This window comes from Carassius carassius, chromosome 35 (assembly GCF_963082965.1).
Source record: "Carassius carassius chromosome 35, fCarCar2.1, whole genome shotgun sequence".
Classification (NCBI taxonomy): Eukaryota; Metazoa; Chordata; class Actinopteri; order Cypriniformes; family Cyprinidae; genus Carassius; species Carassius carassius.
Window position 1 is genome coordinate 23,144,569 of NC_081789.1, and position 70,642 is coordinate 23,215,210.

The following is a 70,642-nucleotide window of genomic DNA, read 5'->3' on the forward strand; positions in this document are numbered from 1 at the left end:
AGTTTTTGTTTATTTCAATGTATTAATTTCGGTGCTTCTACTTAAACTTAATACACTTCCCATTTTTGCTTATTTTTTCCATCTAACAAAGTCATATATATATATATATATATATATATATATATATATATATATATATATATATATATATATATATAATGTAATTTCAGCTTTACTTCAGTTAATAATTCTTTTAACAGATTTAATTATAAAAACAATAGAGACAAATGACACATTGGGGCAGGTTGTCGCAATTATAAATTTAAATTATAAATGTATTTATTTATTTATTTTAACATGCTTTTAAACTATTTGTTAATGACATTTTGCTCATTAATTATTTTATTTCATAGGCTACTTGTTTCAGTGTTCATCTTAGGCTGGTTTATAAATGTTAAGAATTCATAAATTCATTTTCCATTTCTCAAAGGTAACATAGTACTTTTTGGTCCAGTTAACCTGCTAAAAAAAAAAAAAAACAAAGAGCTGCTTTTATAGGGTTTTGGAAAGTCTTTAGCAGGTGAGAATGTCAGACCAATTTCCTCACCTCAGCTAAATCCACTGAACACTAGACTGCAGAATGACTTAAACTAAGACCGGCAAATCATCTTAGGCTGGTTTAAGTTAACCTTTTCTTCAGGGTACTATTTTTATTTATTTATTTATTTGCATTGATGAATTTTCCCTTCTTCATTATGTCCAAACTGCACAGAGAAACTGTTGCAATGCAATTAGTTCTCGGCCTGTTGGTCAGATATGACCGATATAGGCTACTCAAAAAAGCTGGAGGTAAGGGTCAGTGTCTTGAATTATTTATCAATAATATCAACCCGCAATGCATTCACAGCATCTGAAGCTGAATCACTTAGAGACGTTAGTGGAGAGGGGTGAATGCTCGGGAATGCAATACCACACAAAAACAATAACAGCTGGCTGGCCTCTGGCTAAACACAAACAAAAATAATGGAATCTGCTGACTGCCAGACGGAGGTTTAACAGTTTTGTCCAATATCAAGCTCTCATGTGGAATTAATACATAGGCTATGCATGCGTAGCCATTCCTTTCCTTTTCATATTTAAACGCACAATAAGCGCATAAAACTCAGTGAGCTGTAAAATGGCTTTAAAGTGATAGCGATCAGTTGTTCAGATATGAATGGACTGATTGTTAAAATGGGTGGGGGAAAAGAAAACAATAACGCATTAAGAGCAGGAAGCGAGTGCTGATGAATCGGAGACATCCATCATTAACTCTGTGTGTTTGTCTGGTGAAGGTAATGGAGTGGAGCGGAGAGGACGGTGGACAGCCCCAGGCATCCACACGTGCTCCGTCTGTTTCAGTCTCATTCAGACACCAGCCACTAAACTCAGCACTTCTGTGCTACACATCTTAATAGACAAACTGTCTTTGTTTTTTACAAGCTGGACTCGGGGAAAAAATATCAGATTTCCCTGCGTAGCGAGCGAATCGTTATTTGAGTCGAATGAATCAATCGAATCGGTTCACAAAAGCAGATCAGCTCATGAATCGGTCCAAGCGATTCTCGCTTCAACAATTTACTGGCGGTGCTTTTGTGGTGTATATCAATCTGTTTTTGAATGCTCTTTGTGTCTTTCATTCGCAAAATGTCTCAAAGGCCTTTCCTTTTTTCTCTCGTTACTTACTGCAATGAAAATCTCGTTTGTTAACGAACTAGAAGGAACTATGATAGCAAACTACATGAAAGATTCAAGTAGGCTATCTTTGTGAGTAAACTCGATTAACATTCACAAGTTTTATGACTATCCGGGGTCTTATGACTATGTAAAAGTGAAATGACCATATATGTATAATTTGTGTTTGATTGGGCTATTGCTGTTTTATAGCTTGATAATAGGCACTTACAAAGAGATATGGGGTTTAGAAATATGTAAAAATGATGATGTAGAACTGATGATGATCATTTACAAAATTGTGCGGTTACAATATTGACCCTGCTGGAAAACAACAACAAATCTAACAATAGAACCATTCCGAACTTCTAATGGTTTCAACTACAAATAGCCTACTATTACAAACCATCAACTTTTAACCATTAAATTTGTTTTCTGTAGTGTTTTGGGACATATTCCAATATAATTTATTGTTTTAACAAGCCACCAATAGAAGGTGACCAATTACCAGTAGACTCACAAGGTTGTGATGGTGTTTTTAATTTTATTTTTTGCAGTAGAAACAATTTTAAATAACTTTAAGTTTTATATTTTATTTAGGCTTATTCTTTTTTAAAGCTTGGCAAAAGTCACTCCTTGCAGTTACTACGGAGGGAAAATGTTTGATGAATGATTCCGCTGACTCACAACTCACTGGTCAGTGAACAAATCTTTTTGGTGGAAACATTCAAAATAGGAGCCGTTGGGTTAAAACAAAATGCCCAACACTACTTTTCACACTGGTTGCATTTTTTGAGTTATTAAAAAAAAAAAAAAAAAAAAAAAAGGACCTTGTCCCAAAATGCAAACAGTTAAATGGTTTATTCATTGCAAATAATTATTTTCCAGACATTCAACTTCAGACTGTCATGCTGTGGTAAGTGTTCGAAATGCCCACACAGCCTTCATCCCTCAGTCATGAATGCCCTTTAAAGAGGATTACACTCATGTGTTGAGACTGGCAAGACAACCAGGACACTGCAGACTTAGGCCACAGCTGAAAGGATTTCCAGGTTTGACAATGAGCCAAACTACAAGTGAACTAAAGCACTTTACAAACCAGAAGCATTGTCTAGATTATAAACTTCCTGTACATTCATTCAATAGAATTTCTTTTGTAAACCTCTTAACCATGTTTAAAAAAAAAAAAAAAAAACCAACACACACTTGAAATGCAACACTGAAAAAATCATACTTTGACTTCTTACCAATTACATCAAACAAATATACGTGCACCCATTTTATTCATGCAATCTAGATTTAAATAAGCAACAAGGCTCCTTCCAACGGTCCTGAAAGTTAAGCCTTAAAATACTTTTGCTACAATTAACGTACAAAATCTTATTAGGGAAGAAAAAACAAATAGTCACAAATGTGCAAAGTTACATAACTTTATTGTCCTTGATAAAAAGATATCGTGCAACGGAGTGCATCAATCATAAAACTTTCACGAGCATTAGCAACAAAGATTCAGCATGTAATTCAGACCAGCCTGGAATTAGTGGTCCACTTGAGATCATTAAGAAGATTCGAGCTTGAAATGACTGCAAAAAACAGACAGTTTTACCCTGCTGTCAGCATTATGGTCACAAAAACCCTGCCATGAGTATACTAGGATTGCTACATGCTGGTGCAGTCCTTTAGAAAGCACTGGAGGGGCCAGCATTTTAAAACCCGTGAACCTTCAACTGCTCTTCCTTTACGATGTTGATCTGTAAAACGGAGTGAAAATGAGTAACTGCTAAAATCAAATTTGATTTGTAGTCATCAAGGGCAGTTAAATTAACTAAATTCAAACATACTTTGAGAAACAGCTTGCAACTAATAATATGATTTTCCAAACACAAGCATACATTACCTCCAGCAGAAACTGACAGATATTCTTCCTTTGGTCCCCTTGTAACTGAATCACCTCTCCATACTCTGGGTGTTCGATCACTGTACCATTGCAGGCAAATTTCTAAAATAAAACCGTGCAATATTACTCAACATCAAATAGGATGTTGGAAGAAATGTTTTCAGGTTAAAAAAATACCTTTTTAAAGGCTTTTACAAGTTTCTTTTTATCATATTCATCGGAGATGCCTTGCACTGTGGTCAGCGTTTTGCGGCCGTTCCGTTGCTGAATCCTTATGTGGATTTTATCCTCAGTCCCAGCCGGGAGCAAGTCGTCACCCTTAGTGGCATCAGCAAAGGGATCTACAGAGAAACAAATCAAACACTTCAGTCTTGGTTACAAGAAGCCAATCACACACATGCAATAAGAGCTTAAGACTGAAGAGGAGTTGAATGTCACAATGGGAAAGAAAATCAAGTAACGAGCAACATCTTATAGTGGTTTATGTCATACACAAACGTTTTTCCCCCCCTCATCATTGGGGGACTTTTAAGTGACCTTAGACAAAAAAAACCTGGTCACAAACATACACTTTGGTTACTGGATAAGAAATTAAGAGTAATCTTTCACGTATAGCTAAGAGGCAAAAAAAAAATTTTATCGAGGGGAGTCGAAATAGGAAAATAAGTAGTCTAATAAAGAGAAAAAAAATCCCTGCAGTTTTAAAAATCCTGTATTTCTGTTCCCACTCATATCTTCCCTTTTTGTAAAAGAAAAAAAAAATGTTAGTTGCTCATTTAATTCACTGCATTTAAGCAATATTTTCGCACTAATGGACACAGAACAAAATACACAGACAATGCTCGAGATGATTTCCGTTTGCTCACTCGTGCACGATGCATGCAACTTACCGAAGGACTGGAGGTTCTGTATATTGGACATGCGATATTACTGCGATTACTTTAACAGAGGAAAGAGCTCGGCGATCAGAGCCGCTTGCAGATGCTTCGATTTGTTGTTATTTTAAAAAACAGCGTCGAAACCACAGCGCGGCTGTTTTTAATCTGCCTGATGCAACCTCTCACGAACCTATAACGTGGAACACAAGCGGAAGTGCTTTAATGCACGACGACAAAAGACTTTAAGTGCATTTTCAGCTGCATTTAATTTAGAATCATAAATATGTAGATAAGAAAACAAGATTATCGTAAGAATATATATATATATATATATATATATATATATATATATATATTCACTATTCACAATTTCCTTTTTCTCCCTAACGTTTTATTGATTTTATACGGTTATCAATGAGAATACCATTAAAAAACTAAATTGCTGTTCTGAAAATTGCTGTTTTAAATTAATAATCCAAATAATTGAATTAATAATCCAAGGCCATTTTTAATAGATTACAAATTCACACCATCCTACTAGTTGTTTAATAAATAATAATAATAAAAAACATAAAAGGTGTAAAATAATAATAATAAAAAATATATATAATTGTAAATTGTGAATATTTTTGTTCTTGTTATCTAATAATTTTATTATATTTATTTTGACTGATTTACTGACAGTTGGGGGCAAGGAGGACGGGAGTTTTAGGGCTCTGGAATAATCTTATTTAACCAGGTGGTTTATTTTCTTGTGGGGGTCTTTAAACAACCCGGAAGTGAAGCTAATTAATCACTTATAAATTCCTGTCTATGATAAATTCACGTTTTCAGAAGATTCCATCGAACACGCCATTTTGGAATCAGAGTATGTTATCACCACAAAATTAATGCCTCGCACAGCGGTGTATATTATAGAACGTTTAATAAAAATAAATAAAGGTATCCGTAATCCTATGTTTTTACAGGCAAAGACCTTCGCGGACACTAGAGGGCGCTAAAGACGGAACATTGGGCTTGCTTTACTGTAATAATAAAGACACGATATTCCTATATCCGTTTTCACTTCATGTTAAATGTTTGTTTTGATCTGAATAAGAAATGGAACTAAACTTAATGACTTTTCTTATAATCTTTTTAACAGAGTGACGTTTTCTTATCTTTCTAACGTTTGTAATTGTATTGGTTTGTTATGTGATTATTTGATGATTCTATGAAATAGTTCATTTAAAAATAGTTGATAAGGTAATGAACTAAACATCTAGCTAGCAAAATACTTTTTCGCGCCTTACCGTTATTGGGCAGCAGGTGGCACTAAAGACAACGATTGTTGATTTAGATCACCACCGAAGAAGTGAAGACATATGTAATCGCGATGGATTCGCTGAATTTAACAACGTTGTCTCTCGGTTACACAATGGGAAGGTTGGAGTCACCGGTGAGATTAACAACACCGATGCCCATAACCTACCTAAGAACAGAGGAGCAGCGGATCTGACAGGTCTCGGGAGCGCTAGAAAACCTTTAAACGAAAATCTAACCAAAATATGTTTTCTCTTCCTACAACCTTTCAATCGCAGGTATGAAGACATTTAATTGTTTTACATAGTAACAGTCAAAGGCCTTTTTGTGAATAAATGAGTGGCTTTAGCGAGTAATAATAAACGAGAAAGAGAAACAGAACAGTGTCAACGAGACTCTTAATGAAAAACATTTTTATAAATGTAATCTGCTTAAAATATATATTTAAAACAGTAATATCGTTTACTATTAAAAGTTTATTTTAAGAACATCTTGTTGATGGATCATTGTGACACCGTAGTCACTCTTCAAACAGATTACATCATCTGATTGACTGACGTTATTCATTTCCATCTGTTCAGACTCTTCTTAGTTATTCTTCACTGTTGACTGAACATATACTATACAGATGTTCGACATGCATATATCGTATTGAAGTATTTTTAGTTAATTTTCGAGTTTTCTGATGACATTGTTTTGTGAAAGTACCTTCACAGCAGCTGTTTAATAGAGAGACTGAGAGAGTGTGTACGTGTCTGGAGGGAAGTTTCAGTAGTGTGTCAGTGTGTCAGAGTGACATAACTGACCTTCAGAACAACATACTCTCGCAATCATATATAGAGATCTTATAAGTCACTTAGCCGGTATGATCATTCAAGGACTGCCAATTTTATTATTTTATTTGTTTACCACTTTTTTTCCACACTGTGACCAAAATGTACTCTTTTTTTAGGGAACAGTGCCTTTCACCCATCTGATCAATGTGGTCCAGTACCTGAAGAGTTCAGCCAACTCAGCCGTAACCACATCAGTGCAGAGTCTACAGAGAGACCTTTCACCTGAACATGACCCACTTCTCAGTGAGGTATGACAGTCACGACAACAGCACGCACTGCTGTATATCATGTGCATCATGAGTTCTTCTTTACAGCAGGGTTTTTATAATTTAACGAAAAGCAAACCAGTTTAATTACTTGGAGAAAAAAAAAAAAAAAAAATATATATATATATATATATATATATATATATAAATATACTTCAACTGAAAAAAATTAATTATTGGAGCTAGTTGCCAGTGCAACATTTCTTATTTTATTTAGTTTAAACTGATATCGTAAAATAACTAAATTAAATAAATAAAAACTATAGAGATATAAAAATATATACAAAAAAAAGCTGAAATGAAAATGGATAATGGAAAAATAAAAACATTAAAAATTGGTATTAAATAATACAAAATTAAAATTCAATCCTAAAAATGCTAATTGGCCTGTTTTTACAGCCCAAAGTGAACTTAAAGGACCTGGGTCTGTCAGAGCTGAGGTTCAGTCATGTACGTGATGTTCTGGAGTGCTTGCTGCCTTCTATAGATCCAGAGGAGAAATCCATCTCCAGTGCTGCTCAAAACTCAACAGCATGGACAACATCTCACATTTCTGCCCCCACCTTCTTCCAAAACAAATATGGTGAGGTTACCCACAACATGAGGTGATGATATCGAGTTTAGAAGTATAAATGTTGGTGGCTTAATAACTAGGTTTATTCCCTTAAGGAACTTATGCAATCGTAAGCAATCTTTCTTTATCAACACTGTGCTGTTGAGAAATTAAATATAAGCTGGTCCAGCTTCACATGAAATGACACTGTACCATTTCAAACCTCCTTGTATAAGCTAGATCACAAGTAGATAAATACGTAACATGTTTATAAGGACGTTGAAATATTCTGTTTTATGCACAAACAGCTTTTCAGTCTTAAATTTTTTTTTCTTGTCATTCGGACACTAATGGCACATTTTATTCTCATCAAAGTGATTGCTATGAATTAAGTTGTATGTCTTATTGTTAACATAGGGTTCTCTCACAAACACATGGGACTCTTTGGCTCTTCGGTGTTTCGCAGGCGAAGCTCCAGCCCCCTCCAGGCAGCCTGTGTAGATCTGCATCATCTGCAACGTAATCTTTACCTACAAGTGACCAAAAGTTAGAGACATTCACATAAAGGATGTTAACTTTAACAATAACTCTAACTATGAAGTTTTAATTACTGTTATAATTCTATGGGAATAGTGAAGTTCACACCACAGATATAATGAAAACAACATAGATAAAACATTGTTGTTGAAATCATTTTAGAATAAAATTTTTTGAACATTTAAAGAAACAGATGACAAAACTGCAGTGCTCTCTTATGTTAAACCAAACTTTATTCTCCATTGGTTTGGTTGCTAAAATAGTTATTGTTAAGGTTATTATTCTTGTTGTGAATGGGGCTTTTACTCAGTTACATGCTGTTACATTTATAGCTATAAATGAAGTTGTGGGTTTATTTTTAAAAAGTGTGCCAAAACAGAGGTTTCAAGACAATGAGGTCCAAGACTAGACACCTGCCGTCTGGTTTTGAAGGTCCAGTAGATGCTGAGAATTATACGCCAGCCTTTATGAAGGTTAGTAAGCTTGAATAAAACTGAGGAAATAATGTTCTAAACCTGGTCTCTTGTATTTTTTCTTTTCCTTTTATTTGTATTTTCTGTATCTTTTCCTCTGTCCTCTTCAGGGCCTCCTTATGAAGGAAAAGCAAGACATGGGGAATCTTGAACAGTTACTGAAACAGAATAACTTGCCAGAACCTCTCCAGGATGCTTTCAAGACCGGCTTCACTGAGGGCTTTATGAAAGCTCAGGCTTTGACACAGAAGACTCAAGGTAATGCTTTCAGGCCTTTTTAAAGCGTGTTATCTAACATTAGTTAAATAGTAAAATATGTGTTTGCTGCAGGAATTATATTAAATTATTAAAGGAATTATACTTATCTAACATCTTATGTAAGATAAGATGCTTTAATTATATTAAAGCATCTTATCTAACATTAGTTATATAGTAAAATGCGTGTTTGCTGCAGGAGTTTCGTTCTTACTACTGCTGTTTCTAACAGATTCTGTAAAGAGGACACGTCTGATTATTTTTGTCCTCCTGCTGGTGGGTCTGTATGGTGTGTCCAGAAGCCCTCTCTTCTCGGGTAAAGGGTCGTTTTCCGACACTGGTTTGTTTCCCATTTTATTCTTTCCTTATGTTTGCTTGAGTGATAGCATGCATTTGGCTATAGCTGTTTTTATTTGCAGCTTTTATAATAATGTAACAATGTATGAAAGGATTTGTTGCTGTAATGTAAAATTATTTGTTGTTTTTCTGACTCTTTGAGTTCTGAGCAGATGATTAGAATACAATATGGTTAAGTCTTCATTTGATCTATTTACCTACTGGATGTAGTTCGTTTCCGCACCACCTCTGGTCTGGATTCAGCCGTGGACCCTGTTCAGATGAAGAATGTCACCTTTGAACATGTGAAAGGTGTCGAGGAGGCCAAAAACGAACTTCAGGATGTTGTCGAATTTTTGCGAAACCCCCAGAGATTCACCGTGCTCGGTGGTAAACTTCCCAAAGGTGAAACTCTTTGCTTCCTTTAATTATGGAAATAGGTGTTTTGTTTTCCGTTTGTATGAAATATCTAAACTAGAAGTGTATTTTAGGTATCTTGCTTGTGGGGCCTCCGGGAACAGGAAAAACCCTGTTGGCCAGAGCTGTAGCAGGTGAAGCAGACGTGCCCTTTTACTACGCCTCCGGGTCAGAGTTTGACGAAATGTTTGTGGGAGTCGGTGCAAGTCGCATCAGAAACCTTTTCAGTAAGTCTTTAAAAAAAAAACAAAGTCTTGGATTGCCCATAATGGTTCTGCTGACAATAAAATCGCTTTTTTTTCTAACAGAGGAAGCCAAAGCTAGTGCACCATGTGTAATATTTATCGACGAACTGGATAGTGTCGGAGGGAAGAGAATTGAGTCTCCCATGCACCCATACTCACGACAAACCATTAACCAGCTGCTCGCTGAGATGGATGGGTAAGTCAGTTGCTTTTTATTACATATCATTTATTTTTGAAAGAAGTTGCAGAGGTCTGATTTTAGTATTTTGATGATTTCAGGTTTAAACCCAATGAAGGAGTCATTGTGATTGGAGCTACGAACTTTGCTGAGGCTTTGGACAAGTAGGTTTCTATATCCGTTAAGGGATAGTTCACTCAAAATTGAAAATTCTGTCATCATTTACTCACCTTCATGTCCAGACTCTTAAGACATCTTTGAAACTTTCTCTCCCTCAGATGGAAGTCAGGTAACCAAAACGTAGAAGATCCAAAAGTGTTATAAATGCATAGTTAAAATGAATCAATCCATATAAATCAGCAAGTTTAATCCTAGTCTTGTGAAGACAGAATTTTTATTTTTGGTTAACTATCCCTGTGATTCCATGTTTTTACATGCAGGCATATTTATAATTTAATACAAACAGTAGGTTTAGGCTTACAGACTCAAGTGGGTTCCTCCATAATTTGCATATAGCAGCTCATTTAAGAAATACTTAAGGCATTAAAGCAACAACCGCAAATCCCATTGTTATTCATCTTTAACTAAGAAGCGGGTAGTTTCTACTGCTTTTGAACTGTTTCCATCTAGACATGTATTTTTCTGATATATGACACTATGTATCTAGTTAACACTTTACTATCAAGATTATACAATATTTGTGATAAACTAAATCTATAAACTTATGATAATGTGTATTTCAGTGCTCTGGTAAGACCAGGCCGGTTTGACATGCAGGTCACGGTCCCAAGACCAGATGTGAAGGGACGCACAGAAATCCTGGAATGGTATTTGAAAAAAATTAAAGTGGATTCTGGTAAGAATGATTAAGAAAAAACAAATACGTTTTAAAAGATTCTTGTTTGGACAGTCCAATAACAGAGTGTCTTTTAGCTGTTGATGCAGAGATCATTGCTAGGGGAACAGTGGGTTTCTCTGGAGCCGAACTGGAGAACCTGGTGAACCAGGCGGCGCTGAAAGCAGCAGCCGATGGGAAGGACCTGGTGACCATGAAGGAGCTGGAGTTTGCGAAGGATAAGATCTTGATGGGTGAGGCCAGTAGGGACGTACAGCTTAGTCTTTGCAACATGTGATGGGATTAATGCTTTGATCAAGAGATTCTTTCCTTTAATTCTATTCTCTGTCTGTCCAGGCCCAGAGCGCCGGAGCGTGGAGATCGACAAGAAAAATAAGATGATCACAGCCTATCATGAGTCTGGACACGCTATAGTGGCTTATTACACCAAAGAAGCAATGCCCATCAACAAAGCTACCATCATGCCACGTGGCCCTTCACTTGGTCACGTGAGTAGCTGGTCTTAATGTTCCATTATGTTCCATTAAGCACTTTTCCAGATTGACTAATAAAAATTTAGTGTGACATGGGAAATATTGTTAGGACAGGACAATATTAGGTCGAGACACAACTATTTAAAAATCTGAAATCTGAGGGTGCAAAAAAAAAATTAAATACTGAGAAAATCACCTTTAAAGTTGTCCAAATTAAGTTTTTAGCAATGCATAATTCTAATAAAAAATTAGGTCTTGGTATATTTACGGTAGGAAATTTACAAAATATCTTCGTGGAACATGATCTTTCCTTAACATCCTAATGATTATTGGTATACAAGAAAAATCTCTTATTTTCCCCTACAGCGACTTGAGATTGGTTTTGTGGTCATTTAAAGTAAATCATTAAATCATTTATTAACACTGTTAAATCTCTAATAATTATCCATTATTCATACAATTCAATATCATGTTGTGTTGCTTTGAGTTATATTATTAATATATTACTTATAAGTTATTTTATTAGATTATTAAAAGTAGAAAAATAATTTTCTAGTATTTTAGTTTTATTTTAAATGTATTTTAAACAAAATACTTTTTGATATCAGTAATATGAATACATTATTACAATATTAATGATTATTTATATATATATATATATATATATATATATATATATATATATACACATATATTTATATATATATATATATATATATATATATATATATATATATATACACACACATATATATTTTTATATATATATATATATATATATATATATATATATATATATATATATATATATATATATATATATATATATATAAATGCATTCATAGCCGCAAGTCTTGATTCAAACACAGTACAATATTTCATTTGAATAAAAAAAAAAAAAAAAACTTTTTGCTGCTCGATTATGGGTAGTGTAGTACCTGAATGAGAATAACCCTGACGTATCGGTTTCAAAAAAGGAAAATATTATTCTTTAATATTAATTTTAATTTATTTTAATATTATTAATTTTCACATATGAAAAACTAATTTTGAAATCATCTGCCTTGAGATCTGAACATGAAATCTATTTCACAATAAAAACTGTTCAGACAAATAAAAAAAATCTGACAGTAGTTTACAGAAAGTGCCTACCCTGCATGAAATTAAAGTGTTTGCTCTCTAGGGTTATACATCATAAATCCATTGTGCCACCTCCTCTCCTCCTCTGGTCTCTCTCAGGTATCCTTGCTGCCAGAGAATGATCGCTGGAGTGAGACACGGGCCCAGCTTCTGGCCCAGATGGACGTCAGCATGGGCGGCAGGGTTGCTGAGGAACTGGTGTTTGGAAATGATCACATCACTACCGGTGAGATGTGTCCCTAACTGATCACTGCTACTTTGAATTCTTGGAAATATCAACATCATGATGGGGTTTTTTGTCTCCTCCAGGCGCATCCAGTGATTTTGATGGAGCCACTAAAATAGCACAAATGATGGTGACACGGTTTGGAATGAGTGACAAGGTAAAAATTCATTATTACTTATTAAATAATTAATTTGTTAACCTGCATGTCATTTATCAAACATAAAAGAACCATGAAAAAGCAAATGTGTTTGTAAATAACTGAAATATTAGCTAAAAATCTCAAGCGTTACTTCAGGTTAATATTGTGGGTAAAGGGATCTGACTTGGATCATATTTTAAGTGAAATATTTAATATATTCAAATAGCTGTTTGGAGAAGCCATTTGAGTCCTTCCACGTGTTCAAAGCCATTAGGGATGTGTAAGCACTCACATTCCAGACTTAAGTCTGTGTTTCATCCTAATCCCTTCCAAGGCACTCAGTTCATACTCAACTTCCAAAAATGAGCAGCCCACATGCAGGGTCTAAACTACACTCACGTCCGCCCATCTTTAACATCAGGATCCTTTCGTAATCAGAAACTTGAGTGAAGCCTTTGTGCATTACTATTGTGCCTGTAACTGCAGTTCACTCACCTCTCTGTGTTTTGAGCAGCTGGGGGTCATGACCTACAAAGACCTGACGAACCACAGCCCGGAGACCCAGGCTGCTGTAGAACAGGAAGTCAGAGCGCTGTTGCAGGTAGGTTTTTAGTTTTTGTTTGTAAGTGATTGACTGAGGATTGTGTAAATTCAGCTTCTAATTGTCTTTTTCAGAGCTCTTATGAAAGGGCAAAGATGCTACTTAAGACCTACAGCAAAGAACACAAGCTGCTGGCCGATGCCCTGCTAACTTACGAGACTCTAGATGCAAAGGAAATCCAGATGATCTTGGAGGGAAAGTCACTGGATCCCAGATGATGAAGTCTTGGGTCAACTGTGACATTTTTGAGGCACAATCTTACTTTACTTGTAAATGTTTTAAACAAGAAAGGCTTTTGAATGACTTTCTAGCCTTCTCTTAATATTTTTCATTTTTCAGGTTGGCTTTCAAACACTAAGCTAACAGAAATTTAGATATATTTTCTATCAATTTAAGATGGTAAATTGATGCCAGAAGTACATATACCTGAGCATTGAACCAATAGGTAATGGCTACAAATGAAATAATGTTCTCAAAAATTCTTTGCTTTGTTTTAAGAAGCTATAACAGGAAGAAGATGATGTTCATTATATGTTTTATTCATCCTATTATTTGTCATCCAGGCACCAGATTGAAGCTCTTTTTTTATGGAATGGATAAAACAGTAAGCTTATAAATGATGCATTTTACTTGAAAGCAAATGGCAAACCAGGTTGTCCCATTATAAGTAATCATAGTAGTATAGAGTGTTCACTTTTCACGTGTAGCCCTAAACCACAAATCAATTACGAATGTGACCTCAGAATGTCAGTATTATTTTAGCATTTACAGATACAGAATAAATATATCTGTAAATGCGTATCTGAACAGTTGACTAAGAGTACTGTAGATTTTCGCCTAATGTTTCCAAAGGATCTTACTATCCCCTGTTTCTTCAAGTTATTTATTTGAATATACTCTTCAAGGTGTAGCTAAAAGCCTCTTGCTCCATCCTCATCCACATTTTGGTTGTCTGCATGTCTGTGTATGGCTCAGGTGACTGCACTGTTTATATGTGTTTGAAAAATGTTAGTTCTATTTATCTCAGAAATCAATATGGCAAGACTATAAATAAAGTAAAAAAAAAAAAAAGCTTATTTCTTTGTCGTTTCCTGAAAGCAAGAATGTTAAGCTGGGATTTTGTTTGAGATTGAAGTGAACACTGAAATGAATTTGGTTTAATTTTATGGATCTTTTTCAGAGGCCCAGAAATAAAAGACTAGCAGTAAACCATTCAGTCTGAAAATTGCAGGTATCAGGTTAGGTGTGTTGAGGTAGTCATTGGTTATCTTATTTCAAATTGGCGGTCTACCCACATTATGGTAATTTTTTTCTCATAATTAGTTACATGTTTCTAAATGGAAGCCAGTTAAAGCCAATCATGAGAGAATCACCCCAATAGCTTTAAGACAATCGCTTTGTTGTGTCAATTGAGGGAAACTGCAATCAGTGTTTGCATCTTTCTTTACCCAAGTCTGTAATTACAGAGTTTTGTTTCAAACCACCACAATTACTGGTTACAAAAGGAAGGATTGCACATTTAAAGACCCTTTGTTGAAAGAAATGTGCTTTCCCCTTGGTTTTCAGTTGTGAAAGGATTTATAAAAATGCCTAGATGCTACCGGGAGCTGATGAATAGTGGTCACAACCATGAGAAGACCATCATAGCAGAGAGATGCCTGTTCTAGTGCTTTGTTTTTTGTTTTGTTTTTGCAAAGAGACCATGATCTTTGAAAAAAATAATCACTAAAATGGTCAAGAACTGTGTGGAAAAGATTCCAGATGAAAGATTTGACAGAGTGGTTTCATCCTGATGAGAGCAAACCAGGAAAAACACAGACAACCAAAGCTGCTCTCATTGAAGGGTAGGAATAATCAGTTCATGATGATGCATTTGAGGTTTGTAATAACAAAAAAGGTGAAATGATGAAGTAAAAAAGTTTCTTTTTTGCAGGTTCAATGAGTTTTTTGGCATCAGTGAAGCTGAAGCTGATCACATGGACCCTCAGCAGAAACTGTTGCTGCAGTGTGCATACCGTGCTCTAGAGGATGCTGGGATACACTTGGAAAAAGTGAGCGGGACCAGAACAGGGGTTTACATAGGTACATACATTAGATAAATCTAATGCAAGTTCACTTTTTTGTTTGTTTTTAACTTTAGGATACTCATACAGTGTTGTTTTATTTCAGGTCTTATGAACAGGGGATATGAGACAATTTTGAACAACTGTCCCAACACAATAACCCACTATAATGGCACCGGAACAGCTAAGAGTGTAGCTGCCAACAGAATTTATTTTGCTTTCAACCTGATTGGACATTCATTTCCCATTGACAGTGCTTGTTCTTCATCCCTTGTCGCCCTTCATTCTGCATGTCAGGGCATCAGACAAGGTAATGAAACTATTTGGACTCTGAAGTCTGTTCATTGCTTGATATTCACATTGTTAATCATCCTTGATTTACCTCATCCTTAGGGTACTGTGAAATGGCTCTGTGTGGAGGGGTCACTTCTCTTTGTGATCCAGGTTGCAATTGTTCACCTTTTTAAGAACTGGGGCATAAGACCGGATATTGTTCTTGGACACTCTGTGGGAGAGGTTGCAGCAGCTCATTGCTCTGGCCTGCTGTCTCTTGAGGATGCATGAAAAAGAGTGTGAACTTTTTTCTACAGTAACTGGAGAGACGTGTCGTCAAGGGGACTTTGTCACAGGTGAATACTGGGCAAGAAACATTCGAAAGCCTGTTGCATTTAAACAAGCAATTAAATCTGTTTTCAACCACACAAGGAACACAGTTTTTGTGGAAATTGGTCCAAGACGGGCTCTGCAGAAGAACATCATGGAGATCTTGGGAAATGACACCACAGTGCTTCCTTCAGTGCATCCAGATAAAGACCACGAGACAATGTTCAGAGCTGTATCAAAACTATTTAAACTGGGGGTCAATGTGAAGTGGGACGAGTTCTACAAAGGGTTTGAAATGGAGCTTGTTGCTTTCCCAAGGTATCAGTTTGAATGTCAAATCAATGAGGTATACTTTGAGGACGTAAGACGGTTAATTGACACAGTCTCTCGTACTCCACATCCACTGATAAGTCCAAGTAAACGTGATGGCAAAGTAATCAAGTGCTACCTGTCCGCAGCTACAGCTTCCTACCTTTGGGAACACAAGAGCAATGGCATCTCCATTGCCCCAGGGGCACTGTATGTTGAGTTGGCTATTGCATCCATAATGGAAACTGCTATTCCAAAAAGACCTCTGAACTCATTTCAGCTCACAATCAACTTTCAGAGTTTGCTTGTTCTAACTAAGAACTGCCCTCCTCTCAAAATCACAACTGAGACATCCACAGATGCAACCACATTTCAGGTTCAGTCCTCTATTACTGTGCACGCATCAGGCACCATCAGCCATGAAGGTGGTCCAGCTATGGACCACATTCATTACAGACAAGAATTCAAGGAAGCGGTGACCAGTCTCATGACTCCAGAGGAAGTACTCAACCATCTGTATGAGTACTGCTTGCATCCTGAGGTCCTAGATTACTTCTTGCAAATGTTCTCAGTTTTAACATTAGTCTCTAGCACCATCAGGCCTGGATTTCCCTCTACCATTGGGAGTATGGTTATAGCTGCACCTCCCTGTAAAGAGATGTTCATGTATATGAGATTGACCAAAGAAATGGCTGACTTCTTTGGGTTTTGTTGTTCTTTTACTGACAAAGATGGTCACGTATTGATTGAGCTGAGGGATGTCAGAATTAATTTTCTGGGAAGACATGCACAGATCAGGGAATAATGTTTTTTATATAACCAGAAGGTTGAAATTCTTGCTGACAGCAATTTCCCCCATATAATCATGGCTTTAGTCTTTGAAGACACCATGGGTATTGCAAAAGGTTTAAAGCCATATTTGCATCCAAAATCTGTACTTGTTCCTCCACCCGATTCAACAAAAGACTTAGCCTTGTAGGTCCCCTATTACTGTTGAAGTCTCCTTGCAGTGAAGCTGACATCGAACTGGATACAATCCTGTTTATCTGGGGCATTCAGAATATAAATCACCTCCAGTCTGATGTCATTCTAGAGTCCTTGGTAGACAGCTTTGATCTTTACCATCATGTTGTTTTGTCTTTTAAAAAACGCAGTCATGCATGTTCCATCCATGTCATTACATACAGGTCAGTGGAAGGGACAGTTGAAAGTAACAGCCCTGGATTTGTGTTATCTGGCATGACAAGGGCATGTGCTGCTGAGTTTTCAGGCATCTCCTTCCAGCTCATTGACCTTTCCACAGTGTCAAGAGAGGATATAGAAGCACTGGCCCATGTGCCTAACTCACATAAGACCCAAGAGTGCCCAGAAGTCTTCATCAGCAAGAGGAAGGTTTACTCTGCTGTGATGACTCATACTCATGTCACCACAAGTCGGGAAGTGAAGGCTGAATCAAAAGTCCTACAGCCCCGGGACTTAACTTTGCAGACAACCAATCCCTAGAGGATGACCAGCTTATCAGCTTTGCCTTCAGAAAGTAAGGTCCACACTATTCAGGGGAAAAGCATTGAGGTTCAGCTGAGTAAGGTATGTGTGTACTCATCTGATTATTTTCCAGTTAGTACTTCAGAACTAAAGTTTGGTCAGATGATGTACTGGAACAAGCACACAAACCAGAACCACAGTCTATTGGCACTTGACTTCAGTGGGATAATTACAGCTGTGGGAAAGGATGTCAACAAACTTAAAGTGGGTGACCATTTTATCTGTTGTTACCCTGTTGAAGCAACGTCCAAAGTTGTCCTCCCAGAAGTAGTGTGCTTCAAAATAAAAAGGCTTCCATTCCTAAAGAACACTCCCTGTGTTTCATACATTTCCTGATCTGGAAGATACTGCAGTGTGCATTACCCAGGAACAAAAAACAGCAAAGGTTAGGCACCTTCTCTACAGTTCATGATTCAGCTTTGGTAAACTTATTGACACTCATAGCAAGCAAATCAGGCTGGAGTGTTTTTACAGAAACCGAGATAAGTGGATTAGTCCAAAATACAAAGCAGTGTCTTCTTTTTGTGATTTCTTCCACCATATGATTGCTCGATTTTGACAGAGATTGTCAGTGAGGCCAATGCAAATCACATCATTGCAGTACGTGGCATCCATGAGCCATGGTACTCAACAATAGATGTAATGCAGAAGGACATTGACAGAACCTACTTCCAGACTCTTGAGAGGTCCAAAATCATCCAGAAATCGCGCCTTAAGGCATATGGTGTTCGGCTACAGAAGTGGCTGAAGGGAATGCACTTGCACAAAGCATGCCCATCAATACAAAGCAGTACTTTTCAGATGGTGCTCCCTGAAGGAATGCCTTCTCAGTCTGCAGTGCATTCTGGATCTTATTTTAGTGCAAGAACTCTAAATTTGATAGCTCTGGCCAGTGACAATTCAAAGAGCAAGGTGTCTGCTATCCCTTTGCTTCCAAGAACAAAATAGCTGTTCTCATAGAGAAGTGTGTACATAGTTACAGGTGGTCTGTCCAGTTTGGGATTTGAAACCGTTAAGTTTATTGCTCACAGGGATGGAGGATGCATTGCCACTTTCTCAAGGAGTGCACCATCTGAAAAGGTACAAGAGGACATAAGCTGTCTCCAGAGGAGATATGGGATAAGAATTCTCACACTTCAGTTTGATGTCTCAGTTTCAGAGCAGGTGATGGAAACCATTACTGTGATTGGAAAACATTTTTCCTCTTATCCAGTCAGAGGGGTGTTTCACAGTGCTGCTGTTCTGCATGATGGATTACTGGAAACTCTCGATAGATCTCTTTTCCAAAAAGTCCTGCAATCTAAAGTCTGTGGTGCTCTTAATCTTCACTTTGCCACTCTGCACCACCAAATACTTGATTACTTTGTGTGTTATTCCTCAGTCTCCTCTTTCATTGGAAACGCTGCACAAGCTAACTATGCAGCAGCTAATTCTTTTCTGGATACTTTTTGTCACTTCCGACGCAATATTAGACTTGCCGGACAGTCAATCAATTGGGGACCTCTTAAAATAGGCCTACTAATGGACAAAAAACATTTCCAAAAGTTTTTGGAAACAAAAGGGCTAATGATCATGGATTTGTCAGACATTCACGAAGCACTGGAGAACTGCCTGTTAGATAACTATCCCCAGCAGGTGGTCTGCAAATTAAATTTCAGGAACCTAAAGAACCATATCCTCTCTCAAAATGTGTCTCTCAAGTTTGCCTGTCTGCTTTAGTGGAGGAGGGACTAAATAACAAGGTTGTTGAGGACTCTAGGATAAATGTTCAGTCATCGGTAGATGACTTTGTTAGACAGATCCTGAATGAAATTTGTTGTGGGAATACTGATGATCTTAGTGATTAAACTGCATTCACTGCATTAGGAATTGACTCGATGTTGGCCATGACTTTGCAAAATCGCTTGTTTCAAGAGATAGGTGTGAATATTCCTCTCGTTGCTTTGCTTGATCCATACAGTACACTGTCCTCATTGACTGAATTTCTAAAACAAAGCACTGATGAGGAATTTCTGTGAACCTGTAATGAATACATTTGTTTTCCTTTTTTTTTTCGAGAATGCTTATTTTGTGTTCTAAACCTGTTATGAAAAATGCTATATTGCTTAATTGTAGAAAACCACAATATTGCATAATGTGTGACAAATTGAATTGCAAATTTTATGTCAAACAATAAACATCCATTTTGAATATATTTGATTGAACCTATACTTTTCCGGCCCTAATAATACCAAGAAATCAGAGATCAAAGGTCAGGTATGTCCCATCTTTTTTCTAAAAAATGTGTAGATCAACTGAGGCTTTTAAGCAAACATGTGCAACAACAAACTCATGAAACATGGTAAACTAAACAATGTGTAATTTTGAATAGAAAATGTCTATTATTCCAAAAATTTTAATACTCTTAACATTCATAAAAATTAAAAATATTAAACAACACTGGTGCAAAAAATGAAAATATTCAGTTCTGTTAATCCTTACTCAGGCAATTCTCTTTCCTCAAGGAAAACACAACAGCACATGCACTACATTATCAAAGGGAATGTGTAATAAACAGTGAAAAAAATAAAAGGCAAGAATCATTTTGTAGCAGTTTATATCAATTTGTATATGTAGTTATGTCTTTAATAGGCTTTTACACAATCAACAGTCTATAAGAAAACATTGCAAACCTCTCATAAATAAAGAGCAAAGTATGGTTACATATTTACATTGAATTAGTTTGTTATTTTACAAAATCTAAGAAAGCAACATACAGTATTTGTACTTTATAATTATAACAAAATTTTTAAGTGGATGGGCCTACATAAAACTGGGTGGGCAAATTGTAGCATATGAAAACTGCATATCAAATTGCCAACAGATAATACAGCAAAATGATTCAATACACAATACTACTAAATCAATGAATAAATTTATTTTTATTTCAACATTTACTAATGCATTCTTAAAAGTTTTATCTTTTAACCGTACCTGAGCTAACTGGGCGGCTACATCCTGAAACCCATAAAAAGTTTGAAAAAAAATAATTGGCCCAGATGTATCAAGTGTCATGTTGCATTCCTGTCAATTTAGATTTGCATCTGTAATTTTATTCGAAACATATAAAAGGTGTTACACATACAAACAGAATATACTAGGAAGAAATAGAAGTAAAAGGATTTTACAAAATTTACTAATCAGTTTAGTTAGGAGTGGGCACATTTGAATCATAAAACACAATTTTGGCCTTCCAAGCACTGTTTTGATGGACATGTGACTCTTAACATGCCGTCATCAGATGGTGTATACATGTGAACCTCATAAGTCTGACTGTCAATCTTGAACATTGGGATAGTGCTTGCCATACAAATGTGGTTATCTTGAACATGATGGTTATTGCCGGTTATCATCCAAATAGCAGAGCAGGGCTGAGACTGACATGTTCCGTGGTTGTCTGGTTGAAAAATGTGATTGTCATAAATTTCCCGCTCTTTCAGCTCACCATCCTTTGCCTTTGATTGAATGTTGTTGGTGTAGCTGTTCTTCATGTCCTGCTGTTCTGGGCCTGACTTGTTCTTAGCTGGTGTGCCACTGCACATGTCAAAGAAGGTCAGAAAAACTGGGATAAAAGTTAAGCCATGAAAGAGACCAAAGAAGATCACCAAGAACATAATTTTAAAGAAAGTTCTAAAGATATAGTTCTTTGAAGCAGACAACACCACCACCCCAAGAATAGTAGACACAGCCCCCTGCAAAATAGGGTATCCTAAACTAAACAGGGCTTCCACGGCCTTTTCATTTGCACTGGGTTTCTTATTAGAGACAAAGGCGTAAGATATATGAGCAGAGAAGTCGACAGAAAAACCAATGCAGACGACAAGAATGATCATGGAGATGGTGTCTAAATTAACATCCCACAATGCCATAAACCCAGTGACCCCCACAATGACAGATGCAATGGAAAACGTGACCCAAAGGGAACACAGAGGGTTTGGGATGAGGAGAAGGGAGATAAGCAACATTACAGCCGTTGTGACCCCAATGTTCTGGATGGTGTTGCTGACTATCACCGCATACTGGTCATGGTAGATGAAGGCGGGGTGGTACACCAGTAAAGGAATAGGGCACTTTTGAGCTGTCTCTCTTAAGTTATTCAACATATTCATCTCATCCAGTGCAGTAGAGATATTTACCGTCTGTATGAAGAAGCGAGATGCGTAGATGGTGTTGTTGGTGAAATTGACATCCTGTTTAAAATCAGAATACAATCGCAGAAAGGTTTCCAAGTTATCTTTGAAGACGTCTTCAGTGCTCAGATTGAGTTTGCTGTGATAGCCATAGTACTTGTAGGATTTGATCCAGGAGGTGAATATATCCTTTTCAATGAAAGATAAGTTTTTGAAATCTTCAATGCAAGTTTCGAGATCTGACACGTACTTTTCATCCCAGTATGGAAATTCCCGTCGGATGACAACCATGATGTTTGGACCATATTCTGAGAAATACTCCTTCTCGTTGTCATAGTATTTCACCACGTAAGAATCATCAGCTGCTAAATTACGGAGATCGATTCCTTCTTGAATTTGAAAGCAGCCATAAATGCTGATAATCAAATAGATGCAATACAACACAATCACAAAGACCTTCGTCCACGATTTCATCAGAAATGGGCCGTAGTATTTTTTAAAGAAGTGATTCATCGGTTGTACCTCCTCTCTGCCAGTATGGGGATCGTAAGCGCCTCCAACGCAACATAATTCATACAATTTGGACTGACTCACTGGACACTCCTCTGGTACTTCCTTGCATGTCAACCAGTGCTTGTTACTGTTTTCTCGCCGTCCGTTAAGAACGAGGAACGCTCCGAAAAATGTGATGCTGTAGATGTAGCAGAAAAGGATGGAGGTGCTGGTGTACAAGCAGAAAGAGCCGACTGAGCGGAAGGGCGTCATGAGGCCGATGTAGAAAGCGAACACGTCTGTGAGCGTGGTGATGGTGATTGAAATGGCCGCCTCTTTGTATGTATTAGACAGGCGAGTCTCCACTCGATCGTGAACACTGGTCTGCTGCCAACAGGAAATGAGAATGAACATGTCGTCCACTCCGATCCCTATTTAAAACACATTTTTTTAAAACACTGTTTAATCTGCTAATATACACAATATAACACTGCAGACAACTGGTTTAATAGTTACGTTTTACCTAATATCAGGAATGGAGAATTAGCAACTGTCATGACAAATGGGACACCAATGTGTAACATCATCCCAAAAGAGGACAGAACAGCGAGTCCAGCAGAGAACACCCCAAATGTAGCAACCCATGCTTTGTTTCTGACACAGTCAAACCTGGAAAAACAGTCAAAATAGAAGGCTTTAACATGAAAAATGAATGACGAATGAGAAGTAGGATGAGAAGATGCAGTACAGACTTGAAAAGGTGAACTAATCATTATGCATAATATATCTTTAGGTGTGTTCAAATTATTTCCAAACTTGTAACATGATTAAAGTCAAATGTGGGTTCTGAGAACAAGTAAAAACATCATGTGCAAGACAATGCACAATACTCTGGGAAACAGATCAAGTTAACATACCTCAAACAAGAGAGAATAGAGAAGGCAATGGCAATGACATATGTGATGGAGAAGAGAGGAATCACATCCTTTGTGTTTGCCTCAAATTCCACCTGCCTTGACAAAGATGTGGAATGGGTGACCTGAGGATGTAAATTATAATATTGACAACATCAAAAGAACATCAACATCAAAAGAATAGTTACATAAACATTTCTTATTTTAATTAAACTAATGAATGAATATTTTTTTTTTAACTAAATGAAACATAAACATTTCCCCAAATATTTCCCAGAAAAAAAGAAAAGAAATTACAGTGCAAAGGAAAGCAAAGTTAAAATTACAACCTTTAAGTTTATTAAATAAATAAATATTTTAAGAGCCATATCAATAGCCTAGTACATACTAAGGTCATTTGTAAAACCAAGAGCTATTGCAAAATGATATATGACATAAACCATGTATTTGAAAACGACATAATAACTCTGGAATCAAAAACAAGCATTTGTGCAACTTTTCACTCAAAACGATATAGCTAACATTAATTATGCAGTAGGCCTACAGCCCTTGTGACAACTAGCATCGATTGCCATCAACAAAGACCTCAAGCTAAACATAAATAAAATAAAACCTACCTTAATGAAGTTTAGAGATAAATTAGAGGGAAAAACCTTCAGGAATTCATTCAGCCATAAATCTGTTCTGGAGCGATTATCCTCCTTTAGGAAATAAAACAGACGCACTGCTTTTGCACTTTTAATAACAGAAGAGTTTATATTCACTCCACCAACCGAATAGCCCAGGAAGATGTACGAGAATCCAAAACGAAAGAAGGGAAAGGTGAGCTCGGTCGTTTCTAAATTATTACCATAATATTTGTAAATGTCCAAAATCTTATTGGGTGTGCATTTCTTGTATCGTCTTGCGCAAAGTCCCTCAAAAGTGAGCACCTCGTGACCCATGGACACATTCAGCTCCTTGACCTTCCTGTGTAAGGTTACTATCTCCTGAAAGGCAGCGTCTGTGAAGATGTTGGAGGATCTCGAGACCGCTATGAAGGACGCGTAAACTCCATCCGTGTAGAGTCTCTGGTTGGAGAACACCGAGTAGTTCTGTGGAAAGTTCTGCTGCACGAACTGCCTCTCCAGTTTGGCAGGACCGTTCACAGGTGTGAACTGATTCTCAATGTCATTGGCCTCGCGATCTTCTAAGAAATAAAACCCGCTCCCCAACACCGCAGAGATCAGCAGAGGAGAGATGAAGAACCACCACGGGTAAGTTCCCACAAAGCGACCGAACTTCTGGAAGCAGATGGAGATCGGCTTCTCCACGCAGTCTGTGGTGCATCCAGCCATGTTCACCGGCATTTTGGAAAGATTAAAAGAAAAGTTTAGTGGGGCAAAGGCTGTGCTAAATAAATGAGACTAACATAAACCTAACTTTATCTGTATCTGGATTTTGTCTGAAGCATTTAAAGATTAAATTAGCTACATCAACTAGATAAAAGTTGATTTAGAAAGAGCTTCATAATGCATGCGTGGTATCCTGACGCATTTTTGCGTGAAAATCTACAGGGATCAAGCCAAGAGCGACCACTCACGGGCACATACAGCAAATTATATTTAGACTGACAAAAATATTTCAGATATGTTATTTTATTAAATTATTATTAAATATATATACTTATGTATTACATATTTATGTATATTACCCAAAATGTTTGATGCTTCATTAAAACCTGATGCATTATTTAGCAGTCAGATTATTTTATTAAAATATTATTATATATGAATATGTGCACATATTATATATTTATATATATTGTCTAAAATGTTTGAAGTATGCTTCAATTAAACCTGATGCATGAATTATTAAATTATGCATAATAAAATACATTATTTAGCTGTTATATTATTTAATTAAATTCTTATTATATATAAATATGTACACTTAAAAAAAAAAGAAAACGAAAAAAAGTTTCTTTTCTTGCTGGTTTATTGAATGGATGCAGATTTGTTTACAACCCACACAAATAATATATATTTGAAAAGAGTTTTTAAAGCAGTTATAAATAAAGATTATTTAACAATTTGTTGCAGTTCATCAGATTCGGCAAACAATCTTAATAGAAAAAAGTTTGGTGTACAGGACTGAGATGGCTTTATGGTTCTTTGGATATTTACAACTTTTTCAGTCACATTATATATTCTTCAGATAAGTGTATTGCTTCCTGGAGTCTTGAAATCATCATAAATCGTTTTCTAAACATCTAGAAAAGTAATATATAATAAACTATATTTTAGAAACATAGAACAATAGAGTTAGGACTTACGTCGCGGTTTCTGCTCATTTTGCTCCATTAGGACAGAAGATGTGAGGAGAGAATGAAAGTTCATTACTGAACACAAGGCTCCATTCATGCCTTTCAGTTACCTCAATGCTTAATTACCCAACAAAAATGCCTTCGACTCTCATAACGCTTGAGATTTGCCATTAGGAGATAATTGAAGGCCTCAAATTATTTCTGCACAACTGATACTGTTCTTGTATTTTACAGTGTCAGATAGTAGCCTACTTATCTGAAAACATCTGTTGGATGAAGTCATTTCTTTAGTATTTTTTTTAATTTTAACTGCTTTAGGTTTTCTTTTTAGACATAAGAATTGACAGGCCTTGTCAGTTTTTGTTGTCCACTAGATGGAGCTAGTGACCTTTTTTTTGTATTTTCTCCTGCATCACACTATATTGGGCAATGAGCTGTTGTCATGGTGATCAGGTCAGGGTGAGATCAGAAATGAGAGACTGTCATGGCAACGGAGTCTGAGAGAGAGCAGAGCTGGGTTGCAGTGCTGGCATCTTTGACTTCAATAGTTTTGTGTGCGTGTGTGTGTGTGTGTGTGTGTGTGTGTATCGTATTTTTGACTTGTACTTTTACTATTTATTTATTTATTCTACATGTACCCTCATGTTTTCAATTAAATCTATCATATTTTCCTTATATTTTAAATATATTTTTGAATAAATTAATTTTGAATTCTCTTCTCCTTGGGTCATTCAAAACTCAAAATTAAAACCAGGATACAAAATTGTAAATGTATTCCAAATTATTTATTCACATATACCCAGTGCATTTTTTTCAGCTGCCTGAATCTGGCATTTACTTCTTATATTGTTTGGTGCATAAATACGTACCTGTATTTTATAGAAAATTAACTCATAAGCAACCTCAGACCAAAGTCTACTAAATATAATATTTAAACTACACATCATGTATAAAATATATCACATTTATATATATTTAGTTATTTTTAATGCTAGTGTTTTTAATACTAACTATTAGTATTTCTGATTTTGACAGTGGATGGGCCAGTTTTAGGCAGACTGCAGTAAAACTTGGACTAATGAGGAAGAGAGATGCGTTTTCACTCCCATGTGATGCTGAGCATCTTACAGCTGAGTTCCCAGAGGCGCTGGGCCACCTCATCATCCATGGCAGCCTGGGAGCATTTTGCAGGTGTGCAGTCACTGCATGGAGAGAAGGAGACAGGAGAGTATGAGATAAGATGGTCTAACAGACAAATGAAAACATGCCTGAACTATTGCAGATTGTTTAATAAAACTCCATGACATGATATTGTAAGCTCAGCTATAAATCAGATACAACCTACAGTTGTGCTGGGATTGAGATGAAAATCCACTGACCTGTAATATTTTCCGCTCTCTGTCTCCAGTTCAGGGGCCACGGCACAGTAGATGCTGGTCTGAGCTCCCTGCACAGATGTTTTAGTGAAGGGCTTTGCTAACCACATGGCAGCTTGTTGAGATTTATTCAAGTGCCTCCACAGTTCTGTCTGAACCACTCCAGGATGAAGAGCATACGCTGTGACTCCAGAACCTGAGACGCACACAAAGACCAGATGAGAAGGATTATTAGGATTACTTTAGCATCAGTTATTTTATTAGAATCGATTACCAAAGGACAAGGTCAGAAATTTTCCAGCGCTAGGGGCAAAAATGGCACAAAAATGAATGGTTATCTAAACTTTCATTCACTATTTTAGTTCTATCAAACTGGTTTAGACCAGAGATGCCTAAATCGTATGACAAATGACAAAAGAGGGGGGAAATAATAATAATATATATATTTTTAATTGCAATTGAAGCATTTATTCATTATCTTTTTTTATGTCAATTTCATTATTAATGTCAATTTTAACATAATATAGTTATTATAACACAACATTTACTTTCAGCCCACGGTACGTCATGGTCAACATTTTGGCCACCTCTGGTTTAGACATTTTATTGACTATCAAAAATTGATTCAACTGAAGCTTTTGACAGTGTTTATGTTAAAAGAAGAGTAAAAACAAAACTTCTAATACTAACACAGGAATTAAATGAAATATTAAATATAAAATACAAATTGTGCTTGAACAGATAGCTTTTAGATTAATAATTAGATTAATTTTATCTTAAATTAAATAATGCAAAATACCAAAACAAATAAACTGCTTGACCAGATCATATTTATATTTATTAACGCAAGTATTAAATTTAAAAAGATGCACCTTCTAGATTTTTGGCCAGCGAGCGAGTGAAAAGAATATTCGCCAGCTTGCTCTGACTGTAGGCTTTCTGTTTATCATAGTTCTTCTCACTGTTGATGTCCTCTAGGTTGATGGTCCCCCACTGGTGTGCCATGGATGAGACATTAATGATCCTCGCAGGTGTTGATCTTTTAATCAGATCCAATAACAGATATGTCAACAGGAAGTGACCTACAGGAAGAAGAGCAGTGCTGATGTCTCCCCATAATTTCTTTTAGGGTTAAAAGTGGTGTCTGATTCTTACAAATTGCACATGCTTACCCATGTGGTTCACTCCTACTTGCATTTCAAAACCATCTGCCGTCTTTCCATAAGGACAAACCATCACACCAGCATTATTGATTAAGATGTTGACTTGTTTTTCCTCTGAAAGACAACCCAGATACATCATTGTAGCCCTATATAAGGAAGACATTTGTAAAGGACTTTATACCATATCCTGGTGATCTCACCTTTATTGATGTTCTCTGCAAATTCTTTGATCGATTTGGAATCTGCCAGGTCAAGCCTGCTGGTAACAACATCCTGGTTACCTGAAGCATCCTTGACTTCCTTCAGGGCTGCATCAGCTTTCTCAGTATCTCTGCATGCCATAATAACACGTGCTCCTAAAGACAAGACAGCAGATAGACAGGAAGATGACATGTTTCCTTCTGACATTATATTAAAATTAAACTGTTTAGAAATGCCCACCTCTCTTTGCCAGGTCTATGGCTGTCTCTTTACCAATTCCAGTATTGGCTCCAGTAATTATAACGGTTTTACCGTCAAGTCTGGCATCAGATGACCACGGACGAAACATATTTCTGAGGAGGACATGCAAAGAATACACGTAACGTTAATGAAATTATTACTCAACTTGGTTCATATGGGCGTTGGTTTGATATGACGACTATTTCACGTTAAAATATGTGTTAAAGTGTTAAAATATAATCCTTCGTTTTTGCCCAGTCATGTCTGGTCAGTCTTCGATTCAAACCATCTGAACTATTTTCATCGCATGAATGAAAATCCCTTTGCTTTACTTCCTCGGTACAATTGTAACAGGTTATTGAGAAACATTTTACTGTCGACATCTATAAAACATCTGAAATATAACATATACATATCTGTTCATACCTTAGAGCTTGCATTTTCCTGTGATTCGTATCCAGACACAAAAATATGAGTTCATAAACTAGCAATAAGACAAAAACAGCCTGATCAAAAGTCTCGCACTGTCACTAGTGGGAGGAGTCAAATGATGTATAAGGAAGACTAGTGGATTTGTCATTGGTCAGAGACCACGAAGCTCCGCCCTTTATCACGTATTTGTATTTTTCTTTTCAACTGTACATTCCTTTTTTATGTTAAAAGTATTTTATACTTTTATTTATTATATGCCAACATATCGTTAGTATCTGGAAAAAGGAAAGAACCGGCATATTTTAGATTTAAAAATGACTAGTTGACGAGATTCTTACTTTAACCAGGAGATGTCAGTAGATGCATGGTAAAGAAATAAGCAGACTTTTAAATGTTTGTTTGAGGTTAGCATTTTTATACAAGGGACTGAAATTTTGATAATGCTGCTACTTTGCATTTTTTTAAGTAAAGAAAAAAATAAGTCGATGCATTGCACTTACAGGCTACTAGGCCATTAACAATTATAATATTATAATTATTAATAATTATAATAATAAACGTAAAAAAAAAATCTTTTGCTTTAATGACAGCAGCACTCGTTGGCATAAACTTCATAACTTTGAGTACAATTTGACGTCAGTGTTTTACAACTTGATCTCCTTTTAATTTTCCAACATGTCCTGTGACAAAATAATTTTAAGCATGTACAATTATTCAAGATCACACAGTAAAAACTCTCTAGAAAGACTACCTTGTCATTTCCTAATTTGTTTCACTAATTCACAACTTCGCTAAAATTGTAAATATATTTCCATCCGCTGCATCATATATTTTTGGCTTCTACACACTTGTATTTCTCTCTCTCTCTCTCTCCATCCCACCTACACTTTAGTGATGGTGAGATCTGAACTGTTAATTTTTTTTCAGAAACTGCACCACATCTCATGCTGTGGTAAGCCACATTGAATGAAAAGTATATAAGCCTGTCTAACATAGTTAAGCATAGTTCCTCGCATTGCAGTGACATGCTCTTATTTGTAATTCAGCGTCTGAGTAGATGCAATGAAATGCTGCACGGACTAATGACATCTTCCATATACATTTAACATTTATATAACTGCATTTATATACATACGTTTAATTGTGCGTATATATAGTTGCACGGCTAATCTGTAGATGACTAGTGGAAAATTATATTTCACTGTCTATGCATTGCATGTAGCTTAAATAACAAATTAAAGGCTGACTTAAACATGCATATCGCATGATACATGATGGTCGCATGCCACCAGGGGACAGTACCGTTTAAAATGTTTGCCTTTACTTCAATCTTATTCGTATAGAGATTTATTAGCTAACTATTATTCATGTACACCCAAATGTTTACTTGTGTAGCCTACTATAAATGTTCATGACACCTTAAATGTCAACACACCTCAACACCGGTCAAAGCACATTTTGCTATCTCAACAGGAAGTGCGTTGTCAGGCATCACATGATAATGTGTAAGTAAACATTTCCTTCCACCATTTGAAACGGGACGGGCACAGAGAGAGAGAGCTATAATTAAATCAACTCTGATTAATAGTCACTAGAAAAGATGACACATTAAAGGGCAAACTTTGAGTTTTAGAACTTAAGAAGGATCCAAAGCTGCCATAAAAAATAATAATTATGCTGTCATAGGACTTTAACTCACCTTCACTTTGGAGAATGCTTTACAAATATGACTTACTAGATTTAATTGAATATAGTTGACCTTGAGTGATTATGAGACTAACCAATGTACATTAAAACAACAATGCATTGTTACGTCAGTATGGTTTATCTGGAGAATGACTCGAGGAATATAAAAAAAGGAGGAATATAAAATATAATAGCGTTGCTTTATTTTGACCATTACACTCCGGGCCAGCTAATTAACTCTGTTATATAATTAGTTACTGTGCACTACTAAATATGGGACTTTTTTTCTTTTGCTTGCTCTGTCAACACGATGTGTGTCAGTTCATAATAAAAAAAGAACGTGGCTGCTGTAGAGTTACAGGACCTGAGTGAAAACATTGTTTTCAAGGAAATTAAAGTCTAAACAGATCTTTGAAAAATAATACACGCTTTTTTTTTACTGCGATATTTTTCATGAATTATAATTTTATTCAAAATGATAGTTGGCTATATCTGGTTTGTCACATTAGGATTAAATAGTTAAGGTGCATTGAATGTCTGCTTATTTTGGCTAATGTAAAATTAATCTAAAATGTACATACTGTGCACAGTATACTATATAGACTTTACTTATTAGAGAAAAGGAGTAGGTTATAGTTGTATGGTAGTATGCGATTCCTCACAAAGCCATAGGATTTATGCCAAATCACATATTTCACTACTAGCAGCTATAATATAGTAGCTTTTGTGAAAATTTTTATTTATCTGAAATCACTCTACTCATAAGATTATTTTATCAATTCTAAGATTAGGCAAAAAGTATCCATGCCTAAGGCATTTTTCATACGCAGCCATAGACCCCTAAAGAGGAGGCAAAAAAACTGTTGTTATAAATCTGTTGATATAAAGAAATACTAATTGCCTACTGCTTACATAGGCAGCTGCCTACCAAGGGACCTCATAAGTGACTGATTTAGAACACTCTAGCCAGCCAGTACCTCTTGATGCATGACATGAGCGTCAACAGAGTTTGTTGTTTTTAACACAAAAAAGACAGCATACACCAGAATGGGGTTATTTATCAATTACACTGAACATTTTTATTGATGCTTTTAGGCATTGATTTAAATGTAAGTATTTTATAATCAATATTCTTCTCTCTCATTAGTAATGTTGTAGCAGTTGTTTCTGGTATTAGCTTCTCTGTAAAGTACAGTACATTGCCTTAGAATTTCCTTTGTCTTTATCTTCTTTTCTTTTGCGACTCTCTGGTGTCAACAGAAACGTAATGAACCTGTATCAGATTTTTCTGTGTTTCTGCAAAATGTGGCTTGTGTTTCTCTATCCTCCTGAATCCCTTAATGAGTGACATTCGTTGCCGTTTTATGAAACTCTATCACCGTTTTTGAGTGAAGGTACCTGTGTTGACATTTTCTTGTGTGTATAACAGAAACTGGTGGTTTGATCATTGTGTCCCATTGTCTTTTGAATCGTCCCTGTTTTGATCTGAGAAATTCACAGAAATTAATCACCCCCATGGTCCACGGGAACACAAAGTGTGGGTATTTTAATTTTCAATTAAGTTAAAAGTGTCTGAACTACATAATCATTTATTCTTCAGTGATTTCCAGGCACCTGATTCACAGTTTTAGAACACTGGATCATGTTGTTTTTGATGGGAATAACCAGCAGTCTCCTGAGGACTCCTTATTGCTCTCATTGCTGAGGAGGCTTAATTGAATTATGAATAATGTTTCAGGTAACAACTGTCGTACCTTTGGAAAATGGACACAAATGAGTATAAAGCTAAAATGTTGTAATATTGTGAAATATTATAAAAATTTCTAAACAACTGTTTCCTGTTTGAATATATTTTAAAATATAATTTATTCCTGTGATCAAAGCTGAATTATCAGTATCATTAGTACTCTTTAGTGCCACATGATCCTTCAGACATCATTCTAATATGCTGATTTGTATACTTAAGATATTTTTTTTTTTATTATCAATGTTGAAAACACTTTTGCTGCTAAGCATTTTTGTACAAATGTTTACTGGACAGTTCAAAACAACAGCATTTGTTCAAAAAAATCCTTGTAACATTCTTGATTGAATACATTCTTGCTGAATTAAAGTAATTAATTATTAATCAAAACATTTAAAAACGTTTAATTGGTGGTGTATTTTGACACTTTGAAATGTTAGTAGATCTCTTGGAAAATCAGAGTAAAGTTTGAAACAGTGATTCTGAAACTTGTAATATGGGCTCCTCTTCTCAGTAGGTAACTTCCACTTAATCTCAATTGATCTAAATTAATCTTAATCTCAATGTCAATAGAGATAATAAAGTATTTTTTTCCTGTAATGTCTCCATGAGCCTATAGACTCATCAAACACAAGAAAATCCAATTAAGTTTTAGCTGCAGCCGACTTTCTTTGTTGTCTTGTGTCATAGAAATGTCCCAGACCCAACTCCCAACCCTATCTCTGTTCTCCTGAGATTAAATTACCAGCTCTAATTCCTGTTGATCTCGACTCTTTAGGTAGAACAGGTCACCTTCATACCGTAATGACTGTGTTTGTGCTATAAGGGGTTCTGTTCTACCTACAGTATGTGGCTTTGGCTTTCTGCATCACTGAGAGTTTAAAGTCTCTCTTTGTGAAGCATTCTGAATGTAATGTAGTAATTCTAATGTGCTGGATTTACAGTGATTTCATAGGTCAGCAGGTCTGAGCTAGAGTGTAACTCATCTCAGCAGGGTCACACCCACAGATAGGGATATTTCTGGACAAGTCTGGCTTTGCTGAACTGAAGTGAGATGTAATTGAGATGATTGGGTGTGTTATATGAATAATATATTTGTATTATGGGTCAAGCTTCTATGTCCTTTTCAACTTTTTTGATGTCCTCTCATGGCTTACACCCTTAAGTAACATGTTCAGACAGATCGAGTGTACAGTGTGATGGTGAATAAGATATGTCCCACTATATCCCATCACACAGTTCAAGCATTTAGTCAGCACCTCAAATCTGATTCCTTTGCCTCATGAATCTCATAAGGTGTTGATTACCCATATGAAGATTACCCTTATTTTTTCTTTAAAGGTTCTTTGCAATGATTTGTATCGTTAAAAGCGCTATACAAATAAACTTGAATTGAATTGAATTCTTCATGTTGTTGCATGCCTAAATGGGTTAACATTTTGCATAAGTTGATGAGGGATCTACATATCTTACTGCATCCCTTTTTTCCCTTATTTTTGGGTTAATAGATAAACTAGTAATGAACAAGCAGTCAATGCTGGGAAGGGCTTTTGACGACTTTGTCGTTGTGGTGTTTAATTAAAACCCTCATTGTTTGCATTCCAGTGGGAGGTAGAGAATTATGTGCTCACTGGCCACTAAAATTTTTATTTTTATCATCTTTACCTGAAAAAATATGCATAAAATTGCAGAGGAACTGCACAGTAGTGCATATGCTTGCTATGCTCTTATTTAGGGCCAAACAGCTGATTTAAAAAAAAGCGCCATAATCGACAAGTAATCCACAGGACTCCATATCGATGAACATCTTGTGAATCGAAAATCTGAATATTTGTAAAAAACAAATCCATCATGAAGACGGATTCAGATTTTTCAAATTGGTTTTATTTTTTTCTAAAATATGAGTTGTTTATACATAATAATGCTTTCTCCTGTGAAAAAGTAATCTGAATGAGGAGGGAAATATGCATAGATCAAGCAGTCCAAAAAAAACTATGTTGGTGGTTTTTGATGTGATAGGACAGCAAGGGATGTATGGGATTTTTTCACTAGAGGAAGGATTATTATGGATTATGGATATTTTGGCCCGAAGGTTATAGGTTCAGAGTCAGGGTTGAGATTATTTCCCTCTGGGTGTAGGACACACAGGACACTGGCGTCAGTGGGGGATGTTAGTCATGTGTGAAGACTCTGGGCTAATCGAAAGGAAATGCACTGCTCTTCCTGTCTCTGGACAAATAAACCAACCCTTATAGTGAGATGAAGCCCTCAAAAATATCAGAAGTTATTCTGTTACTCACAGGGGAAAAATGACAAGACAGTCCATGTATTTTGTTATTGGCTTTTTCTGAAGTTATTTTTGGATTGCTTATGTTTTTGTACCGAATAGTTTATTAGTTGCTTTTAATCAAAGCCTGTGAGAAAAGCACATAATTTAAGAGAGCATCACAGGCAGAGCATTGGATACATTTAGTTTTAATTATTGAAGCCATATCAGGGTTATGCTGTTTTGGTGTACCTCAAGCAATAAATTACATTAGTTATTCACAAAAAATAGTTGTTTGGTAACGGGATTCCCCATTTTAATCCTGGTGTTTTGCTGTTAGGGAGGAAACTCTGACCCCACGCTATTGATCTCTCTGGAGGTTATTCTGTGTGCAATTTAGGTCACATTTGTTCTGCTATAGAAATAATCACCGTATACCTGTAGTTACTGCCTAAGCCTCTGTTTTTTTTTTCTTTTCTTTTTTAAATCAATATAGTTAATTACTACAGGTCGTCAGAAACAGACCCGAACAATTGTCCACTTTAAAATGTGAGTTCTGAATCTGGTGCTCATAATTGTATTCAAAAGTTCATAATGATGCAAATTTCAGATTTTTTAATTTGGAGTTGACTCAAAGCGGGCGCAATTTATGTTGGCCCTGTACTCTTCAAAATCTGTTCAGGGTCTATAAATGGATTTAAAATATTTATGTGTGAAAAATGTAGTTTGGTATATGTCCAAGAAATAATACATTGGTAATATGATATAGTTGTCATAAGCAATTGCCATCTTATTTATATGGTACTTCAAGGACTTCCATAGTCCAGAGACCATGGATCGGAGAAGATGTTAACACCATGGTACATAAATATTGTATTCACTCAGTATCATGATATTGTGAGTGTTTTCAAGCTTGCCTCATTGTGCACATTAGGTTAAAACACCCAGTGCTGCACTATTGTGTTCCTGCCAAATATTAGCTTTTTATCATCCCATAATTAGCACATTTGTCATGGATACTTTTCGAACAACGCTTCATCAACCATGAATACTGCTACTGCATAATTCATTGTAATTTCATTGCCGTTTTTCTGTCAGAGATTAAAATGACTGTGTACTGATATTGAAATGTTCCTTCAATATCCTGCTGTGTTCTGATACAACCGATATTTTTATTCTCTGTTCTCCTGTGACTGAATTAGCAGTCAAAGAAAGCAGGCCAAGCAAAACCGTTCTTCCTAATGTTTATCAGTCCCATTCTGTCAGAAAACAGCACATGAGACAAAAAAGTAAAGGTAGATATATTGAGAGGGACAAACAGCTGCTGTTTCTAAGCCCACATGCCCCACAGTAGATCTTTCAGTAATGAATCATGCTGCGTCTGGCACATGCTGTGGATTATGGGTAGCTGTATATATACAGTACAAATGGCTCCACAGATCTCTCTTTATTACCCAGGAAGGTCTAACCGAGTGAGGAGCAAACACCTTTTTGTCAGATCTCACCTCCTGTGGCTTGAGTAATAGTTTGTGCTTGTACATTGTAATTTTTAGACTTTCAGACACTGCATTATTATTATTTTTTTGGGGATTTACATGATTTTACAGAAACAAAACTTCCCTTGCAAAGAAATTAATTAGTATATAAATTAATGAAATGGCACTGAAATGAAATATGTGTGATTTATTCAGTAAATATTACTTTATTGATTGATTTATTTAATAAATATATTTACAGCATTTACAAATAAATGACTTTAATATATGATGGTATTGTACTTTTAAATAACATAATTAGCAATCATGAAGCAAGCGTCTCTCACATTCTCCTCACAAGAAATATAAATATCTAGTTTAAATGTATAGTGTATTAAAATAAAAAAATGAATATGCTTGTGTAATGTGATTCTAATCCTGCTGTATCTGCTGTGCTTATTAACCAGGTAATGCAATCTTGTTAACTGTGTCGAGATGTTCAGTTAATACAGCGGATACTGTTGTGAAGGGTTGGAACAGCCTCCATATGCCGTAATGATGTGGATTTAGGTAAGATGCTTATTGTTCTGTGTTCTATATAAAGATAATGAGATCTACCGTGAGATCTGCAATGAAATTGCACAGAAGAACTATTTGGCCTTATGAAGTTCTTAACTCAGCATCTTTCACAATGAGCCTTTTTGTTTTTTAATGAGAGGCCAAAAGACTTGCTATTGTGGATTTCTGGCCATTTTCATTTACCTGGAAAACAGCTGAGCTCAATGTGCAAAGTGAATTAGAGCCATTAAACCAATAGCCAAATTAATAATAATGCAAGGCTTTGTTACTCAATAAGCTTCTTTTGGGACTATAACGTGGTTTGGATGCAAAAATGAAATGCATACTGATGGGTTTAGTAAAGACTTTCATCATCAGTCTGTCATTCTTCCCTATAATTTGTTTTCTGTTTCTGTGCATGTCGTTCTCCACTGACATCTTACTTGGAATATTTGCTTAAGATTCTGTCCTTCAGATAAACTTTATGTAATCGTTTATATTTAGTGTAAATATTTTTTTGCTGCTTGTACAGTGGAGGTGACAGGTCAAAGAAAAGATAAGAATCTTTAGGAATCCCATGAGGGCCGCTTACTTCTGTGTCTGTAAATAGAGACAGTGACTTTGTCTTCAGAAACATCACACCACAATGTGTTTAGAGGATGTGTATTCATCGCTCCTATCACAAACCGCATGTTTACTATCTCATGAATGTTTATGAACAGGCTCCAAGCAGCCTGATACATGCTAGCTGACTGCAGAACGTTTGTTTGAACTTTCATGTTCTTAGACCTGCCTGATCACCAAGGAGGAATTCTGATGACAATCAGCATGTCTAATACGACCTGCTTTGATTTCAGAGAGGACGAGGTATTTGTGTTTGCATTGGCAACATCTAGGTTTCCATAGTGCTGGTCTGTGACCTTTTTCTTGTCTACTTATATAACTTGATTTGACTTACATGCAGAGACAGAATGTATTCTTGTATTTGTCGACTGAGTTTGATTTACTGAGATTATCAGCAGCAGCAGCGTGGTTTGGATGTTTGTGTTCATCTGATAAGGATCAAGCAACTTTTTACTATAGTTACCGCAGCAGTGACCACTTTGAAGGGCAAGTGTGAGAATGTATATTTGAATACATAAGCAGTCAACAAATTCATTAAGATTTTTTCATTGGTAAATTTAGAATAGTTAGCCGTAGCTAATGGAGTGAAAGTTAAGAAAGTTTTGCATCTGAAAGAGTAAATAATGCTGCTGTAATGGCAAAACTAAGGAATGCGTGAATTGGTAAAATATATAATCCTGAATGCAATATAAGTAATTTTGGATTACAGCATCTGCCAAATAAATAACAGCAAATAGGGATCCACAACACTTCCAGCAGGACTGATGTTGCATCTGGGTTTGTAAGCTTGATTTTGGATTGGATATCATATATTTGGGTTATTTTCTTTTTTGCTGCCCGCACTACAAAAAACTAAAAGGACCAGGTTTGCCACCTGAACAAAGGCTTAACGGGATAGCGCACCTATGGGGAAGTCGTGGCCTAATGGTTAGAGAGTCGGACTCCCAATCGAAAGGTTGTGAGTTCGAGTCCCGGGCCGGCAGGAATTGTGGGTGGGGGGAGTGCATGTACAGTTCTCTCTCCACCTTCAATACCATGACTGAGGTGACTTGAGCAAGGCATTGAACCCCCAACTGCTCCCTGGGCGCCGCAGCATAAATGGCTGCCCACTGCTCCGGGTGTGTGTTCACTGCTCTGTGTGTGTGCATTTCGGATGGGTTAAATGCAGAGCACAAATTCTGAGTATGGGTCACCATACTTGGCTGAATGTCACTTTCACTTCACTTTCACTTCACCTAAAAACGAAAATTACCCCATGATTTACTCATCCTCAAGCCATCCTAGGTTCATATATGACTTTCTTCTTTCAGACGAATACAGTCGGAGTCATTATTAAAAAAATGACCTGGCTCTTCCAAGATTTGGAGTGGCAGTGAATGGGAGATTTTTTATTTTGAAGTGAAATAAACTGCATCCATCCATCATAAAAAGTGCTCTACATGGATCCGGGGGGTAATAAAGGACTTCTGAAGTGAATCGATGCATTTGTGTAAGAAAACCATGATAAACCATAATCTCCATCTTCCACTAACTGTCTTATGCTAAGGTGACCAGAAATGCCACTTCCTCGCCACACGTCCTGCCCAGGATTTCGAAATTGCCTAAAAATAACCAGATTTTGGTTGTTTGCACTGCGCAGATCGATTGTTGTATGACATCAATGTACCATGAGAGCTGTTTGAAAGCATAAAGAGCAATCTGCTCTGCTCTGGCACTTTGATGTCATACAACGCTGTCAATCAGCAATTTATAAATCGTTGGCATAACGTATCCCCGAGAAGTGGCATATCTGGTCACCTTATCATAAGCACATTTTTTAAGTTTCTTAAAAAATATACAGTACAGACCAAAAGTTTGGAAACATTACTATTTTTTATGTTTTTGAAAGAAGTTTCTTCTGTTCATCAAGCCTGCATTTATTTGATCAAAAATACAGAAAAAACAGTAATATTGTGAAATATTATTACAACTTAAAATAATAGTTTTCTATTTGAATATACTTTAAAAAAATAATTTATTCCTGTGATGCATTTTCAGCATCATTACTCCAGCCTTCAGTGTCACATGTAACATCCAGTCTATCACATGATCATTTAGAAATCATTCTAATATTCTGATTTATTATGAGTGTTGGAAACAGTTCTGCTGTCTAATATATTTGATGAATAAAAGGTTAAAAAGAACTGCATTTATTCAAAATAAAATACAAATTCTAATAATATATATTCTAATAATATATTTTCTTTACTATCAATTTTTATCAATTTAACACATCCTTGCTGAATAAAAGTATTGATTTTTTTTTAAAAAAGAAAGAAAAAAAATTACTGACCCCAAATTACAGACCAGTTGTGTATATTGTTATTACAAAATATTTATATTTTAAAAACATAGCTTCTTTTTTTTCTTCTTTTTTTTTTCTTTTTATTCATCAAAGTATCCTAAAAAAGTATCACATGTTCTGAAAAAATGTTAAGCAGCAGAACTGTTTCCAACTTTAATAATGAATCATCATATTAGAATAATTTCTAAAGGATCATGTGAAAATTATCCTAAAAATTCAGCTTTGCATCACAGAAATAAATGATAATTTAAAGTATAATAAATTTAAAAACAATTATTTTAAATTGTAATAATATATCACAATATTACATTTTTTTCTGTATTTTTGATCAAATAAATGCAGGCTTGATGAGCAGAAGAAACGTCTCGGTTACATATGGTAACCCTCGTTCCCTGATGGAGGGAACGGAGACGCCACGTCGGTGACCGACGAATATGGGATATCGCTTCGATAGACCAATCTACTTCGAGTGTAAACTAAATGAGCCAATGCACATTGGCATGCAATTATTGCATCCAGCTGCCGCTGATCACTGCGTGAGTATAAGAAGGCAGCAGGTGCAATGCATTCCAGTTTTTCGCTGAGGAGCCGAGCCCGGACCCGGCAGCTCAGCGGCGGTACAGTAACCATGGCGACGGGACGTGGCGGGAACGAGGGTTATCATACGTAACCGAGACGTTCCCTTTCAGTCGGTCACTCTCGACGCCACGTCGGTGACCGACGAATATGGGATCCCTATCAAAGCGCCATGGGTGCTGCCCTTTCCAGTGCCCTGTGAGAGCCACCTGCACCCCTATTACTGGCACTTAAGGCACTGGGGTGGGGAGCTGAGAACCAGCGCGCGCCACCCCGAGAAACCAATCATCCAGCCGCAAGGGCTCGGGACGCGGTGGAGGATTCCACTCGAGCCCTACCCTCTCGGCGGCCCGGGAAAGCATAGCTGACATTTCGGGGTCCGACTCAGGCCTTGCCACCGTCCCAGAGGGCGGCAGCGCAGCCGAATCTTCGTCTGACAGCTCTCCCTCCGATGCTGAGATCGACATCCGGTCGGGGGGAGGCCCACTGGATACCACTGGTACGCTCGCTGTAGAGGGTTCCACCACTGTGATCCTTTAAACCATCCGCGCTACTGCCGGAAGTGGTTCTCGTCTGTCGGCCGACAGAACGAGCCCCAGATCGTGGCCGCGGCAACGGGACTCCGCCCCCCTGAAGGTAGCGGAGCCTGGTTCGCAGCTCCGAGATGGTCATATTCCCGCAGTGAGAACATGACTCATCCACGAAAGCCACCTCAGCGTGCTCGACGTCCAGACACGTGAAGCAGCGATCGTGACCATCACCCGTTGCCAGGTAACGACCGCACCCAGAAACGCACGGGTGAAACGGCATCCTTATAAGGACGATCCGTCGTCTTTACAAAGACGCACCTGTGAAGGTCTTTTAGAGAAATTTGCTCTTTAGGAAATGCGCTTTTAGTGCTGAGGCACACAGGGGAATTGGCCGTTTGCAACACGTCAGGGGTAGTACAGCCTGAAGTGTGCAATCCACTCGACACAGGATCGACCGCCGCTGAAGCGCCGTCTCGCCAATACACGAAGCTTCCGAGAGCGTGCTGAAATCGCAGTTCACAGCAGACACAGTTGAGCAGAGCGATACTAAAGCTCGGCTCCGAAGCGAAAAGCTGGAATGCATTGCACCTGCTGCCTTCTTATACACACGCAGTGATCAGCGGCAGCTGGATGCAATAATTGCATGCCAATGTGCATTGGCTCGTTTAGTTTGCACTCGAAGTAGATTGGTCTATCGAAGCGATATCCCATATTCGTCAGTCACCGACGTGGCATCGAGAGTGACCGACTGAAAGGGAACTTCTTTCAAAAACATTAAAAATAGTAATGTTTCCAAACTTTTGGTCTGTACTGTATATATATCACTGTTTTATCTAATGGTAGTAGGCTTTAGACAGATTAGCTCTTATCTTCATCCACATTGAGCTCCTACGGGTCACTTTCTGGTCACTAAATGTTTCCATGAGGGGCGATAGTAAAAGTAGCCTGACAGTGAGTACTTGTTAAACTGAATGACTTGGTAATGTCAAGAAAGAGGAAATTAGAAATGAGAAGGGTTATTGCTGTAATTGTTGCACTGTGCTGCTGAGCGCATTCATATTGAGACCTTATTGAAACTGCAGCAAGAGAAACTGAATGCACTTGTACACAGATTCAAAAAGAATGTTGTATTCAAATACTTTTGAGAGTGTTTCCTAATTTTTCAACAGTGCCACAATAATGCTACTGAATCAAAATGCATTGCAAAACATATTGTGTGACCAATGATGTCCAATTCCCAAAAGAATGACTCTTATGAGCCAGTTCTCCTTAGTGAATCAAAGAACAGAGCAACCATTGTAGTTTGATTCCAAACCGAATGATTCTAATGATTCATTTATTTTTAGTGAATCAAAAACACACAGTGTGACCATTGTAGTTTGATTCCAGTGATTCTAATAATTCATTTATTTTTATTAAATCAAGTACACTGCATACACTGCACCCATTGAATTTTGACTCCCAGAATAAATGATTCTAATGATTTATTTATTTTTAGTGAATCGAAAAAAACAAAGTGCGCCCAGTTTAAAAATCAATTATAGCTAGTGTACTCTGTGTACACGCTTTAACTTGTCCACACAACTAGCCCTCATGATTGATTCATTAGCTTTGTCAATGTTACTGAGTTTTGCACATAATCTTAGTTTCCATGATTTCTGAAGAAATGACACTTATATTCCAGTTGTTTTTAATGCACTTGCATGACAAATGTGGTTCCTGGGCTAAGGATTCTTTTTAATAACTCAACCATCGAATGTACACAAGCATCAAATGTACACAAACATGCTTTTCCTGTTTTCTGTTGGCAGTAATAGTGCAACGTTAAATGGTGTGTATCTGTGAATGGGGCACAATAACTAGTACCAAAAGCCTAATTTATACGCATGTTACAAAGCATGTTTTGTAAAATTGAAAGCATGTTTTTCTCTCATAGGTTCTTATTGAGTAATAAGCATGTTTTTGCACAGAAATACTGTTCAAAACTGTGTTGCAACCATTAAGTGATGCATCAGCTACATGTGACATTTTGTTACCCTTTTTTTGGCACAGGAGAATATGAAACTTCAGTGTAGTGCTTCCTTTCAAACAGTTCCGCATCAGACGGCTCACAGACCGCCAGACTCTCTTAGGAAAATGACAACAGTGAGCTGTTGTTTCCTCATTTTGTTATGTTTTAGCTATTTAAGGATTCATTGTGTTTGTCTCTATCCCGGATGGCCCATTTATGGTGATTCAATGTACAGTATATGCATTCTTTAGATCCCACGTATCGGCCGAGGTTTTGCATGTGTGTGTGTTAGGGCCTTTATCATTTCTGTTTAAACACAGCATAATCATCTGATCAGTGTTATTTAACAACATAAATGAACAGCTAGTGTACTCTGTATATGCACTTTATTTTATTTAACTCGGCCACATGAAAGCCCTCATAACTGATATTTTGCACTGTCGATGTTACTGAATTTTGAATTGTATCTTAGTTTCCTGGACCTTTTGCAACTCTGAGGTCAGCTTATACCTTATGACTCAGGCTGACAAATGAAAATTATCAGTAAACTCATATTTAGTGAATAATTTAATTGTTTTATTTGAGTGATTATGAACACTGAAAGAACTGAATCAAGTAATGTTATTTTGCTTTTTCACAATGTTTTGGGTGTATACTCACTTCCATTGGTTAATGTTATGTATTACTGAAATTTGGTTCTACTAGTGTAACATTTCAATATTTTGACATCAGTTCAAATTCAGATCAAGTCAACAAATTAAAGGATCTTTTTTCTCTAAATTCACCAGGTTGATAATGGCAGTTTCTGAAATGTAAAATTGTATTTACATTTAAGCATATTATAAGTTGGAATTTAATTTAGCATATATTAAATCTTTTTATACTTAATGCACTTATTTGCCTTTTTTAAAGCTTTACTATATATTACTTTGTCTTGAAATTTAATTTTTTGTGTGTTTTATAGAAGAAAGAAAGCGATGACAATTAAAGAGGTAAATAAATGAAAACATTTTTTTGAGGGAGCTATAACTTTAATATAAGTATTATATCGTTTAATATTGTTGCCCATAAATAAACACCACTAACAGACAACATCTATCCCCATTTAATTTTTTTAGAGTGTGTCTCTACAGGTTTGTATTTGATCTTATCTTGTGTCCTGTTTTGGCTTAATCTGTCCTATTTTAATCTATTCCAGGAATGAGGATTTGAACTGTTTTGGAAATAATCCTTATATGGAGATTGATTCCAATAATTTCAGAAACTTCATTTCAGTGTCTCCGTATGTGTGGTGAATGCACAGCATATGTCTTGCATGTGCCATGCAAGCTTTTTCTGGAATGTACAGATGTGCTTACATCAGAGGCGGAGGGACAATAAAATGTGGTGGTGATTCTAGCAAATTTAGACAAGATCTGCAATGACCTTTTAGGTGCAGGTTAGAAGGATGCCAACAGGTGGTAATGTGAGGAACTTGAACCCCCGATTGCTAATAAAGAAACTCTAGCAATGCATATCTTGGGCATATCTGAGTACAGACGCTTGCTCTGCATTGCAACACGCTGAAGAGGAGATGAGAAGGTAGATGAAAGACTGTGAAAGAATGAGCACAGAATGCATCATTTATCTTCATTAAATGGATAGTTCACCCAAAAATAAACATTCTGTCATCATTTACTCTATTTCATTCGCAACATGTGTGACTCTTTCTTCTGTCGATTTTCTGGTAACACTTTAGATTAGGGAAACTATTCACTATTGACTTTTTGCTTATTAGCATGCGTATTACTAGAATTTTGGATGTTTATTAGCACTTACAAAGCAAATATTAATGCTTTATTCTGCATAACCATATTCTAGATCCCTTAACCCCTACCTAATACCTACAAATCTAAAGCGTTACAGATTTTCTGAAGAATCAAAAATAAAATATGTCTTCCCCCCACCACCATAAATCACAGAACACTATATATATATATATGCATGTAAGTATAAAATCAGGCAAATTATATCAACATACCTCTATTTTAAAACCTAGAATATACAATAGTATATGAGAAAAAACAATAATTTAGAGAAAAGTAAAGATCATGTATGTATTGCTATTGAACAAATATGCAAATAAATAAAGTAAACATTTATATGAGTTTTTTTTTATATATTTCTTACCACTAGTTTGAAACAGCACCAATTAGCAATGTATGAAAAAAGTAATGTTTTTGCCAGTAGTGTCTTGATTTCAATATGTTCCTCACACAATTACTGCCATACGTCTTTAGAAGACTCTGAATATGCTGCATGAGTCATGTAGGCCACATTTATGAAGCTTCTATGCTGATTTCTTTGTTTTTTTGAGTATGACATCCCTAGTCCTTGGTGCAAAATCACCTTTTGTGCTCTGCAAAAGAAAGAGCTTCACAGCTCATCATGTGGGTGAGCAAATAATGACAGAACTGATATTTTAAGGTGAACTATTCATATACCAACTTTATACTTTCTAGGCTATTTGGTTCTTGTGTTTGCATTAACCTGCAGTCAGGAGCTGTGCGTTCATCTATTTAAGGAAGGTGAGCAGTTCTAGGTGACCCATTTGCAAAGCAAACTGTAGTATCTCAGGTGACACATGCACACTCTCCTCCTGTCACACTAACGCTTCTGTGCTCTGGCCAGGATGGATGGAGAGAGTGTCCGCTGAAGTCCAAGCTCACATAATCAGCAGAAACTAGATAAGAGAATGCGGCTGGTCTAGTTACAATACACTGGCTGTCTGAGTTGGTTTATCTTTATACTCTGGAAGCCGTATCAAATTAACTGAATATTTAAATGAACTTCCAGGGAATGTTCAGAATTTCAGAGTTCCATGTAAGTCTGCTTATGCTCACCTGCTATTTAAAACAGTTTAAAAGATTATGTAATTCTTTGATTATGATATATTGTTTTGGGGGTTATGGAAACTGTTTGGTTTTTTTTTATTTTATTTTTTTATAATGCCTACACAACTGAAAGCACAGTGCAAGTGCAAGATAAGAGTGAGGTGTGAAGTTCCTATCCTTTGTATGTAGGTTTATTTGGCCTTAAAGATGCCAAGTATATATTTGATCAAAGTAGATCTTTCTATAGAGAAAGGAAAGTTATGTGGGATTTTTAGAAGATCAAAAGCCGTTAAGATATCGTATACCACAAGTTATTGAGAAAAAATATTTCCCTCAGACAACACCTTCAGTGAGAAATCCCCTGCTTAGAGGCCACAATTTTTTGAGGTCCAATGCATTCAGAGGCAGTATTATTAATATTAATATTAATAACATTTTCATGTCAGTGTGTAAATTCTTATCCATAGTAAATGAGACCAAATACAAGATATTTACATATATTTTATTACATCTGTCTGCACCCTGATAAATTAAATATAATATGTGACACTGGACCACAAAACCTGAAAGCTGAATAAATAAGCTTTTCATTGATGTATGGTTTGTTAGGATAAGACAATATTTATCCGAGATAACTATTTGAAAATATGGAACCTGAGGGTGCAAAAAAAATCTTAATACCGAGAGTACTGAGAGTTGTCCAAAAGAAGTTCTTAGCAATGCATATTACTAATCAAAAATCAAGTTTTGATATATTTATGGTAGGACATTTACAAAATATATTCATGGTACATGCTCTTTACTTAAAATCCTAATGATTTTTGCCATAAAATAAAAATTTATAATTTTCACCCATACAATGTACTTTTGGCTATTGCTAAAAATATACCCCAGCGACTTGAGACTGCTTTTGTGCTCCAGTGTCACATATAACATAATAAGAACAAAAGACATATTTGTTTTATGGCTGTAAAAACACAATAGATATAAATAGATATTGTTACATGAAAACAAGGCTTAGATACTGATTCAGAATAGTGGTTTTGCATTGCACATTAAAATTTCAGTAGACCTGCTACTTTGGCCTTCACTGTGTCCTCGGACCTTGTGGCCAAGTGCCATGTGAACTTCAGAGAGCAGATATTCCCAAGCTCTTCATGACAGCTTTATTGAGCAATTTACAGTAAAGAGGGCTATAAAAACAGTGTATGTGTTCACACAGAAGGTCTCTTTCTCAATTAAGGGGATTTACATGTAAGCATCACAGTACACATTAACTACACACAGCGAGATTCTATTAAGTGAAACAGTAACTCAAGAAAGGCATGTGTATATTAGCAACTGCGTCTTTATATATATCTTTCTTAATGTGTGACGATACGCCTGCTCTCCCCGAATCGCATTAGCATGAAAGCCGCGGAAACTGTGTCTGTGTGTCCTTGACTGTAGGTCATGTTTCATGCCGCACTGCTGTGTACATGCCTGAATGCTCTTTGGGATTTACTGCACTAGAGATTAGCTGCTTGTTGGCATGTGTATGAGTGAGAGATTTATGCTCTTATTCGCTCTGATTTATATCACCAGACACTGTTCTTATGTAATGCATTGATTTCTGCGAGCTCGGGTCTGTCGCCTTGTCATGAAAGCGGGGTGTGTCATGGTGACGTCATTAGCATAATCCTGTTCCTCGGCTCTCGCTGTGAACTTTGACGTCAGTGTGCAATGCTGCAGTGGCAGGTAAATCAATAATTATGTAAATGAGATTGAATTATGATGCCATACAGCTTGTGAGGCGAAGAGTCCTCTGGCTCCCACTGATTTTAACTGGAAAACAGCATAGAGGACGGCATTGCATATTAGGTTTTACTAATGGCTTTATTATCCACTTGGAGTGCAACAATATCATTAAATCATTAAAGACACTGCAAATGGCTCAAATCTCTCCAAGATTCTTCAGATCTTGGACCTCCCCTCTTTATTTGAGTATTTCCTTATTTCATTATTATTTATAAAAGGTTACATTTTTATTCATTTTTTAATTTTTATATTAGTAATATATTATTAGTAATATATATTATTATTCTTTGTTTCATGTAGTTGTCATGTTTCCTAATTCCTAATTGTCGTTTAGTTAAATTTCTCGTATATTTATATATTTGTACATTTATATATAATAAAACTAATTTTTATAGTTTTAGTTTTGAAGATAATAACCATGCAGGAAATCTGATGTTGCCAATCATGTGAAAGTATTTGTTATTGGTTAAAAACATGTAGACTATTTTCTACTGTTTACATAGCCTGGGGCTGTCATGCGGAGACTTATTACAGATATTTGACTTTGATTGTGATATTCCCAAAAGAAATCACTCACAACACCTATAAACTTAACAATAACTCGGGATAGCTGCTAATCGTTAGCTTATCAGATAATAAAGGTCAATGTCTTAGAAGCACAATAAAGGTTTGGAGTGGTGGTTTTATTCAAGTTGTAGTCTCTGTCAAAGCAAGTGGATATATTAAACTATCTATAAGCTGGTGATTTATATTTTACAGTTAAAAATAGCATTATATTCACAGATTCTCAACTTCTGGACCAGTTAATATTCAGAAAAAAATTAGCAGTCTAACTGTACATACACTATTGGATGAAAACACAAAAGCTTGACCCTTCGCAGATAAATATATATGACTTGTTGGGAATTAAGTTATACTCATTCATGAAAATGTAATTCGGCTAGGATGGATGGAGAAAACATACATAAATATTCAACAGATGGCAATAAAATCACTGCCTAGCACCTATAACTGCTGCAATTACATTATGTTCCCATATTAAATCAGTTACCATTCAAATAGGGCATTAGTAAATCATCACAAAAACACAACACAGAATAAGCATAAAATATCTTTACTTAAAATATCCTTTTTGAAAATAGCAGAACAGAGTATGGCTGAACAGTATTGCTTAACAAAGCCCTCATATTCAAGTAAAATACGTTCAATGTCACATTACACAATATATTTCCAACCTGCTGACTTTACTAAGACAACGTAAGACACAAGCCCTGGTCCCAATGCTTTAGAAGAGCTGATGTTGACCTCCTTGCTTAACCTGCAAGATTTGTCTATTGGCATTTTGGCTTCTGTTAAGACTCACTGTGTTGCTTGTGCATCGCTTTGCAATACAGCTGAAGAGACTAATAACTCAAAGTCCAAGATTCAAGCATAGAACAAGAAACGGCACATTAAGGAATTATAGGGGTTTCATGCAATTATTGCTATTGCTTTTAAACTGAAATCTTGTACATATCAGTTGCAATAAATGACATCTTTCAGAAACATACACAGGAAAATGCAATTACTATATGAGGCACAAATACGTCAAATCAAAACTGCTCTGATTGTACAGTACATGCTAGATTTTGTGCGTTATTTCCCTACGTGCCGACATGGATGTTTTGCCACGTGTGTTCGTTTACCATATGGATTTTCTAGACCTTGCAGCCTGATAACAGTGTGCATTGGGTTTCATTAAGCTTCAGCACTGCTGAGACAGCCAGAGATTACAGCCTGGCAGGGAAGGACAGCAGCACAGATGGCATCTGTTCGGGAATCTGCCAATCTGCCGTACCTTTGCTTTTCAATCTGAGATGCTGGTCTAGTCTATAGAACAGAGGTGCTCAAACTTTAATACAAAGGACCAGAAATCAAACATGATTGAGGTCTGTTATCCAAAAATAAATGTTGCATTGTATCCATCTACTGTGAAAAAAAAGAGGTGCAAAAAGGAATGCATGAACTAAAAAAAATTATACCATCAATGCAATAAAAGTAATTTGGATAAAAGCATCTGCCAAATGCATAAATGTAAATATATTATGACGGGCCAAATCAAAGGTCATCACAGGCCAGCTTTGTCCAGATTTGGGCATCTCTGCTCTAAAGCAATAGAAATATACTTAAATACTCCATTTACATATTAAATACCCCATGTATATATTACTCCTCTTGTCTGTCAATGCATCACATGTAAATCAGAGCATTATACAAAATTGGCACCATTTTCTAAATCCTAATAATTCAAGCATTTGCACTAATGAATGAAGAAGGAGAAATAAATAAAGAAAGAGGGACAGTACAAAGACATGATTCCCTGCATAGCCTCTTTACTCTCCAAACAGCACATCTGGTCTGCTGGACAGCTGGCAGGTTGCACAGCATCACTGCATGGAGGGTGAAGGTGCTTTGAGGTCCTTGACCTGGGGGCAGTGCGTTTGCATATCAAGCTAAAGAAGGGAGGGAAGGGGAGGAAGTGAGGTCCGGGGGGGTGGGGGGTATCCTTCATTTGAAAGATGCACGGACCTCACGATCTTTCAGAGGCTGAGGGGGGCGATAGTTGTTAACCATGCAGCAGGCCTCCTCATTCTCTGCTGTAAAAAGCAGAGATCGGAATTTCTTCATCTGTAGAGGAAGAGAAAGAAAGACGAACACTGAGTTTTCAGCATCTGTTACTATTTAACTGACACTAAACTGATTTGAGCTGAACTGAACTGAACTGAGCTTAATTGAACTGACTAACACTGAACTGATTTGAAATGAATTTTGCTGAACTGAATAAACATTGAACTGATCTGCACTGAATTGAACTGAATTAAATCAACATTAAATTGACTTGAGCTGAACTGAACTGATTTTATTCCACATTGAACTAACTCAGGCTGCATAGAACTGAACTGAATCAACACTGAACTGACTCGGGCTGAATTGAACTGAACTAAATCAACGTTGAACTGACTCAAGCTGGATTTCACTGAACTGAATCAAGATTGAACTGACTCGAGCTGAATAATAACATTAAGCAGTAGAGCTGCTTATCACTGAATTGAACTTGTTTCACAATTGATGAACTACACAGTGAATGAACTGTTCTGAATCAACACTGAACTGACTTGAGCTGAATAATGACTCTTTCTTTACAGCAGAATTTGAAACATTAACATTTTCCTGTTAATAACTGTTCACAGCTTTGTTGCTTTGAATCATTCTTTACTATATAAAGCTGTATAAATAATGGTGATTTGACTTGTATTGGGGAAATGCTAATAGTTCTCCAAACTAGTTAAACATTAACTGTCCTAAGCAAACTCATTTTCATTCATTCTTACATTTTGAACAGAATATCCTGTTAAGTTATTTTGTATTTATGAAGTCAATAATTGAACAGGCAGCTAGGAAATGAGCCAATGCCACCTGAGGTTATGCACACATTACCAGCCTTGAACCAAAGTTGTGATGTAAACATTCGACAGGGTCGTGTTCATTTTCACATGAGGGCTAGATGCCACAGAGGTTGAATGGAAAAGAAAATACAACTGACTATGAAGGTTTTGTACATTTTTTTTACAATTTCCTCAGATGAGAGCTGGTTTTGATAGTGTAAGGCCTAAAAACTAAAGGAACAAATAATAATGTCAGTCATAATTTGATGTTTTTTTGCTAGACTGTATGCTTCTGGGTAGCTCACATTAAGTAGTGACTGCAGTATATCAATACAGTTTTTATATAGATATATATTCATTCATTCACATTGATTACACAACCTAAGGAGGTTATACACATTTGTATTTTATAGACATAATCTGTGATCTTAATCCTGTTCAAATAAGCAACCTGTGTTTTTTAATTGAGTCAGCAAGGTGTTCTTAATAAGATGCACATCCAAATCTATATTATGCGAGATGCCACACTTCACTATTAAGCATGTGACTTGTAAATTCCACATCTATGCTTGTATTACTGGTATAAATTGTGTCATAAGCAGGACCTGCTCCGAGCTGACGCTGATTGACTGCTTGCAGACGATCCATGTGACGCTCTCGAGCAGAGGAGGGGTGGTCAGAGACCCCAGGTACGTCCAGTAATCCAGAGACTCTGGGAGCAGGATGGTTGGGTCAAAATTTGTGAATGAGGTCTGCGTTCCCTGCAAGATAACACACACAAAAAATGATCCATGAAGCAGAACTGATTTCAATATTTAGCATGAAGTAAAACTGACAAGAAAATGTAACTGAATTGGTAGACATGCCTTGCACTTGATTGCATCCATAGCATCCAGAAGCTTCTGAAGATTAGGATTTTCTGCACCAATCTGATGAGAAAACAATCATTTTTATTAACTAAACTGAAAAAAAAGTGGGATAAATATGACTAATCCACAATATTTTCTTTAATTTTACTTTGCATTTTATTTTATATTATTTATAAATATGAGACTAAATGTGAGTGAAACTATTTAGTGAATTAATCTCTGTGTTGCTGATGAAGTGGTTAGTGAATAGGCCCTAAAAACGAAAGACTGAATACTAATTAAAAAAAATTAAAACTGTGTCTAGGCACAATATTTTTATTTTATTTGAGGGCATAAATGTCATAAGCAAAAGTGATGCATCTATTAAGTAAATTTGTAAACGTGTTTGCTGACAAAGTGGTTAGAAAATAGCCCCTAAAAAAGTTTTAATGAATTCGGCCCAGTGTTTGCTGACGATGTAGTTAGTAAATAGGCTCTAAAACTGTACAACTGCACACAGACCTCTAGAAAAACTCCAACCACAGCAAGACCATCAGGCTTACTGGCTGCTTCCCCAAAACTGGGATATTCTGTGTTCCAGTGGACCAGATGGAGCTAAAAATGAGATTATGAGAAACATTAATACTTAATGATAAAAGAAAACATCTCACATCTTCATTTCCCCAGTTTTTTCAGATAGTCATACCTCAGCTGTGTAGCATTTCCCATCGACTGTGTGCTCGGAGCCCTTGTCGTCGCTGGCTCCCCAGTGGAAGTGGAACTGCTTGAGTCTGTATTTGCCTGAGATCGGGCCTTCCGTCAGAGCTAATGTGGGCAAACACAGAAAAAATGATGAATGTGATGTCAAAGTTTGTTACATACTCTATACAGTAGCTAACAAATGTTAAACAGGCTAAACATGGTTAAACTTGCTACACAGGTTCCATCTACTGATTCTGTCAAAGTTCACATGAAGGACACTTAAACCATTCACTGCTAAGCAGCTTCAGTGCAATTATTTGTGTGAACACATGTGTAATTTCCCATAATTCTAACCAAAAGTGTCACTGGCGGATGATATTACTAAAGGGTCAAGGAGATGCTACACTGGTATTTTCACATTCATTTAATTTTAGACTTTACAACTGCTTAGACATGCAATAAAATAAACTATAACCTATAAATAAACCTAACCTATAAAAATAGTGTGCAAACGGTCTATCCAAAGGCTTTTAAACACTCTAGTACAGCATACTCTTGTAAATTAATGTTTAACTATGTAGTTAGAGCAAAAGCCAACTTTGAAATGTTTTCCAATGCTTCCTGAAAGAGCATGTTGGGTACTATATTCAGCAGTAATACTGCAGTAATACTTGCATTAGTGTCAGACGCAGCCTCATCATTATATAACTTTTCCTTCTAGATATTATCAAGGTTAACACTGCAGTCGTTTCAAGAACCTTCTGCCTAAGCAAAGCTAATGATTAATACAGGAATAGACGTAGCTTAGTTGATTATAAAAAGGTCACAAACTTGAGCTGTCGTCATCATCGGCGAAGGTGACTTGGAAGGAGTGTCCATTATTCAGGATGTCCAGTGAAGTGGTTGGGTCGTACTGCAGATGAAGCGGTTTCAGCGATTCATCATAAGATGCTCCACTGTGTTGAATGTCTATTGGAGACTGGCGAGGTCCATTAGCAATGGGGTAGTTTTCACACCATTTCTCAGGTCCTGCAGTGGAAGGTGATACATACGTAGGTTAAACAATATGCATCCAGGACAAAAATCATTTACAGCACAAAATATTTTTATATATTTTAAAGACCACTTTCTGCACATTTGACAGTAGCTACATCCTTGCATTTAAGGCAAAATAAAATAAAAGACAAATATTATATATGCCTTTATGTAAAAAAAAAAAAACTAATGCATCGGAGACAAAATGAAAAAAAAAAAAAAAAACTAATGGTAGCCTATATTTTACATAACTAATTAATTGCATAATCAAACAATTATTTTACGTGCATTTACAACATTTGACTTGCAGTGTCCTAGATATAATCTGCATTTGGGATTAAATAAAAATCCACAAGTATTTAAAGAAGAAAAATTATCCTTACATCATTGCCTTTTATACCTATAATAATAACAATAATAATATAAAAATATATTTATGTGCATTTAAAACATGCATTTGCAGTGTCCACCAATGTATTATGCGAAGAAGAAAAAATCTCCTTACATCACTGCCTTTAATAATAATAATAATAATAATGTACTTATGTTCAACCTAAATGTGCAAAAAAGGAATTATATTTAATTATATTATTTGGAATAATAATTATTATTATGATTTTATGTGCATTTTAATGGAAAGAAAATGTATTTCAATTGCACAGTACGGTATTTTCTGCGTTTGGTAAGAAATAAAATAAAAATCCACATCCGTGTGAAGAAAAAAGTACATACAGTTGACACAAAAATTCTAATTTGTATGCATTATAATGCACATAATATACGTAAAATCTGTACATTTTGCAGTTGTCACTGATAGTGCTGACTGTGCAGTAGCCAAGGTGAACAGTTGCAAAGAGGGCAAATGCAGATACAGAGGGGAAAAATAGAGAACCTGTGATAGATTTCATATTGACACATCCTATGAAAACACGAATGAATTATTGAAATCATAATTACATGGGGGGTCTTACCGTTATGGTCTGCGTATCCCCATACGTTGGACATTATGACAGCTGCGCCGCAAGAGTCTTCAAGTGTCCTGAAGCAGTGTTAGTGACCTCGGACAGATGAGCTGGGGGTTTATATAGCGGCTTTCTGGACGCTGTTCGCTCACATGACCGTACATTGGTGTGATCAGCAGCAGGAGGAGCTACAGAGAGATCGATCGATCCTGCGCGCTCTCCATCCGCGTCTCTCTCGGAATGCGGGAATCTCCTGCTGTGATCTGCTGCTGTGTTATTGCATTTTTACCATCCTGTGATTGCATAATCAGATACTTGTGGCGCGCTGGTTCTGGTGACGTAGAGTGACATTGTGACAGCAGGCTAGTAATAATGACAATGAGTGCAGTAATGATTCATCACTAGCAAAGCGAATGAATGGCGGTTTTGCACAACACTCTGATTCTTTACAAAGAACGAGCCCGTGACTGAAAATAGATATATGGAAATAGGAAGGTTTAATATATATATATATATAACGGGCTACCTTACTCATAATGAATTTAGTACTACCAACATAATGCTTTAATATGTCCATGTGTAGCCTATATCACTAACAGATACACTAATAGTAGCCAGAGTAATTTGTGTCATGTTGTAATTATTAGCCTATTATAATTATTATGTTTACTATATATTATTGGCTCAAGAATAAATAATAGGGAATAAAAATATGAAATGTAGATTTTAATATAAACATTGCAGGACACATATAGCTTGTAATTTCTGCCGATACTGAAACCAATGCTATTTTAGTCTTTTTTTTATAAATAGCGTGTATATTGTTTGTAACTGTTCATCCATATGCATATCTTAAGTTACAAATGTTCTGATTTTGTGAAGCTCTGTCATTGTACTTGTGTCTGAACTTGCAATAGTAAAGTGATTGATTGCCATCTGGTGGTCGAGTGCTGAAACTACTATTGACCGCAAACTGAAAAAAAACGAGTAAATGCATGTTTAAATTCACAAATAAAGAAGGGCCAAATGTAGCTTTCAAATTTATCTTGTAAGTATATGTGAAGACCTAATATGAATTTATACATGTTGTTTAGGCGCGCGCGCAGTTTCACTATTTAATAAAATAAATTTATTAGCTCCTTGCATTAATTAGGCTATTTTTTACGTGTATATTACGTCAATCTAGATTTTTTTAATTGATTATTTTTATAAATATGAACCTTGATTGTATTCTTACGACTGGGAGTAAGTCAATGTCATATTTGTAGAGTTTAATGGACCAAGGTTTTTTTTTTTTTTTTTTTTTTTTTTTTAATTGTACATTTTGTTTCATTTTTATCTCAGTCATGCCTGGATCGATCAATATCTCGGATCGATTGCCTGGATCAATTGTCGTCGTGACCTTATTTAAAGTTTCGTGTACTCTCCACACCACTAGATGGCGATGATGCGCTTGTACAGTGAAGAAAAAGAACACACAGCAGGCACGTGGATGTGGGGAAAAGATAGTTGATAGTTGAAACAACGCTTTTCTGTTTATGGAATAGATGCGACGTGATTATAAGTAATTGTAATTGTTTTGTTAGACACGTTTAGTTTGGAATCGAGTGTCATCTAAGCGTGATATAGCCACATACTGTTCTCCGTCTGCTGTCTGCGTTTGGATCAGTCGTTTAACGTTATTTTAGACGTCCAGATTGCGGCATCGAGTTGAGTTTTCATCAGAAAGTCTACAGGGGAAATGGCCAAAAATAAACAGAAAGGCAAAAAGCAACAGAATGTATTTCAGGTTGCGAACAAACAGTCAAAACCCAAGACCAAAGCGAAACCCGTCAAGACCTCCTTGAAACATGTGAGTTCAAGTTTTGTTTACATCAGTAATGCGCCATCAGGACTGCACACAGTTCTAGAGATTTGGAATATAAACAAGTTGATATTCTGCCCACAGATAAACACTTTGAGAAATGAAAAAGTGGAGAGCTTAAATCAGATGTTCACAGAAGTACAGCGAGATGTCAGAAGTATATCAAAATCAACATCCAGTGAACCCAAAAAAGCACAGAAGGTCAGATTTTCCTGTTTTATTTTCTTATTCGTAGCCTTAAATTGTAAGCTATGTCCAAATAAAATCTGGAACTTGACTTTCTATCCGCTGTTTTTCATTGTGTTTTTGTCCTTTGTCTCATGCCACTGTCATGTTTTTATTTATTTATTTTTTATCAAATACAATGACATTTAATGCCTGGTGTCCACATACTTTTTTTTTTTCGTGCTGTAAATGCGTAATGTCACATGTAAACTGTATTTCAGGTGGTCAGAGAAGCTCCACGAGAAGCTGTCAATGTGGATAATGCTGCCCAGCTTTTCTCTCAACTGTAGAAGATCATTTTAACATGCTAAAAATGGACGAATCACAGACACTTCATTCCAAAGTCCTCAAACAAAAATAGTTCTAAATAACTGCCAGTCAGCCATATTATTTATTACATTAAAATATCCCCGTGTAGATGCAATCATGTTTTTTGCATGATTTCTATCCCTCATAGGACCGGTTTTGTAAATGCACTCTGCAGCAGTGCATGCTGATCACACAACCAAGCTTAATGTCCAAAAAATACATTAGTAGGTTTTCCTAGAGCACTGATTTTCTTTAGGATTTGAATATTGTCTGTGCTTGCTGAAGCATAAAGAACAAAGTCATTAAAGACTGAATTCTTTCAGAGCTGTTTTGTAATGAGTTGTGCTTCTGTTTTATTGAGTCAGCTGTAACAGGCTTTATATATTCTTCGGATCAATGTTTGAACTTGTGACCCAGTGGAAAGAGAGATGTCCAGTCGAGTCAGTGGAATTGAGATTGTTAGCTGGTGTTTTATTTATAGAAGGTGGGCTGAAGGGGAATTTACTTCTTTTTTTTTTTTGTTGTTGCTGTTCTTAACAGCACTTGAAAGAATCTCTTCAAAGCTTCATTCTGAATCTGCTTACAGGTTTTTGTTTTAGGTGCAAATAAAAATTGTGTTTATTCATCCTTGTGTTGTTCCAAACCCATATGATTATAATATAAGTGAATTTATTTTCATTTTAGAGAAAAGTTCTACATCAAGTCCTGTATGCAACATTTATCTTGAGTCCTTTGTGCTGGTTTATGATCACAGAAATTTGAGTTTGAGAACAAATAAAATTAATGAGACATTTGTTTGTGTATGTGAATAAATTGTGTGAATCAGTACATAAATTAATACTTTTGTTTAGAAAAGGTGCATCAAATTGATCAAAAGTGATTACATATATTAATGTTACATACATTGATATAATATATTCCAAAGAACTTTACTGATTTCTGTTTTAAATAAATGCTTTTATAAACTTTTATTAATACAACAAAAAAAAACAGTTTTTATTGTTTTATTCCGACAAATTGGTGAGCGTAAAAGAGTATGCTCACCAATTAGACCAATACACCAATCAGTGCATATTTTAAGTTTGAGAGAGGCTCTTTTAATTAATGTGAACGTTCCTTCTTTATTTCCTATGTGTTGTAATAACAGCTCAATACCACTAGAGGCCAGACCTTTATAATAATAGCACTACATTAACAGCAAGACTCCAAGTCACCAGATAAATATGTATTTTTCTCCTATTCACTTAGTGTAAGGACATGTATATGATTATCTTTTAATAAACAGGCATTTTGAACTAAAATGACCATCTGTGGCTGACACAATGAAGCATGCAGTGTTTAAGAAAAACAAACATGCTTATAATGCACTCTTTAAAATAAAGGTTCTTTATTGGCATCTATGATCCATGAAGAACCTTTAACATCCATGGAACAACAAGGTACTATATAGTGGGAAAAGGTTATGTAGTTTATGTAAATATTATTTACACTAAGAAAAAAAATTCTTTTAAGAACTGCTCTTTGGGAACACAAAATGGTTCTTCAATGGCGCCACTACAAAAAAAAAACCTTTATTTTTTGGAGTGTGGCTGTTTAAACCTTTCTCAAGTCTGAGAGGGGTATGAGAGTTCACTGGTGCGTATTTGCCATCCTGACAGTATCAGGGACTAAGCAGAACATTTGTGGGTGTTGAGATTCATTCAATCTGCCATCGAGCTTTTAACCGAAGACTTGACTGCATGAATATATCAAACCTTAAAGAAGGATGAAAATAATGAGTTGCTCTCTCATAGTGTAACAATTATCCACAGTAGTGAAATACCCAAGCTCAATATCATAATGCAAAGCTGTTGTTCTCGCTTTTAAAGTAAAATATTTGTCCCTCCAAAAAGGCTATTTTTGTCATATTTTCACGAATAATAAAAGTCTGCAGGCAAGAGATTTGTGCAAATTAGGCTGTCAATATATGTCTCACATCACTCAAAATTGAGAATGTTGTGAAATAGCATTTTTATGTGCTAGGATCCACATTTTGTGCTCTGCTTTTTCAGCAGCTGGGGGTCTTTCATAAGGCATTGAAAAGCATAAATATATCATTCGACTGGTAAATCAGCAGCATCTCTTCAATACATGTTGTTCATCTTTTGCAAAGTCGGTTCTGCAGAAAAACATGATTGCTTTCTACGCACGATAACCAGCAGTTGTCAAGCACTAGGTGTCCAAATCTTCCTAAAACAGGAAATGGGGGTTTGCTGCGAGGGTCAGCAGAGGAGTAAGGTGTGTTTGTGAGGTGAAAATCCACACACGAATGGCTTTTCCACAGCTGTCAAGCATTCTGATCTTCCTGATGCTTTGCAGTGAGATTTGGAGCTCTGCACCGCATAAAACTCGAGTCTAACACACTCAAACACGCACACACTCTTCACAGAGCTAATGTGCCACCTTAGACTGTTCTCAGTCTCGCATTCATTTGTCACATACCCACAGATGATATCATTTCCAGACGCCTGTTTATGTGGAAAGGGTTCTATATGGGAAAATAAATGGATCTTTACAAGCAGACTTTCCTAACCGAAGGGAGCTGTCAGCAATTTGGCTCTGCATTAGTGTGGTGAAGCTCAGCATTATCTAGGTCTCTCTGGTAATTTCAGCATTACTGATACTGTCTGATGGAAAGCACTTTGAATTCCACACACCGCTGTTGTTGCTGTCTGCAAAACCTCCTAGAGTTCTTCAAAACAGGTCAGATCAGCCACAAACCGCGAGGTCGAACAGGTATTGATGCAGTCCCCTAGAAACCCGAGCTGGATAAATAGTCAATCAATGTTAATTCCTCAGTAGCTCTTTGCAGTGCCCTGCATTGGCAATGAGATACATGTTCGATTCTGGTGTAGCAGATCGTAAGTAGGTTACCTGATATAAATGCTTGTGTTTATCTAGGATCAGTTGTTATCCAGCTACTTGTAAGATAGAAACTCGAGGGGGTGGTTTGTCACAAACGTTTTTTTTTTTTTTTTTACCAAAGGCAGTGGAATGAAAAAAAAAAAGCAAGGTATGGGATATGAAGTTCTTTTCAAGCACCATGTTTTTAGAAAGTCTTCATGGTTTTGCAGGAAATGCTGCAAAAAATGTGAGTTGTGAACATAATGGTCAAACACATCAATCTAACATGTTTACATTGGGAAAAAATGGAGGCAACATAGCTGTTTCTATTTGTACAGCCCCTTAATGTTACATATGATGGAAAGAAATTGAGAAATTAATGTTGTTGAAGAAGCACCCAGTGTCAATAATATGATTTAAGCACTGAATTCACTGGAAACTCAAGCACTTTTGGCTGCTTTGGAAATGTTTATGACAGTGCCTTCCCCTCAAAGCAAACTTTCTCAACCTTCTGACACTCTCAGGGTTGCACCATTCTGCTATCGATCCCACAATCCCCTGCTACTTGGTTCCCATAGTCAGGGTAGCACTATATTTAATTGTTGACAGAAATGATGATTAGGCTTTGAGGAATAGAAGTACAGTGGGTTCAATGGAGTTTGATGTTTAACAACATGCCGAAAGTTCAGCTGACAAAACTTTCCACAACCTCTAAAAAAAAAAAAAAACGGTTTAGTTGTGAAAAGGACATGATCTAGGACTTTACAAATATGAAATGAGCATTCTCTCAGCTCTGCTGCAGTGGACACAAAAGCCTTGCATATAGCGACAGATATTCTCATCATGACTGTGCTCCATTTAGCAGTTTATTTTGTCAAGAATCTCTTATACAGAAATAGACCCTCTGACTGGTAGTCTATGTACAGCGACCAACCACCATTTTTTTGGTTTTACGTGGCGTTTAGCGGCGTGTAAATCTGGGGTCTGAGACTGAAACTATAATAACATAGATTTCCTCAGTTTCAGTCTCTGTTGTTCTCCAGTATGGCACAATTTAGGGTATTTTGCCTAAACACATAGGCTCTCCCCGTATTTAGGATACAGAAATTTCCAAAAGTACACTGTGTGAGTCGTTTAACCTGCCAATTAGAGATTTTTTAAGAAGCCCGAGGTTGAGGGCTGCTCAGTGTGTGTGTGCATTTCAAGCTCTTAAAGGTCTGAGCGGAGCTCGTTTCACACACCAATGACTCACTGCTCACCGCAGACATTCATAATTATAGACAATCTGCTGATTAACCCTACGTCCTCACATCACATCTCGTTATTTCCTGAATGCCACCAAGATGAAAAAAGGTGCTGCTTTTGTTCACATTAAGACTCAAATTGATTTAGCTGCTCCAGAGCTCGTAAAGAAAAGCATCATTAATCTAAACCATGGCTGACCTTCAGTAAATGAGAATTACATGTTCTCCTGCAGTTTTTTAAGTTGAATTATAACCTGTACTGTATGGAAGCGTAGTCTTCTTGGACTTCTTTGGACATTTCTGTAATGTTTAATGCAACTGATCTCAGACTTGACCATACCACTAATACATTGTATAAACTATGCTTTCATAAGCTCCTAAATAACTGGAGAGACCTCTTCTGAACTCAGTTAATTGTTTTCTTTCAGATTTTTACTAATTGTAAATGAGTTTACAGCTGAGAGTGGATGGGAAACCAAAAGCAAAAGTCATTTCACTCGTGGACCAAGTTATTGCATTTTGACGAAATATATGTCTCTGATGAATTGAAAACCTCAAGCGTGCTTGAATTAATCTAAGAAATATTAAAATTCTGCCATCATTTACTCACCCCCTGCTGCTTCCAGACCTGTATGAGTTTTTTGCTTCTGCTGAACACAAAGAAGATATTTTGAAGAATGCTAGTAACCAAACAGTTGATAATAGCCACACTTTCATATTTTGTTCCATACTATGGAAGTCAATGTTTTTTTTTCATCAAAAGAAAGAAACTGCATATCTTTATATATGTAATATTATGCATTATAATATTTAGTTATTTAATTTTCTTGAACTGAATGGGTATAAAAACTACTGATTGCTTTTAACTAACTTTTGCTTGGCCAGTGCTACAAGTCAGAGTGAAACAATGTTATTTTTATTTATTTATTTATTTTCTTTACTTGCACAGCTTGACAGAAAATTGACATTTCTGACCAAACCTGATGTGGATTTGTGTAGGACTGAGGCACATCAATGCTGATTTGACCAGGAATCAGAGGAGTAATCATAAATCAGGACAGCTGTAAGTATATTCTTGTATACGTTCATATGAGTCTTGTTGAGAATAATCACAGAGAGCTGTGCTGCCCACTGGCTGCTGCCGCATTATTCCAGCCTTTTCTTCCTCTACACCAGCTACTTCACGCTCAGTCCATTTCCCTTCACCAGTATTGATTACATAAAGTCTCTCTGATTGCATAAAGACCCTTGAGAAGTCTTCTGCCAGGTGCATGACCCGAAGACAGACAGAGGAAAGTCTGATCCTGGTATCAGCTCTGGAATGGGATTGACTCTAAGATTCCCCTCCTGCCCTTTCACTGCTGTAGCCTTCAGTCATTATTATCTAGAGACTTTCAGAGTGGTGAACTTTTGGAGAAGGAATTACTCCAGCTAATTTTCAGTCTATTGAGTTTCATCTCACACAACCTGAATAGTCTTTTTTTTGCTACAGTTGCAGCTAGTTTTATTGTGTGTTTAACTAGCTTTTTGTGAAAACATGCTCTAGGTTTGTATTTTTTGTTGCTTTTAACATTTACCTACAAACTTGCAGTTTTTCACTTTACACGATGTTAATTGATGGACTGGAGTGGTGTGGATTACTTGTGGATTATTGTGATGTCTTTATCAGATGTTTGGACTCTCATTCTGACGGCACCCATTCACTGCAGAGTATCCATTGCTGAGCAAGTTATTTAATGCAAAATTTCTTTAAATGTAATGCCAAATTTCTCACCATTTGTGGTTGTTCAATATATATAAATAAATATATTTATTTTAAATTAAATTTATGCATTTAGCAGACGCTTTTATCCAAAGCGACTTGCAGTGCACTCAGGCTATCAATTTTTACCTATCATGTGTTCCCAGGCAATCGAACCCCCAACGCAATGCTCTACCACTTGAGCTACACGAACACTATATATATATATATATATATAACATTTCTAAAATTAAAGGCTTTGTACATGTAATTATTATGACTCCGTACATCTCTTTATGACTCCATTGAGGGGGTCAAGCAATATTGCACTATTATTGGAAATTCAGCTAATCAATTAAACATACGAGCTTTTACCAAACAAAATGCTTAAAATTTTAAATATACCATTTGGTAGCTAAATTTACTTTGGCATTAAATAATTGACATTCTTAATATAATTAAAACGATTTATACTAATATAATTTATGTTTTTAAAAATAAAAAAAGTAATAATAGTTGTTTTCATTCAAAAAGTTTATTATTATTATTATCATTATTATGGAGTGTATAAGGGTCATATGCCCTAAGATAGAGTAATGTCTCATCAACAGAGGACTGACAGCACACATCTGCAATGTCTGAAACTCATAAATCTCAAATCATAGCAGATAGTAATTATTGAGCGCTGCTGGCGCGTGACCTCTTCAAGTCATTGCCCATCAGAGGCAGTTCAGTCCGTTCAATCAAAACTCAAGGAACATCAGTCTACAGAGAGACATTTAGACCCCAGACATCAAGAGCTGATGAGGACATGGAAGGCTTTCCACTTCAACAGTGTTGAAGGAAATCAATATGCAATTTTCCCTCTGAATCTGTACTGGATCCAAAAAAATAATAAAAATAAAATCCATTTTCCATTCCTTCCACCTGAGCTTCTGAACAGCTAGGTCAACAGCTTTTGTTCCTCAGACTACAGTAATTAAACTACTCAGCCTGAAGACTCTTAATGACTTAGAGTTGCATTAATAAATCTAAACGAATGGAGATTTAGCTGGTGAGTGGCAAGACTTAAAAATGAAAGAGATGCATGGAATAACAAAAAAATCAGAGCTTTCTTTGGCATTAAAATGCAGTCTCAGTATACTTTAATCTCAGTTCACTGTAATGAAACTTTAAAGGTTCTGTCTTTTACTAATAGTAATAATAAGTTTATTTTATGTAGCACCTTCTGTAAACTCAAAACGGTCACTTAAGTTATAACAAGTAAAAAACAGCAGGCAAAAGTAACATCAAATTAAACGTGAAATTATGCAGAAAGACTGAAATAGTATTTTCTTGTAAAACATACTCCAATAATCTAATAATAATTGTATTTCCAGCTTTGAAAAATCTGTTTTACAGTGTTTATTATTAAAATCCAAAGATAAAGTAACGTTAACAGACATTTAAAAATACTGTAACAATTGTATTTCATTAACTATGACTTAATGTGAAGTGTTTTTTTTTTTTTTTTTGCATTTTTAAATAAAACAGATAATTGGAATACATTTTATAGGAAAATACCCTTTCAGTTTTTCTTAAATGTGACAATTTCACATTTAAATGTTTCTTGTCGCTTCTTTGTTATTTAAAATTTTACTAGCAATTTTTGAGTGAAAGTTGTTTCAATACAATTTTTATTTTCAGTGTACTAAGAATATGTATTTTATTTTTTATGATGAAAACTGGTTTGAATCAGGACATGATCATGACTTGTTTATCTGTCCCATTAATCATACCTAACCTGCTATCAAGCGTGCAAAGATAATTTAAGAAATGTTAGTACTCAACTAAGAATAAATGTAATAGTATTATGTCATAGTCAACTCTAGATGACCTATCAAAACTCTTTCCATTATTATTATTATTTTATTTTTTTATGGCAGTGCGAGTCATTAGAAAACGTTGCACATATTATTGTCATAACAACCAACTTCATTTGAATATTTTTCAAATAAGGCCTGTGGAAAAAAGTCCATATCCAGCCCTGAGCTAATATAATATAAATGTTAATGAAGATTTGTGCAGTGAGCTGGGAGATGAGTATTTATAATGCTGCAAAACCACTTTAACTTTTGGATATGATACTGGATTCCTTCTTTCCTTTTTTTTTTTGCAGGAGGATATAGTAACACAGCTGACTGTAAAATAAATTAGGCCGATACTGAATAATGAAAAATTTGACTATTTGGCATATTCCTAGAAGCCGATATGAAATTGGAAACCTGTATAACTGTTTTCACTCTTATGGGGAATGGTAATGCAGCTGGAATCCATCCAAATGCAAATGTTTTTTCTCATTCATGTATAAAATCATGATAATTGGATTCTGAAAAGTATTTTGTAAACAACAAATGTCACGCGATGTCGTTATGACAGATAAAGTCACTGCATATAAAAATGTTGCTATGCATTTTTTCTTGATATTTCACTGAAAATACATACAAATATGGCTGTCGTAAGTCAGTATGACGACATAATGGTTATTTGGTCATTTTCTCCATTTATATTAATATAATTAATCAATCAGATTAGTGCTTTCTAAACAGCTTCTTTCATTTTGTCTCATGAATATTGCTGAAATGAGATCGGGAAGAAGTTAATACAATGAACTGATTCCATATGAAGTGGCCAGTGGCCCTAATTAACCCAGTCTTTTGGTTTTGATGTTGATAAATTGAGTGGATTTAATTCACCATCTGCTACAGCTGCACTCAGGTGCATCCAAACCCAGGACAGGTGCTGCGATTCCCCCCCACAACCTCACATACACAAAAACCCAACGCTAGCTGTCTCTGCCTGCTGTTAAGAATATTCTATAGGCTTAATGTTAATCAAAAGTGGTATTTTGAGGCTGATAAATATTTTAATATGCATTGTAGTGTTTGAATGAGCCACATGAATAGCCTTGTGGCCACCAGTAAATATTATTTTATTCTTAAAAAATGAACATTTGCTGAAAACGTACTCACCCTCAGGCCATCCAATATGCAGATGAGGTTGTTTCTTCATCGCAACAGATTTGGAGAAATTTAGCATTACTCATCAGTGGATCCTCTGCAGTGAATGGGTGCCATCAGAATGAGTTTGTAAGAAGCAATCAAGAGTCTTCTATACATAATGTTGCTTTTTGCAGTGAAAAGGTAACATTGTCTGATTCAGGAGAGAAATATTCACAGATCAAGCATCATTTACAAACATGACGGTGGATTTGTGAGAGAACAACAGGGGATGGACTTCCTCACTTGAGGAGGTTTATTATAGATTATGGACTTTAAAATAAAAAACCCTTAATGATGTTTTAGTTTCTTACAAACATGCAGCTTTTCGCATCATAAGTCATTAATTGAAGGACTGGAGTCTTGTGGATTATTGTGATGCTATTAATCAGGTGTTTGGACTCTCATTCTGACGGCACCCATTCACTACAGAGGATCCACTGGTGAGCAAGTGATGGAATGGTACATTTCTTCAATTCTGTTCTGATGAGGAAACAAACTCATCTATAACTTGAATGGAAATTAGCTTTTTTAAGTTTAACCATTCCTTTAAAGCCAATGACTTTTAGGCTGAACTTTAAATATTGCATTCGGTTCCACTTCAAAACATATATATAAATGTATAAAATAAAAAATAAACATTTTTTTTTATTTTTCAAAATTTTTATATAGTGATTTAATGGCAGTCTTTTCTTAAACCACAAAGCCTATAGCCAGACAACAAATGAAAGAACTGAAAATACATTCAAATAATAGCATGCCAATCATAAAAATATCTTTACAAATAGTTTAAATTTCTATACAATATAAAGTAATATTACTAGGTCTCTGAGCTGAGCTGTTACGAGACCTAAACCGTATAGAATAACTTTTCTCTCAAACATGACACTGATTTCAAAACAGAGAAAAGAAGAATCAAAATTTTCTAATGGTTCCATTTTCAATCAATCTTTTTCTTTTTTATGCTATACATATCTTTCCACATTCTGATTTAAACAAACAAATTATGTACAGCAGCAGAATGAAAATGTCAGCAGAACGAAGATGAATATTCTGAAGCTTTTTCTGTAAATCTGCCATACAAAAATAGAGTTCATTATAACACACTCCATACTGAATGACATCATAGAGAACAGAAGTGGTGACTACTACATGTCGATTCAATTCACACACATATGCATGATAAAAACCAAATACAGTGACAATATCATCTTTACAGTATCCTTACAAATTATGACACATTAAGACAATTCATTTTATTTTAGAGTTACTGCGGTCTGACAATATATCAGTCATCCTGAAGTGTCCAAGTTTAAGAAGTCTGATGAAACTTATTTGGCAGTATGGAGCTAAAATGTTTTTATTGAACCAAGTACTTGACCAGTTTTGACTTGATTTGGTCTGGGAAAATTAAATTTTGATCCATGGAGTACAATTACACAATCTGATTTTATATACACACACACACACACACACACACACACACACACACACACACACACACACACACACACACACACACACACACACACACACACACACACACACACACACACACACACACACACAACATGTTTTCAGAAAAATGTGGATGCAGATGCAAGTAATCAAAAACAAGCACACACAAACACACACACACACACACACACACACACAAATTCATGTTCATTGTCCGACCTCATATTTTAAAATCTTTCAAATTCTAGAACTATTTAAATAAGTTCTCTGTTAATACTGAAGGTTTCAAAAATGCCATGTTACATTTCTGACATTTAAGGCTCATTTTCCACACACAGACTGTAAAAACCTTTCATCTTTGCTTTAGGAAATTTATCCTTGAGGGAAAAACCAAACTTTAGTGTATGCACGAGGAACTTCAAAATTAGATGTGAACTTCATTGCCTTTTACTGGAGATATGCAAATCATATATGATTGAATGTGCCAGACACTATTAAATGAAAAACAGCGGAAGTGACTAGCAGATGCTAAACTTGTCAAAATATTTGCTCTGCATCTAATCAGCCAATCGAGAGCCTTCATGGCCTTATTTGAGAAGAGATGTCCGTCTTCACAAAGTTTCATGTCTTCTGTTCAATGCAGAGTTGATTTCTTCTCTGGATGTAGAACTCTACAAACAAGACTGTATTGCACTTATTTGTATCTGTAATCAATTTGATTCATTCAGTAAATAAATGCATTTATAAAAGTAAGAATATATACTGTACTCAATGTTTAATACATTTATGAAATATAATACAGAGGGCACAATAAACTCACCTTTAGTTGTCAATATCAGACACATGATTCTCCATCTGAAACAAACAAAAAAGAAAATCAGTTTAGGAATACAGAACAGCTAAGCAAAATCTGATCTTTCAAATTAGAAATGCACTTTTATAGACCCAATTTTAATAAACTGCTATGAGCAGTTATAGTCTCACTAATTGAATTCTTTTGAATGCAAAGCCAAACACAAAGATAGTCTAGCCATTCCTCTGCTAAGAAAGAACAGCTCGTGATTGCAAATGACCCTAAGATTTACTCGCTCAATACTTACATTCATCATTATATATAAACAACCCTGTGACCTTTCGTAGAAACATATTCTGGGTCCAAAACTTCTCTAGAGTTTCTTTTCAAAAGTCAAGCCAATTTTTATCTGTATTGTTTGGGTATCTACTGAACCCAGCTGTGTTGGAGGTCATGCTCTGACCTGAAATGTCTGTAACACTGCTGGGAATCTTTCCAACGGGATTTCGCCTCAATGTTTCCCTCCAGTTTAACCATCGCAGGAGCTCATTAAAATACAGTCAGCCTGTCTCTTCAGTGGGAAGCACATCCTAAATCTTAATTTGTCTTTGCTGTTGGTCGCGGTGCTGCTGGACCCTAGTGTCTCCAGAGGTTCTGACTCGGTTTTAATTACAGAGCGGGACAGGTGCGGGTTAAGAGAGTAGGAAGCAGCCCAGCGGAACCCTGTCAGCTTCTGCTCTTCCAGCCCAGCGTCTCTCATGTCTGCAACCATGAATAAATCTGCAGAATTAGCTTCGAAGGGGCTTTTCAGAGCCACTGCTGCCAGCAAGGCCCGCGGGGGGCTAACGTACCAGATCAGTGCTGCCTTCCTCGTCATAGTCATCCTCTCCACCATCCGTCATTTCTCCCGCCTCCGCGTCCAGCTGTTCTTCCCCTCCCTCCTCTCCGGAGTTATCTGCCATCTCAGATATCGACCCCTCATGCAAAGAGTCGCAGTTGTCCTCATATTTTCTGTGAGGCTCTGAATGAACGACACAGAGATATGTGACGATTATGGCTTATATCACAAATATCGGTCATACTGAGAGCAAAATTACTTTTTTGTTATTCATCTCAAAATATTTTTTCACCTAAAAATTTGAATAGCACTTGATAGATAGCAAAAAAAAAAAAGATGCCACTTGCATATCATTGCTCTTTTGTTGATTTTGATTGCTTCCATTGTCCTCATTTGTAAGTCGCTTTGAATAAAAGCGTCTGATAAATGACTAAATGTAAATCTAAGAATTAAAAGGTTTACAATTTGTCATTCAAAGAAATATGTAAGAAGTTAGGCAGAATATTATATGCAGACATTATGTGTTAATCATTTAAAGCCTCAAATGAAATAATAGACAGAATATATATATTTAAACTGAACAGCTTTATTGAACTTTTTTTAAAAAATGCATGCGCTTTTTGTTGAATATCATATCAGGTTTTATGGCTCATATACATTATATAGTATCATACAGTAAGAACACTTGGAGGAAAAATGCTTTGGTTTTATTCAAACTGATCAAAAATATGCACTTTGGTGCAAATGCTAATATTTATATGGTCAAAACGTACACTGTACATTTTTTTCAGATTTGTAATTTAAACAGGTTATTGGAGAAAGCTTTACACTAAATATTCAGTCTATTTTTTCTAATTTACTAGCAATTTCTGATTACATATTGATTATACATTTTTAAAATCATTTTTAGAATGTAAATCAATGTGATCTTTATAATAGTATAGCAGACAACTTACATAATATATATATATGAATATGTTTTTAATCTCTATCTCCCAGTTATGTCTTACTATTATGATATTTAAATTCTTAGCTTTATGATATTTAAATGCTCAAATATCTATATCATATTTAATACATTTTAAATGTAAGGATAAAAAAAATGTTTCAATTTTTTCATCAATATAAAAATTATTCTTATGTTTACTTTCACAGATTTCACAGCAAACAAAACCCAAAACAAATAATAGAATTATTAGAATTAGACAAAGTATTTTTTACTCGCTAAAAAAAGGTCTAAGCTATCAATTAATTGAAAGATGCCATGTAAGTGTTTCTCTGCAAAATTTTTATCAGGTTGATCATTTAGAGGCCTTAGAAATTTGCTTAGAAAATATACAGTAAGCTTTATATTACAAAAAACTGTAGAAGTTCTACCAAAAAAAAAGTCATCGATACGGGTTCAGAATGACATCAAAGAGAGTAAATGATTAAAGAACTGTAATTTTCTTTTTCTTGCATCTGTATTGATCAAGCACATGCAATGGTCCTAAAGTTTGACTCATGAATGTGCGACGACCGTTATGCTGTTCCTCAGTGTGTCTGCTAGATGAAATCAGTGCTCTCATCTACTGGCGAAAATAGCGTAATGGGATTTTCTATAGTAAAACAGTGCAAGATTGCCTGTATAACAGTTCTGATGAATTGGCTGCTGTCTCCTTGCCTGTCACAGAGATGGATAGCACATATACACTCCCAATATTTCTCCCCGTACAGCCGA

At 36.0% G+C, this 70,642-nt stretch overlaps 8 protein-coding genes across 17 annotated transcripts in view; 3 read left to right on the forward strand and 5 right to left on the reverse strand.

The window, feature by feature from the left end:
* Window positions 1–3,065: 3,065 nt before the first annotated feature.
* eif1b (eukaryotic translation initiation factor 1B) lies at window positions 3,066–4,634 on the reverse strand. Its single transcript, XM_059524175.1, has 4 exons — window positions 4,441–4,634; window positions 3,728–3,891; window positions 3,551–3,652; window positions 3,066–3,404 (listed from the first exon to the last, which is right to left on the reverse strand). Exons 1-4 carry the CDS (start codon window positions 4,469–4,471, stop codon window positions 3,360–3,362), a joined length of 342 nt encoding a protein of 113 aa, XP_059380158.1. The 5' UTR covers window positions 4,472–4,634; the 3' UTR covers window positions 3,066–3,359.
* A 1,216-nt stretch (window positions 4,635–5,850) lies between these two features.
* On the forward strand, window positions 5,851–13,857 carry yme1l1a (YME1-like 1a). Its single transcript, XM_059525012.1, has 18 exons — window positions 5,851–6,008; window positions 6,683–6,814; window positions 7,232–7,415; window positions 7,803–7,904; window positions 8,289–8,395; window positions 8,506–8,653; window positions 8,883–8,990; window positions 9,218–9,391; window positions 9,478–9,630; window positions 9,712–9,844; window positions 9,928–9,990; window positions 10,570–10,682; window positions 10,760–10,915; window positions 11,019–11,170; window positions 12,395–12,521; window positions 12,605–12,678; window positions 13,175–13,261; window positions 13,336–13,857. Exons 1-18 carry the CDS (start codon window positions 5,976–5,978, stop codon window positions 13,477–13,479), a joined length of 2,190 nt encoding a protein of 729 aa, XP_059380995.1. The 5' UTR covers window positions 5,851–5,975; the 3' UTR covers window positions 13,480–13,857.
* A 1,134-nt stretch (window positions 13,858–14,991) lies between these two features.
* Window positions 14,992–19,799, forward strand: pks1 (polyketide synthase 1). The gene is given in 9 exon segments (XM_059524059.1): window positions 14,992–15,035; window positions 15,037–15,105; window positions 15,195–15,343; window positions 15,431–15,634; window positions 15,807–16,975; window positions 17,236–18,109; window positions 18,112–18,267; window positions 18,344–19,483; window positions 19,486–19,799. Coding segments are annotated over 9 exon segments (4,119 nt in total).
* A 72-nt stretch (window positions 19,800–19,871) lies between these two features.
* On the reverse strand, window positions 19,872–26,157 carry ptchd3a (patched domain containing 3a). Of its 2 annotated transcripts, XM_059525013.1 has the most exons (5): window positions 25,671–26,157; window positions 23,974–24,674; window positions 23,360–23,481; window positions 22,966–23,111; window positions 19,872–22,873 (listed from the first exon to the last, which is right to left on the reverse strand). In XM_059525013.1, the coding sequence occupies exons 1-5, from the start codon at window positions 25,756–25,758 to the stop codon at window positions 20,991–20,993; spliced, it is 2,940 nt and encodes a 979-aa protein (XP_059380996.1). In that variant the 5' UTR covers window positions 25,759–26,157; the 3' UTR covers window positions 19,872–20,990. The 2 variants fall into 2 exon arrangements, with proteins under 2 accessions (XP_059380996.1, XP_059380997.1); XM_059525014.1 differs by lacking the exon at window positions 25,671–26,157 and having other exon boundaries at window positions 23,974–24,931.
* A 267-nt stretch (window positions 26,158–26,424) lies between these two features.
* On the reverse strand, window positions 26,425–29,196 carry rdh12l (retinol dehydrogenase 12, like). Its single transcript, XM_059525015.1, has 7 exons — window positions 29,068–29,196; window positions 28,642–28,754; window positions 28,401–28,556; window positions 28,210–28,314; window positions 27,910–28,119; window positions 27,041–27,233; window positions 26,425–26,863 (listed from the first exon to the last, which is right to left on the reverse strand). The coding sequence occupies exons 1-7, from the start codon at window positions 29,079–29,081 to the stop codon at window positions 26,761–26,763; spliced, it is 894 nt and encodes a 297-aa protein (XP_059380998.1). The 5' UTR covers window positions 29,082–29,196; the 3' UTR covers window positions 26,425–26,760.
* Window positions 29,197–48,655: 19,459 nt separating this feature from the next.
* ca2 (carbonic anhydrase II) lies at window positions 48,656–54,805 on the reverse strand. Its single transcript, XM_059525016.1, has 7 exons — window positions 54,539–54,805; window positions 53,364–53,561; window positions 52,537–52,655; window positions 52,353–52,445; window positions 51,849–51,911; window positions 51,588–51,743; window positions 48,656–50,224 (listed from the first exon to the last, which is right to left on the reverse strand). Exons 1-7 carry the CDS (start codon window positions 54,570–54,572, stop codon window positions 50,105–50,107), a joined length of 783 nt encoding a protein of 260 aa, XP_059380999.1. The 5' UTR covers window positions 54,573–54,805; the 3' UTR covers window positions 48,656–50,104.
* A 1,171-nt stretch (window positions 54,806–55,976) lies between these two features.
* rbis (ribosomal biogenesis factor) lies at window positions 55,977–57,471 on the forward strand. The gene is made up of 3 exons (XM_059524176.1): window positions 55,977–56,381; window positions 56,478–56,594; window positions 56,840–57,471. Exons 1-3 carry the CDS (start codon window positions 56,271–56,273, stop codon window positions 56,906–56,908), a joined length of 297 nt encoding a protein of 98 aa, XP_059380159.1. The 5' UTR covers window positions 55,977–56,270; the 3' UTR covers window positions 56,909–57,471.
* A 9,616-nt stretch (window positions 57,472–67,087) lies between these two features.
* Window positions 67,088–70,642, reverse strand: part of LOC132116266 (RNA-binding Raly-like protein) — a 140,408-nt gene continuing 136,853 nt past the window's right edge. For 6 of the 9 annotated variants that reach the window (XM_059525024.1, XM_059525022.1, XM_059525021.1 and 3 more), the window contains 4 exons: window positions 68,936–69,105; window positions 68,112–68,146; window positions 67,340–67,962; window positions 67,088–67,277 (listed from right to left, as the gene is read on the reverse strand). In XM_059525024.1, the coding sequence (XP_059381007.1) occupies window positions 68,114–68,146; window positions 68,936–69,105 (203 nt within the window). In that variant the 3' untranslated portion in view covers window positions 67,088–67,277; window positions 67,340–67,962; window positions 68,112–68,113. The remainder of the gene's footprint in view (window positions 67,278–67,339; window positions 67,963–68,111; window positions 68,147–68,935; window positions 69,106–70,642) is intronic. The other 3 variants (XM_059525018.1, XM_059525019.1, XM_059525020.1) reach the window with 3 other exon arrangements.

Coding starts and splice junctions, on each gene's coding strand:
- ca2 (XM_059525016.1), bottom strand. CDS start 54,572: ATGTCCAACGTATGGGGATACGCAGACCATAACG. Junction 52,446..52,536: donor GGAAATGCTACACAGCTGAG/GTATGACTATCT, acceptor TCTCATTTTTAG/CTCCATCTGGTCCACTGGAA. Junction 51,912..52,352: donor TGGTTGGAGTTTTTCTAGAG/GTCTGTGTGCAG, acceptor TTTTCTCATCAG/ATTGGTGCAGAAAATCCTAA.
- rbis (XM_059524176.1), top strand. CDS start 56,271: ATGGCCAAAAATAAACAGAAAGGCAAAAAGCAACAGAATGTATTTCAG. Junction 56,382..56,477: donor TCAAGACCTCCTTGAAACAT/GTGAGTTCAAGT, acceptor TTCTGCCCACAG/ATAAACACTTTGAGAAATGA. Junction 56,595..56,839: donor AACCCAAAAAAGCACAGAAG/GTCAGATTTTCC, acceptor ACTGTATTTCAG/GTGGTCAGAGAAGCTCCACG.
- rdh12l (XM_059525015.1), bottom strand. Junction 28,557..28,641: donor CATAGACCTGGCAAAGAGAG/GTGGGCATTTCT, acceptor TCTTGTCTTTAG/GAGCACGTGTTATTATGGCA. Junction 26,864..27,040: donor GAGAGCGGAAAATATTACAG/GTCAGTGGATTT, acceptor CTCTCCATGCAG/TGACTGCACACCTGCAAAAT.
- eif1b (XM_059524175.1), bottom strand. CDS start 4,471: ATGTCCAATATACAGAACCTCCAGTCCTTCG. Junction 3,892..4,440: donor ACAGAACCTCCAGTCCTTCG/GTAAGTTGCATG, acceptor GTTTCTCTGTAG/ATCCCTTTGCTGATGCCACT. Junction 3,405..3,550: donor TCTGTCAGTTTCTGCTGGAG/GTAATGTATGCT, acceptor TCCGTTTTACAG/ATCAACATCGTAAAGGAAGA.
- yme1l1a (XM_059525012.1), top strand. CDS start 5,976: ATGTTTTCTCTTCCTACAACCTTTCAATCGCAG. Junction 6,815..7,231: donor ATGACCCACTTCTCAGTGAG/GTATGACAGTCA, acceptor CTGTTTTTACAG/CCCAAAGTGAACTTAAAGGA. Junction 10,916..11,018: donor GAAGGATAAGATCTTGATGG/GTGAGGCCAGTA, acceptor CTGTCTGTCCAG/GCCCAGAGCGCCGGAGCGTG.
- ptchd3a (XM_059525013.1), bottom strand. CDS start 25,758: ATGAATGGAGCCTTGTGTTCAGTAATGAACTTTCATTCTCTCCTCACA. Junction 24,675..25,670: donor AAATGAGCAGAAACCGCGAC/GTAAGTCCTAAC, acceptor GATGCACCACAG/ACTGCGTGGAGAAGCCGATC. Junction 23,112..23,359: donor TCTATTCTCTCTTGTTTGAG/GTATGTTAACTT, acceptor CTGTTTTTCCAG/GTTTGACTGTGTCAGAAACA.